The sequence below is a fragment of the Azolla caroliniana genome, unplaced genomic scaffold (assembly GCF_043228905.1).
Source record: "Azolla caroliniana isolate FFs.n. ecotype wild unplaced genomic scaffold, voAzoCaro1.0.p SCAF_1, whole genome shotgun sequence".
Classification (NCBI taxonomy): domain Eukaryota; kingdom Viridiplantae; phylum Streptophyta; class Polypodiopsida; order Salviniales; family Salviniaceae; genus Azolla; species Azolla caroliniana.
Genome location: NW_028230436.1, coordinates 37,041,174 through 37,112,357, shown reverse-complemented (window position 1 = coordinate 37,112,357; position 71,184 = coordinate 37,041,174). Strand labels below are relative to the sequence as shown.

Here is a 71,184-nt window from a genome sequence, read left to right as displayed (position 1 = left end):
GCAACTTACTTCATTCTCAACCCATCAAGTAGTTATGTATTTACTGTGTCCTGGTTGTTAGTATTTCTGGAAAAATACTTTGAATTTCTGGAAAAATAAGGATTAAATGCATTTAATTGTTCAGGTTTATTTCTTCTATGTTGAAAGTGTGAACAAGGTTACAATGTTTCCAAACACAGGGTTAGATTGTGAATTGCCCCATTAACTTACAGCTTTCAACATAACGGCTCCCATATAAAAAAGAAGATTAGTACTATGTATTCCATGAACGGGCAAGATATTGCATGAATACATTTCTGTCTTTTATTTGCTATGGTCATTTATATGGAGAACCCATTTTATGCTTGTGGATTGTTACAAAAAACTTCTGAAGCATTGCAACAGCTAAAACTTATTGATGTGTGCTGTATATAGAGGGCACATGTACAACAGTTTATTGCAACAGAAGATGCACTAAATGCTGCTGCAGATGCAAAAAAAGAAAGTCAGGAGCTTGTGCGGCGTATTCATGGAGCTTCCAATGCAGGGGATGCCACCAATAACAGAGAATATGTCCAAAATTCTGCGAGCTCACGGCAGTTTGAGGTAAAGAACTTTTTTAACTAGCTACATATATTACTTTGTTGAAATAAAATGTTGCTGTGGATAATTGATTTAAAATTGAATATAAGGAGTGTTATAAGGCTGAGAAAATTATCTCTAAGTAAGTTAAAGTTAAAAGCAAAGCACTGACATACTGTAGCTATAAAAGTTTGCTCAAATTAGTCATAAGGTATCTGTTTTTAGTGTGAAGAATTTAGTGATGGGTTGGAAAGTTTCAATTCAAAAGTGACATCATGTGGGTTACATCTTGCAACAAGTATCAACTTGTATACCAAATTTAGCTTGCATTTGCTGCTTCTATGTAGATGTTTTCTGTAACTGAATGTGGAGGACTTTCAAATTTTAGTAGAAGATCTGGGAATTGTTGCACAGAAACTAATATTCGCACTTTTGTCCTTTTGTTATTTGCTTCCAGCTGGATGTATGGGCCAAGGAACGAGAACTTGCTGGTCTGAAGGCCAGCGTTTCAACCCTGACAAATGAAGTTCAACGACTTCAAAAGATGTGCGAGGAACGAAGAGCCGCTGAAGATGCATTGCGGAAAAAGTGGAAGAGGATAGAAGAGTTTGATGCCAGGAGGACTGAACTGGAATCTATATATACAGAACTAATACATCTCAATTTGGTATATATCATTTAAAATGGGGTATTGTGTTTAACCATTTTAGTTATCAATAGAATCATGGGATGAGAGATGGCACCTATTAACTGATTTAGAGGGAGAACAGGTAGTTGTTTTTTTTAAAATACTTGCTTGTTGGAAATGTATTGACATCGTGCATATATTGATGTAAGTCCGTATGGTTATTTTGTGTTAGGATAGGAGTACTAAGCTCACTCATTAAGCATAATTAAGTGGGGTATTAAAGAGAAAAGGGCAGAAATCAAAATTGTGTTAATTGTGTTAATTCTAGTGCCTAAATGCTACTTTTCGTAGTCATTTAAACTCTGCAATGTTTGGTTTCTGGTTTAATCTTTTATAATTGCTGCTGCATTCTCTTTCTGAAGTTACATATACCATGTCTCCGTGTTTTATTTGAGTTTCGTCGAAACCACATCATTAAATGTGGGGTTGATCATACTGCAGGCTGCGGCAACAGCTTGGGAGCAACACACAAAGCGTTCAAGAGAGCATTCAGCTACTACAGTCATTCCATTATGTAACAGAGTGCAACAAAAGGCAGCAGATGCACATGATCTCATCGAAAGAGAAGTTTCGATTTTTTTGAGAGTTCCAGATAACCGTCTATATATGCTTCCGTCAACATCACAGGTTTGCTCTCAGAATATAAGGTGTGGATTGTGGATGTATCTATTTGGTGTTTGTAGTAAGGTCCAAGTTGTTCTGTTCAATAAGGTTGGATTCATGCATCACTAAAATGCTGCATCTGGAAGGGTAGGCTGGAAGATAAAAAGGATTTGTAGGAAAAATGAAAGAATTACTGCAACTCTAGGAAAACTCTGTAGTTTGTGGCACAAAAATATGGGCTAAACAGATATTGCAGAATATCAATCTCTGCGCAAGCTAAGTAAATGGTTAAGTTGTGAAAGCTCATAATGATGTTGAAAAGAAATGTATTGGATCTTCATATGAAAAAAGGTCATAAATTTATCTTACAGGCCTTACAAGAAGCATTCGGTATGAGTGGGCCTCCTGGACCTGAATCATTAGTTGCGATAGAAAGAACTGCTGATTTACTAACAGCAAAAGCCGGTGCTAAAGATCCTTCTGCTATACCATCAATCTGCCGGATCAATGCAGCAACTCAAAATATAAGTGGTATAGTTGTAACAAAACCATACAAGCTCTTGTTTTCTTGATGCATGCCCTGCTGCTAATATAACTTCTGTAGGAATTCAGTAGAAACCTAGAAAAGGAGGTATTTGAGGAGATACTGCATTCTCTGCATATTATTTTTAATATGCTTATTTATTATGTATGACTTGATAGGATATGATGGTGACGATGTGGGGCTAGCTACTGTGGTAGAATCCTTGCGTTTCATCTTCTCTCCTTTCATGTCTCCCATATGCATGCTTGAAGAACTTGCTGGAGCAATGAGACGAGCTCAAACATGGAGAAATCTTGTTGGCAATGGGCATTCACTGTTAGCGGGTGCAAATAGTTCAAGGCCTGAACATGAAAAGTAATAGTAAAAACTCTCTTATCTGCATTATTTTTTGTTTATGTAAACCATATCAGAAATCTTGATGTTCTCTTTTTGGCAGGACTGCTACTTCTTGTTCATCAATAGCTGCTGAGCAGGAGACAACCGCCATGGAGCAATGGCTGCCTGAGTTAAAGGTGGCGGTTCAGGATGCTCAGAAGTGCCTGGATGATTGCAAAACAGTTAGAGGCATGGTAATTAGAAGGAAATTTTTAATAGTATTTGCATGGTGGAAGTTTGAAATTGGTACTAGGAAGCATATTTTTATTTTATATTCATGTGCTCCCAAATTCGAATGCTATTTGTGGGGTTGGTAACATGAGTTGAACTCCCTATTTGAAAGTGTTTTTGCATAGTGACAATCGAGGATAAACCGGCAATTCCGTTGAATTTGCATGGTGTTTGGAAGGGATAATGATGCTATTAGGAAGCATATCTTCTTTTATTTTATTTTTCTTAACATAGGCTATCATGCATTTGTGGTAACCAAAGTGCCAGAGGTGGAGCTGATCTGATCATATTGTTTCTAGGTTGATGAGTGGTGGGAACAGCCAGCGTCGACGGCTGTAGACTGGATCACTGTTGATGGGCAGAATGTTGCTGCATGGCTTGCCCATGTAAAACAGCTTCAGACTGCATTTTATGACAAACAGCTATTATGATCTCACATCTTGAATTCAATGGTCTATTTTGGTATGTGCCTGGAATTCCCAATTTCCACGCTCTGTATTCACACTACTGTTATCTCTGTATCATAACACAAAACACGTTATTTTTCTTTTGTACATCACCTAAATGAATGTCCCTTGAAAGGGGATATAGGATTTGGGATATCCTGAACACATTATTTCTTTTAATGATGCGATGATACTGTAGAAATTCTCTGCTGAATCACCTTTACGGGGTTTTACAATTTCTAGTTTAGCATATCATGAAGACAAACCCACATTCTGATTAAACAATGGCATATCAATGCTGTTGCATATCCCTTTTGGGTTTATGGTGTGGATTTCTCAATATTGTGAAATTGAAAAGGTAGAAAACATGCTTTATATGAACTTGGTTTCAAGGTCTTGTCCCAGTGTTTTGTAAATGTGTCGTACCTGATTGTGATTATAAAACTGATGTCAAAATATTGCACTACAGGGGATCGATTGCATACACAGATGACTTGTATAGATTAACATGCCGTGTATGAAACTTATGCATCATGAGAAATAAAGCATAGTAATGCACATTTTAAAATCAGCATGAAATTATAGCCATTGCATAGTGCATGAAATTTATGCATCAAGAGAAATCAAATGAGTAATATGGAAATCAATACATTGTATGTTGCTGCATCATGAGACAATTTATTAATATTGGTATGAGAGAAGGCAAATATGTAACGATGGGAATCTCCTTCCATTTGAAACAATTGCCAGTGCGTTTAGTACTTTGGTGGCTATGTGAATAGGTATATGACAATGGCCTTTGAGTGAGGTATACACAGCTCTTCTCAATTGGTTGAATTGGATCTTGCTACTAGTTTTTCAATGGAATGATTGTTACCCTGAGACTGCTAGTTCATTCACTTATCATGATTAACAATAATGTAAATGGGTCTCCTTACTACCATTTCTATCTCTCATCATTTATGTTGTGCATATACATAGTGCTCCTTACTGTCAATCTTATAATAGTTTCCCCATTTCAAACTCTATTTCTAATAGCCAACAACTGCTCTTGTAATTGTAGTATGCTTATATCCATGTAGCAAGGTCAATCAATCTTAATGTATATTATATGGTTATAAAATTGTTCGTAGTTCTTGACATGGTTTTACAACCATGTGTATAACTATTATGTGTGGAATGAGTAGTAGTATTTGGCTGTGAATAAAGCTCATTGCTTGCATCTGATATTACTGGGTTGGAATGATCTTCATCATCTGATGCTCAAATGGCCTATGTGCTTTGTACCTGGATACTTGCAATATTTGTTTTCTAAAACATTCTTCTACTCACTAAATGGTGTCTGCACATATCAATGGAGGCATGAACTTATGGAAGAAGTTAGTTACGTGCTATTATCTTTGCATCCTGAGTACAAATTATAATTAACCTATGGGTTCATTACCTCACTTCCTCATTTTTGAACCTCAAGAGCACAAAAAGGGTTTAGGAAATTTTTGCTAGGCTTTTGGTGGACTGCATGTTGGGAGCTTCAGTTAGAACACATTTTATTATTCTTTTAGGAAGCTTCCATTGTGTGTGTGTGTATGTGCGCGCGCGGGCGCGGGAGGGCGGGCGCGTGTGCATGCATGTGCATGTGCATGTATGTGTGCAAGCAGGCAGGTGTTTCTGCGTGGGCGTGGGCAGGCAGGCGTGTGTGTGTGTAAGTGAGCGAGTTCAATGTGTGCATTGATCATTCTTTGGGAACTTGAAGTTAAATACAGGCAGACAAGCTCAGTTTGTAATGATTAAGTTAAAGGGGGATTGACAATGACAATCCTATTTTGGGGCTCTTGAGAGAATATGATGATTTTGTTACACACTCACCTTGCTTGAAATGAGGACATTATGCATCCAATTTTCTCCAAAACAAAATGATGTCTTACGCTCACCACATTCCATGCTCTTGCTGGCTTCTTGACGATGATTGCGTCTCAAAGCTGAATAGGCTCAAAGAATTGGAAGGCAAAATCATGCTTGAATAGTGAGATGCAACCCTGTAGCTATATACATCCACTTTGTCGGTCAATCTCTCACCATATGCATATTCTACATTACACAAGCATATAAACCAAGCAATCAATCATCCAATATATTAACTGCATTGCATAATGGCACTGCAAACCAAAAAATACAAGGTCGCATGACCACTCTAAAAATACTAAGCCAGGGACACAATGGTTCATATAGCTATCAAGTGATGGCACATGGAAGTAAATGGACAGTTCTCCTGAGCTGAAATCTTGATATGCACATTAAGCATAGGCGTTGATAAATTATCAACTTTTATTAGAGTACATACCTGGCACCACATCCAATCAATCCTTGGATAGCAGTTACTGAAACAGACTTATTCACCTCAGAAGATGTGACTCGTGAAATCCCAAAGTCCCTGATATGGGGCTCAACATCCTCATCGAGAAGAATGTTGCTGGGCTTGAGGTCACAATGGAGGACCTGGCTGAATCCTGTTTCGTTATGTAGATAAACAAGTCCATGTGCCACTCCAAGAGCAATTTTCAGCTGATGTTCCCAACTTAACACAGGTATGGCTGCATGTAGATGCAGATCTAGATTGCCATTTGGTATATATTCCAGTATCAAGCATTTGAAAGCTTTTGTTGTTAAAGTTTCGATAATCTTCACCAGATTCCGGTGGCAAATCCGACCTAAAGCAGTCAACTCTGAAATAGAACTCTTTTCTATCTCAGGATGATTCTCGATATTCAGCTTCTTGACAGCAACAACAATACCACTACTCAACACACCTTTATACACGATACTAAAGCCACCTCAACCAATAATACTGGTCTCTTTGTAATTCACTGTTGCACGAAAAATCTCTTGAGCAGAGAGTTTGATCCTCGTATCAAACATCGCAACTCTCGGTCTTTCTCTCTTTGTTGTGATGTACTACATGAGTATGCCACTAATGATAAATACAGGTAGCAAAGACACACAATTATGATCTTTTCTTTTGATGTGATGACATTGTGATGAGGCTTGGAGTTTGATACAGTATCTAAGCAATTTAAAGTAAGCGGAAACCCACAAAGCTTTACATTTCCAAGATATGACTGGTCTGAAAAGGTGGAAAACTGAAGGCCTGAAAGGAACCAGCTCCGTGTTGAGTTGAAACATAATAATAATAAGCCAAAGTAAAACAAGAGAAGCAGCAGTTCAATAGGAACATACCCTTCGGGGTCGCCCCGGATAGCTGATTGTTTGATAGATTTAAGAATGCTAGTGAAGTTAGATTTCTTAGCTCATCTGGTATTGTGCCATTCAGTTGGTTATTAGAAACATCCAATGACTCTAGTGTCAAAACATTTCCAAGACTGCTGAGAATCGGCTCTCGAGAGATTCAAGTTGTATATCCCTGTTAATGAGCCAATCTCATTAGGTATAGAACCTGATATCCTATTTCTTGACAGATCTAGAGAGATGACCAACCCCAAAAGATATTTGAAGTAAATTCGTGTACCCTTCGTATCAAAGCTCACATCATCATTCCACAACGTGTTTTCTTGATTGGTCTGAGTTTCATTATTCTTGAAACTATTCAAGTTATCAATCTCGGTAGGAATAGTACCCGAAATTGGTTGTTTGAAACCTCCAAGACCTGTAATTGACCTAGATCCCAGATCCCTGATGGAAAAATACCGTCAAGGTTGTTATATCCCACAATCAAAACCCGTAAGTTCACCATCTGAGTTCAACTCTCAGGAAGAGTTCCTGTGAAGTGATTATGTGAAAAATCTAGAACCACTATGCTACTATAGTTTGCAAAGTAGTCTAGAAGACTTCCATTGAATTTGTTCCGGGCAAGCGACAATGTATGTAGCTGGGAGAGTGAGGTAAACTCATATGGGACCCCTCCACTCAAAGAGTCATTGGCAATCTTTATCCACTTGAGGCTTGTACAATTCGCCAAATCTTTTGGTAAGGTACCTGAGAATTTGTTTTTCGACAAGTCCATTCCTAATGTGGAAGGGATTGGTCCACTGAGAAGATTCGGACTGACCTCAAAATACTAAAGGTTTCCAAGATTCCCCAATTCTGAAGGCAACTCACCAGAGAATGTATTATTGCCAAGACAGAGTGAACTTAGGACCTTCGGATTCCCAAGTTCCAGTGGAATATTCCCGCTCAAACTATTACTGAAGATGATGAAACTTGTTAATTTCTGAAGTTTACTGAGCTCAACCGGCAATGGCCCATTCAGCTTGTTAAAGTAAAGACAGAGGATTTCCAAGCTTCTCAATTCACCCAGCTCAGGAGGAATCTTGCCCGAAAGACTATTACTAAATACATATAGAAAACGAAGGTTGGTGAGGTTGCCTAACTCTTGGGGGATGCTCCCACTGAGTTGGTTTGCAAATAACTTGAGCTGCTGAAGATTCTTCAACTTTCCGAGCTCAGGTTGGATTGGTCCTGAGAGGCTATTGACCGAGAGATCAAGTTCTTTCAAGTTTCTGAGATTCCCAAGCTCCACAGGAATGGGGCCTTGGAGCCCATTGATCATACACCACATATACTCAATGCTACTAAGGTTTCCAAACTCAGGAGGTATGTTGCCCACAAATGCATTCCCGAATAAAGACATGTACTGTAGGTTCTGGAGCCAGCCAAGCTGAGAAGGAATATTGCCATTGAGTTTGTTCCCATAGAAGTAAAGCTCTCTGAGCAGGACGAGGTTTCAGAGCTCAGAAGGTATGCTTCCAGGCGTCAAAATAAAGGTAGTTAAGTTGGGTTAGGTTTCCATATTCTCGTGGTATGGCACCACTCAAGGCAGGTAAGTCATGAAGTTGGAGCATTGTGAGCCTACGTAGGTTTCCAAGAGAAGCCGGAAGAGAAGCCGGGAGAGTACCGTTGAGATCATTATGGCTTAGATCAAGCCATAGCAATGCAGTACAGTTACCAATTCCTGGAGGGACAGGGCCAATGAGCATATTGTACTTGAAGTCGAGATGAGCTAAGACCGAGATGCGACCTAATCCCGCGGGGATCGGTCCTGAGAGGGCGTTGAAGGACAGGTTAAGAGGTACGTTAACATGGTGAGGTTTGAGAGATGAGGAGTGATTGTGCCTGAGAGGTTGCTTTGTCTGAGGTCTAGAGAGGTTACCCTCGGAGGGATGTCTTTGTTGCCTATGATTCCAGACCAGGTTCCATTGCAAGGGGAGGAACCTTGCATGGGTCCATGAGCTCAGAGCTTGAAGTGGGTCTTCCCAAATCCCGTCTTTAAACCTTAACAGTGATTCTCTGTCAGGTGTGCTCTCGTCTCCTGCTTGGGTGGAGAAGCCAGAAGATGAAAAGATGAGTAGGAGGGTGAAGGTAGTACTTACTTGGATGGAGTCCTTCAACAGGAGGAGACACATGGTAGTATGCTATGTGCTATGCTCTGCTGCTTGCTTAATGTGCTATGGTGATGGTCCATGGAGCTCTCTATCTTCTTCTTCTTCTTCTTCTTCTTCTTCTTCCTTCTATGACAATGGATGTATAATGTTATGTATAGGATTCAATGACGAATTGACAATGTATGTACATATGTACATATACATAATAATGTGTGTGCATATGCATGCGCCAAGGCCTTCTCTCGAACCACTGAATCATGGAGTCTTTGGAGCTTCGGTTTTTTCCGATTGAGCTTCCACCTTTCCTCATCACGTGAGACAAAACTGGACATGGTTTCTGATTGATCATCGACCCTTGGCGAGATGCAGTGCCGATTTTAGATGTTCCATTGTCAATATTGCTAGGCGCATTTCGCTTGAAGGTGGTTGCCCTTACTTATTATTCTCAAGGCACATTGTGTTAGTGTTATATTGTACATATATCATAAGCGCTTTCAATATCTTAGCATTCACATGGCACAACTTTACCCCTGCCCCCGTCTAGTCTATATATGAGTAGCATTAAAAGTATATAAAAGCATACTTTTGTACTTTGAAGTTCATTTGACTTAGAAGCATATGTAGGTTGTTTCACATGTAGTAAGGATGTGTAGAAGATGTACGAAAAAAAATCCAGCAATAATGCAATATCCGCAAACTTTGTCTTCTCTTTTTTGTACTCATACTACTATAAGTGATATATTGCAAAAGGGGGAAACCCCTTTTTCGATCATTCAAGTGTGTGTGGTCGTTTCTAGAAAAAATAATGATGACAACAACGACCCATGTTTCTCTCTCATCGCGGTCTTCTGGGTCTTCTGGTTATAATATGTGTGAGGGCAATCATTGAATTGATAACAATACATAAATTATTTGATGACCGGCCAATAGAGGTTTAATGTGCTTATATTACTTTGATTATTATACGTATGTGAATATGTTCCTAATTGATTGGTTAGTGAATAAGGGAGAAATGTCAATGTTGAGCATATTTTTTTAGGTGTCCATAGTATGTTGTTCTATACACACATATATGTGTGTGCATATGCACACATATCGAGACTTTTACTTCCTACATTTCCATATAACATTTTGAACCTTGGGTTCTAGAAACTACATTTAGTAAAGACATTTTTTAATTGCCTTTAGTAAACATTCATTGTTTGCTTGTGCATTCATGTTTCACCCCATACACTCGATAGGAAATAGTCAATAGAATGACATGACACATTTGGATGGTCCCATGGAACATAGTTAGGATCTTGACAACCCCATATATAGAATAATGGACGTGGATGAATCAAAAGATGATGAATGATACAGTAAATTCCTTGTAAAGGAACATAAACCTTATACATGACTACATCATCATGTTTTATATAAATTTGGCTTGTATATATAAGCCCACACTTGTTGAAAAGATAGATAATTTGAAAAGTGATAAGGATGTCGGGAACTTTCTATGTGCACCACTGCAAGCAAGGGCAATTATTAGCAAATAAATGAAGGTTGATTGGTGTTTTGCCGTATATTGTATAGGCAAGTAAGAACGAGTGGAGTTGGTCACTCATTGAAGCTTGTGGTGCCAATCAAACACACTAACCAATCAACGTAGTTACACAAGCACCACATGGTTGGTTGTCGTCGAACCATATGCACAAACTAATCATCACATTTGATCAACAACATGTTCTTGCCAATATATGGCAGCCTATAACACTTTGGCAAACCTAAATCATCAAGCTGCATACAAACTATAAAAGCAAACAACACATGATGAACATGTAGACTAAGATGTTTGGACTAATCAACAAAACATATCAAAATGATTTCCCTCTTGGAAAACTTTGAGATTGATATGGAGTCTAGACCTATTGATTAAAATCACTAAAAAGTGATGGCAAGGTGTTTAAATGAATGAATGTATAGGATAGGAATGTAATCTATTAGTATGTATGTCAACTAAACCCACAAGATCTACGAAGGTGTGGGTGCATGAGTGGAGCCTAGGCTCTTCTCTCCTTTTTCTTATTCACAATTTTGACTCATCCTTGCTCTCCAAACTTCGTCTGCATTATCTATCCCTAGAGGGATGAAATCGAAAATATCCCATGGTTTCAAATTCTTCTTCATTGCAATATGTTGGTGTAAATTTCCTTCTTTTAGTGTTATTTTGGCTCTAGTATTTGAGAATTTTCATCATAAAGGATAACAATATGGGCCAATCATTATTAAGTTATGTTGTAAATGAGATAAATCCTTCTCGTTTCTTTGTTATCATCATGCAAATATGAGTGGTTGTGCCGCTTGAATTTAGACTTCAAACTATTAGACACTAAACATGGCAAAGTATTATTGAGTTCGAATAAATTATGACAGCTTCCTCTTGTATTGAGCGAGATTTCAAATCAGTTACTATAGGCAAGCTTCTTTGTGGGGCCGCGACATCTATTATCAACTTATTTCACATTAGAGAAAATAAAAAGATATCATACTCGTGATACCAATCATATAAGAGGTTTTTGAATCAGGCCTAGTCGAGAGCATGATTGCAATCTACGCATCATGAATAATTATCATACAAAGGATGGAAAAAGGTTGACAACTAGACACTAAGCACTTATTTTCTTTCGTTTCTTGGTTATCATCACCTAAGTATTGTCACAACAACAAAACCCCAGCACTATGTTATATCTTGTTTCATTATGTCAAGATTGGGTTCGATGTGACGACGATCCACATGATGAAGCTTCTCACACAAAAAACACTTGATGTTAGAACATGTCAGACGTCGAATCACCAAAAAGCTACTCTCCCAATAACTCCAAGAAAACGAATATTATCACTTTGCTTTAGTTCAATAGCAAGTGGCATAAAAACAAATTGCGAGGCACCAAGAGTTTACCTACAAGCATTGATGCTTAGTAAATATATGTACACATCGTCCTTGGGTTTATCATATAAAAGCCACTTTTCCCGTAGTACAAAACGACATTTCCTGGAATTTGTGCTAATGGAACCAAGCAAGGTGAAAATAATAATGGATACAAAAACAAGCCGATTGAAGCTAGTTTTGTAATAGTTTGCTTTAGCTCGCACTCGGCACCATCTTCAAAAAGTTTTCTACAACAAAGACGCAAGGTTACATCTTCTACAAATATTATTATTTAGAAAAAGTTGTAGTACCTATTATGGATGTATTTTAACAACAATTTTATGGACACTTTTATAAAGTTAGAAATCCATCACTCAAGTGTAATGAATACAATGTTTTTACAACATGACAACTTCTCCATGAACCTAGAGAGTTACCCATGTACTTTTGTGCAACAATATGATATATACATGGCAAAAACATCGATTCTACGTATTTATCTATTATACTCTTTCCATTTTATCATACTATTTTGTCTCTTTATGGTTTTCTCCCATGTGCATATTTTGATGAGCCCAAACAAATGAGTATTTGACTTGTACCTCATCTTCGTGTCCACTTGGGTGTGACATATAGCAAAAAGTACAAGGACATAATAACACTTATCGAGGACCAAGAAGCAGGGTGTGAATGCAAAGAAAGAGTTATAAACATCAAAATGAAGCTGCATACTATGATTAATAGAATGAGGAGAAGACGAACATAATCCATCACTAGTTGGTTCATCTATAGACTATGAGTATCATATCATGGTCCCATGAATGTGATATTAAGTCAAGGGAAATTGGCATTAGTACCCTATTATAATTTATAATAGGCCCTTCTATGATTGACATTTCAAATCTATGAGTACCCAAAATGAGAAAGGTTAAAACTTACTTAAAAGTATACATGTGGTACAACTTTTTCAAACAAGTGGTTTCAAGTAGGTGACTAGTATGTAGGTGGGTATGGTTTTAACATTGGAGATTTCATTCAGTAAGCTAGCTACATGGCATATTATAAATAATTGGGCACTAATGCCAATTTCCCTTGACTTAATATCACATCCATGAGATCATGATGCAGATATTTACCCTGTATTTAAGAAGGAAACAATGATCTCAGATTGTAACTTTCTTGATCCAAAGGAAATGACCATGTATATTTTATTTATTTGTTTAAAGAAAGATACACCTTAGTATATTACTTGAGAAATGTACATATAGGAAACAGAAGGAGAGATTTCATCTCACCTCTATTGTGATACAAAGGCTAATACCAACATTTGATCAAACAAATGATATCATATAAGAAACAAGTGGAGCAAAAACTACAAGTTATGCAACAAAAAAGAAGGTATGGCATAATTCCACCTCATACCATAAGTTGTATCTGAAAATAAGTGAAGCCCTTGCCATTGTTTCATAAAGTCTACTTAAATGACCATGTATATTAATATAACACACGACGATATCAAGATACATATAATGAAATATCAATAACTACTCGCTTAGGTTCATCGTGATAGGTACATCAACACACAATGAATAATATCTAATAAGTGCTACACTAAGACATACTTTATGGTGTCGTGTGTTCAAACATTGCACAAACAAAAAAACATAGAAAAGCAGTCCATGGTATGGTGTAAAAACATTTCCACAATAACATTTTACCCTGGATTGTTGATGACAAACGTATTATCCAGTCTCTCTATCGTAGGATAGAGTTAGCTGAAGATTAATCTTGTTTCAATAATCAAGTGACGTTAATAAGCCCTAGAATAGACACGATCAAAAGTGGATATTTAATCATCAAACTTTTGTTGAGATAATTTTAACAAATCTCTCGCACAAATGAGATATGGACACATGGAGATTTGCTCCTATAAAGAGATGAGCTTTAAATTATGAGAGTTGCATATATTTTATGTTTGGACTAAGTGATGGGCACACAAACACATAGTAACTTGAATAAAACACCCAAGGTTATGGCTTCCTTGACCATTTGACATTTGGGAATGCAAATCATGTTTTGTTAGGTATGGTGAAAATGCCCCAAGTGATATGTTCCAACCACGATTAGTCGTGACAATCACACTTTTGCCATTCATGTGATTGTTTGCAAGAATGACCATGATTTGTCTACTATAATATTGGCAATTGATAAATCTTAGAACTAAATCTTAGGCTTGAAATAGTGGGACATATGTGAAGGACTAGGGAATAAATCTTAAAAATCCATTCATGATGAGGTCAAGATTTAAAATTTTGTCACGTATGTTCAAGAACCATTGGATGTGCATCAAAACTTAAAAAGATATGCATACAATGTTTCATACCTAGTGTCAACTTGTTTTGATGCAATGTCTTTCAAATGAAACGTGGGATTCATGAAATTTCGTGTCAGAACAAATACAAGGGACAAATTTACATGTCAATCAAAACATACAGTATCCATCAAAAAGTGGACAATCATCAACCAACGGCAATATACAATTGAAAGGGAACGGAGATACTTCGTAAGCCCACGTAAGCTAAATGGTATGTTGTACGCATAGAAGGATCAAATAATTGTGTGCGTATACACGTATGTCCCTTGAGGGCTAGAAAGTGTGTAGAGTTTACAGATAAGCATATGTGAATTATAACATTGTTACATAGGGGGGAAGGAGAACCCTTTCACCACATAGCCTTGCCAAAATCATTGTTTACTCACTGCTTACTCACGGGCAGCATATGTTATAACTATAAGGTATATTCTATCCATGAAATTAATCCATTGTTTGCTTATGGGTAACATAAGATATATAGGCTATACTTTATCCATGAAAAGAATCAAATCTTATCATGATCAATAACATTGACATTGGATGCACCTCAAGACTCACAAAACCATTTGTTAAAGAGCTATTTTTTTATTTTTAAAAAAGATACACCTTAGTAAATTACTTGAGAAATGTACATATAGAAAATAGAGGGAGACATTTCATCTCACCTCTATTGTAATACAAAACCTAATACCAACATCTGATGATACAGATGATATCACAATAGGAACAAATGGAACACCATCTACAAGCTATGCAATAAAAAAGGAGGAATGGAATAATTCCACTTCATACCAGGAGACGTATCTGAAAATAAGTGAAGCCCTCGCCACCGTTTCTTAAAGTCCACTTGACGTTGCCTTTGAGCATCAGTTGTACCCTGCAAATCATCATATTGTCCACGTATGGTGTGGACAAATAACCACCAGAATTCAATAAGCATATTATTGAGATGTATGTGAGCATTATTAAAAACAGCATCGCATCTCGTTTTCCATATCGTCCACAGCGCTAGTGACGTAACAGTACGCCAAATAACCAGATTTTCAGTTCTAAACCGAGGAATAACAGATGGAAATGAAGTGAGATAGATGTACCCATTGGAAAAGTAAAAAACATGAGAAGCATGCATACGTTCGTAATTCATAACATCTCCATGAAGGACACCCCATAATACTGCACCCCATGAGAAAGTAGAATGAGCATAGTGGTTTCTTAGTAATAAAAACAACTTACTCCAGAATTGCTTGATTTTGGGACACATCCAAAACAAATGCAAAATAGATTCCGTAGATTCACCACAATGCATTCCACAAGCATATTGCTGATTTTGCCTCAACCAATCACCAACAGGAAGAGCATAATGTATCAACAACCAACGAAAACAAATAACTTTTTTCGGCAACTGCATACTCCACAACCATTTCCAAAATTTTGTAAGTTGTATTTCATTCACATTATTTGCAATCCAATGCTTCATGGCAGCCGTGCATTTATACTTTGATTGCAATAATAAATTTCTACCTAACTTAACTGAATACTGAAAGAACTCTAAGTGTTTACCATTTCCATTAGCATTCGGTTTTTTCCATTGATAATCAGCTGGATCCCAATCCAAATTATAAAGCGGCTTTTTTTGAAAAACCCACAACGAACAACACCGTAAGCATTCTTGAAATGGTGGATCCAAGAGCCATTTTTTTCCCGATCTTGCAACTACTCGAATCGCTGAAACATTGGCGGATATCCACACATCTGATTCAGAAAATACATGCCACAACCTACCATCATCATCCACATTAAAGTATATTACATCACCCATAGTGTTTGTTAAAGAGCTATTATTATAGGACTATTGCAAATGAGACACTAATGCTGAGAGCACTAGGCTTTTTTTTGACCTTCCGCAAGCTAGGAAGTCCCAGTGCATTTTGGTAGCTTTATTTCAGAAAATTTTAAAAACCTTGTCTCAGACGAACGTCATACCTTAATAAATGTAATAGTGTTAATCCATCTAAAGCTACTTAGATAGAACTTGACTTGGATCGACTAGCTTTGCCCTTAAGGATTTGCCAAAGGAATAAACGATTGAAATTATATTCTTTAAGTAGGAAGTGGATCGTTTTATTCTATTATGATTCATGAATGACTCTTTTTATATCCTTCTTTAAGGTAATGCCACACTATAATCTAACAATATGTTGTCATCTTCAATTTTATAATGATTCCGATTTACCACAGTCTAACCAATTCGAGACAAGTTGAGAAAAAACAAAACCACCATATTATTTAATCACGAGAGACAATACACATGGAAATGCACAATTGAAACCATTCCCTTTCTTTATACATCGACTTCATACACATCTACATCAAGTTTCAATTGAACGTATCAATTTATTTCTTATAGATGCACAAACTTTACACACCTTAATGTTGTCAGTTCACACATAGCTTTACAATTCGCTTTCCAAATGCGTAGAGGTCAAAATCAACATCAATTGCCGTAAGCTAATGCTAGGGAATGGTAATAATGAACAATTTCAGGATTCAAGAATGCTACTAAATATTATTGAAACAAGATTTGAAACCCATGTATGAGTTTGGGACTATTGCCTTTTGTTATTTTTAAAACTTGGTCTTGTGCAACCACACATGCGGAGACAAAGGGAAGCCCAAGGTTGGTGTACTAAGGGTTACTAAGAGTAAGCAAGAGAGCCGAAGACATGGAGGATATACATTCTTTCCTAAAGAGATCCATTAAGTGTCGATGAACCACATCATAGGTTGAAAACCATGGTGGAAGATGTTACTTAGAGAGTAGGTGTGATTATGTTTAACCAAGTAATAAGTTCGTGGCCTAAACTCATTAGTTGATGCATCGACTTGAGCTTGGGCATCATCCGCAAGCTCCTACAGTCGGAAAGATACACCCATCAATTCACTTTGAACATTGTTTCATTCCATTTATAAACCATAAAAGGCATCAATGGGGTGATGCACGCCCCCCCAATTCATAACAAAAATAGTTTAAATGCTTTTTTATCCATACTTCAAATCTTAACTTGAAAAAGAAGAATCAAGAAGCATACATATATACATACATATTACATACATATGTACATATCATACCATGCATACATACATATCATACCATGCATACATTACATACATACATACATACATATCATAGCATGCATACCATGGCAATGCCTATATTATGAAGAATGGATAATTAATTAAAATTCCCAAGTATTAAGAAGTATGAGAAAAAAGGACGGATGAGAGCGAGAGAGAGAGAGAGCGAGAGAGAAACAGAGGATCGATTCACTTCCATCTCAATCTCCATCTTTCTCTAACTCTGTGTTTCTGTACGATCTGTCGGAGAATCCATTTCACAATCCTCTGCAAAAGCCAAGCACGAAAACCGAGCTTCTTTTCGTCCAATCAAAGCAAAATGAAGAAAAGCAAGTCTCGCAACCCATTCTTCTTCTTCTTCTTCTTCTTCAAAATTTAATTTCTTAACCCTTAAGTATATAATAGAAAGCTTAAATTTCTATTCATTTGTCATTTATCTCTGATGGGAAATTACGGAAGCAGCTTGAAGAATCTCAAGCTGTTTATTTCCACTGTAGAAATCCATTAGTAACTTTTCTCTGTTACGGACAAAGCATCATCATCATTCATGATACGTACATCATACATCATATCTCACACACCACACATCCTACATGATCATCTATTGCTCATCATCATAAACCTAGAATCTTCCAGAAGATTCTGCTCTCATACCAAGCTCTGATTTTCATTAAGTTTGATCACATTGTGAAATTGAATCAAATAATTGTTCGTCCGAAAAAAATCTAGATTCAAAAATGAAATTATAAGCACGGGTTCCTTTATAGAACTTTGGAGATGTGGACTAAACAAGTAAGGGATAGCAGTTGGATCTAAAAGAAAATTAGAGGTATCTTTTTCGTGGAGTTCCACAAAAACTCAACAAACAAAAAAAAATCTCAATGAAAATGTCTGCTAGGTATTTCTTCATCATTCATCCATACAAAGCTGGAGAGAGGGTGGGTGTATTTCACAGCAGACCTTACCATATGGGTCTTCTTCACATCATCCTCTGTTCTCTTAACAAGGTTAAATGATTCTAGTGAGTCCTGAAGGCTGAAGCCTGAAAGGATAAAAGAAGGGTATCAAATCAAAATATCCCCTTCATATTCTTTTGCACTTTTTTCAAAATCAAAATTCCAATCCAAGTTTACGTATATGGTTTCCATCATTGATCCACACTTGGGCCGATGGAACAAGGATGGGGAACAGTGTATTTACACCAGACCTAATCATGTGGGTCTTCTACCTCATATCATAATGATCACTATCACATTTGGCTTCTTGCTATTGTGCTGCACACATCTTAACTACTTTGCTAGGGCAGAGGTTATTGATGCTTCATCAGTCATCCGAATAGGTGCTCTTGTGTCGTATGAAACCATGATCGGGCGAGTGGCAAAAAAAGCAATCCAAATGGCTATTGATGAAATTAACAAAGACAATGATCTTTTAAAGGGATCAAAGCTTATGTTGCACATGGTGGACACTAATTGTAGTGCTTTCCAAGGGGCTGCTGGAGGTAAGCCACGGTTCTATATATTCTGAGAAGAATTTCCATGGTTTTTATTTTATTTGAAGTTTACTTATTATCTTACTTTCTGTTGGACGTTTCTGTATTAATAAGAAGAATTGATTTATTATTATTGTTGTTTTTTTATACGTGAGAAGAGCTCACAAGATTTAGTTAGCTATTCGTTTATTATCTTACTTTTCCTGTCGGGGGTTTCTGTACTATGTTCGAGTAATATATATATTGTCTATATGGGAGGAGGATTGAATTTTTGGATACCTGAGAAAATGTTACTTGATTTGCTTATGCCATTTTTGTTTTTCCATTTCTGTATGCGAATTGTTTCGTATGTGAGATGAATTTTTGTTTTTTGCTTTCCATATCTGAAAAGGGTTGCCTGATTTATTCACAGCGTTTTTTCTGGTTCAGGGTTTTGCATATGTGTGAAGGCTTGCATGATTGTAATACGGAAATTTCAGTCTTTTTATTGATTCACTTAATGCATTTTATGTTTCTTTGTGGTCAACCTTTTCTCTGTGCAAGGGAAGGATTGCATGATTTTCTTTGGATGTTTATCTCTCTTTCTGTCGTTTTTTTAAAAATTGTACACGATGTGGAGTTTTATTTTGTACGGTTTTTACAGCCATGGAGCTTCTTAAGCAGCAGGTCATAGGAGTGATAGGGCCTCAGTCTACTGCTGTCTCTCATTTTGTAGCTCACATGGGGGCTGCTACTCAAGTCCCCTTACTCTCGTTCGCTTGTACAGATCCAGCCCTTTCAGAGTTTCAATATCCCTATTTTTTTCGGATAGCACATAGCGATGCAGTGCAAATGCAAGCCATTGCATCTTTGATAGGTAGCTATGGTTGGAGGGAGGTGGTTTCCCTCTATACAGATGATGATTTTGGGAGCAATGGAGCTGCTGCTTTGAGTGACGCCCTTGAACCTGTGGGCTCTCGCCTTGTCCAAAAGATTGCCCTTGTTCCTGGGATTGATAAGACCACCATTGGTAGCATTCTCACTGGTCTTGCTGCAATGCAAACAAGAGTCTTTGTAGTTCACATGCCCCAAAACCTCTCATTACTTTTGTTTTCTGAGGCTGAATTTCTTGGGATGATGAGTAGTGGTTATGTATGGATTATGTCCGACTCAACGGCTGGCACATTGGGTTCCTCGGAGGTGGATACTGGTGTTTTCAACACATTGCAAGGTGTCATCGGGATCCGTGGATATTATGCACCAGATTCACCTCAGCTTCAAGCTTTCGTCTCCGAATGGAAAAATCAATCTTTATTAGACGAGAGCACACTCCAATTTCCTATCTACGGTCTCTATGCATATGATGCGACGTGGATGCTTGCTCGTGCAATTGATAGCTACCTGAAGGATGGATATAACTTCAGCTTTAAAGATCCTGATTTATTGCCAGTTGATGCAGGTGGTGGTTCTGAACTAGCTCAAATGAAAGTTTTTGAAGGAGGAGCCCTACTGCGGAGCTCTATTCTGCGAACACAATTTTCAGGAGCATCAGGATATATACAAGTAAACTCGGAAGGTGATCTTATGCGCACTGCATTTGAGATTGTGAACGTTGTTAGGGGGAAATTGCATGTAGTTGGGTATTGGACAAATGAAACTCAACTATCTACCTTCCCTCCTGGCAATGTCAGTGAAATGATTGTCGATTCTCTGGATACCGGAAAACCTCAAACATCTCTGCATATTTTGTGGCCTGGAAACACTACTGAAATACCACGAGGGTGGGTTCTTCCAAAAAATGGCCGGCCATTGAAGATAGGTGTTCCAAAGAAGGCAGGCTTTAACCAGTTTATAAGTTGGTCTTCGTCAAACTTAAGCAATAACACAGTCTTTCGTGGTTTCTGTATCGATATCTTCACGAATGCTCTGAAATACCTCCCATATAGCGTTCCCTACAACTTTGTTTTGTATGGAAATGATTCAACGCCTGTATACGATGATATGATTGAGCAATTAGCTGAAGAGGTATGACTAGTCAAAAAACGAATATTGCAAAAAAGGAAGTCTGAAAAACTTGGGTAATTTTATAAGAATCCTGAAATTGCACTGTAGGCTTGATTAGTTTGCAATTTTGAGAAAGTTATTTTCTCAATTCTTCTTCAACTGGAGATGTTCATCTTCCATTTCTTGATTGTCAAATGAAGTTGCACATCCATTCGTTTACCACATCTGTAGACATATATCATAAAGGAAAAGACACCTCCTAGACCAAGCCAAGTGATAATAAAATGCCAATTATGTCCTTAACAAATGCTATGGGTGTGCAGGCATTTGATGCAGTGGTTGGGGATGTTACCATAACAACAAAAAGAATGGAGAAAGTAGACTTCACACAGCCTTACACAGAATCTGGACTAGTGGTAATTATACCAATCAAGGATTCAGATTCCAAAGCCGCATGGGCATTCTTGCAACCTTTCACAAGCGCTATGTGGTTCACGACTCTGGGATTCTTCATCTTCACAGGAATGGTGGTTTGGTTGCTTGAGCACAAGAAAAACAGGGACTTTCGAGGTCATCCTCGCAAACAAATTATAACTCTTTTATGGTAAATTTCTTCATTCTTTTGTGTCAATATATACACAAAAAGAAGAAGAAGAAAACAAATGTGTTGTTTGAATTGAAGTAGAATATCTGAATTCAGATTTCTAAGCTAGAGTTTTATGATACTGTGAACCATCCTGATGAATTTTTCTGTTCTTAAGTTCCTTAGTCAAAGAAACATTTTCAGGGTTTACGGAGTTTTTGTGCAGTTTTCTATCATAAAAAATGCCGTCAATGTTTTAAAAACCATTTTAGCTAAATTTTGGTCAAGGATATTGTACCTACATCTGAAGAATTTTTTGGTTTCTGTGCAGGTTTACCTTCTCAACACTCTTTTTCTCTCAAAGTAAGTGGGATAAATATACTCTGGTAGATAAGGTTTACATCTGATGGTGTAGTTATTTTGATGATATGAATGTTTTCAGGAGAAAGAACAAAGAGCACTTTTGGGAGGCTCGTCATTCTGATTTGGTTGTTTGTTGTCCTCATCATCACATCAAGTTATACGGCTAACCTAACCTCAATTTTAACAGTGCAGCAACTTACCCCTAGCATTCAAGGCATTAGCAGTTTACAAGCTACCAGTGTACCTATTGGCTATCAAACTGGATCCTTTGTGAAAGAGTACCTGATTAGTCTGAACATAGCACCTGAAAGGCTTAAACCTCTACCTTCAATAGAAGCTTATGCCCACGCTCTTAAAACTGATCCCAAGATGGGAGGAGTTGCTGCCATTGTTGATGAGCTTCCATATGTGCAAGTCTTTTTGGGAACTGAATGTGGCTTCACTATAGCTGGCCAGGAGTTCACGAAAGGAGGATGGGGATTTGTAAGCATTCATTTATATTTGACCTGTGATTTTAATACATGTGACGAATCCGTAAGCATTTGCATCATTTCATTTGATAGGCTTTCCCAAAAGATTCGGAGCTGGCAATTGATATGTCAACAGCCATTTTGACACTCTCAGAGAATGGACAACTTCAAAAGATTCATGATCTCTGGTTACTGACTAGTAATTGTCCATCAAATAGCAACCAAGCCGACTCCAGTCAATTAAGCCTAAGAAGCTTTTGGGGTCTCTTTCTAATCACGGGCCTTGCATCAATATCAAGCCTTATCATTTATATGATCCGCCTCCTATTGCAATTCGTTCGACGGCATGATGAAATTCCAGTGTCGAGCAGGTCCTTCCACTCCAGGAGTAAAAGGTTCATCAAGTCCTTTGCTTCTTATGTCGACGAGTCAGGGAAAACAACTGATAAGAAACGAGGTTCTCGTGGTAGTGGAAAGAAAAAGAAGAATACACCTTATCCACCAGAGCAAAGTCCATCATCAGATCAATCCTCTCAATCAGATGAGAGCTCCCTATCACATCAGAGTCCAGATCATATGGATAATGTTGATACACAATCTAAACATAGTTGTCCATGACTTTTTTAGACTTATTCTGTACTGTTGCAGAGGAATCTTCTGGAATCTTCTGCATGCTAGCTCTACAAAAATCTAAAAAAGCATACTTGAAAAGCCATCATCAATGTGTTAGCACTGAAAGTAGATGCATCATACTCCTTCTCTGTTCTATGCGGTTCATGATTTCGAACAGCTTTGATGCCAACAGCAACAGGTACACCGTTCTTCTATTTAAATCCTGCAGTAGAAAATGAGCAGGGAAAAGAACGACACGGAAAAAAGGTAAAAATATCCTCGGTTCTATGTATATATAGTATTCTTCGGATTTGGAAGAGAAATCCTATTGTAAGTTATACCATGGAATTCAACCATTTTTTGCTTTAAAATTTTCGAAGGGGCATACAAAGTGCATGCTTGTGACACATTAATATCTTAATGATATAAGAGTCAAATTTACATCATTGCCACAGTCAGATATATTCGAGTGTAAGACTATGCTTATTCGAAGAAAAAGCCTTTGATCTATAGATCAAGTTAAAAGGCACTCTTCAAATTTCAATTTGAACTGCTCCAGCTGATAGTAGAGAGATTGAAAGAAAGACAAGTAACTGAATATGAGTGCAAAGGTTGATACATCAAAAGTTCAAACCGTTAAAATGAACTCATGTCGGGGGACGGACAATCCCTCAGATCCGTTCTCTACTCTCCTTTTTCCTGAGATTAGGATGGGCATTGGTTTTTAAAATAAGCATATCAGATACAATATTTGAATATTTACCCAGGAAAGACAACCTCATCTTTCATAAAACTTCCCTCTTTTATTAGCAAAGTAATCAAATCGTCATTTATGTGATCCATATTGGGGGTTCAACCAAAAACGTTTATCACCCCCGAATGATTGGATACATTTGATTCGGTCGACCCGACTAAACCAGGAATGAAACAAATAGATGGTTCATAACAGAGTCCAAGAGTTTTAGTCCGATGGGACAACTCATAGTACTCTTTAATTGATTTGAACTACTAATGCGGAAGTTAACATTCTTGCGTTCGTAGCCACTGCACTTTTCATCCTAATCCCAGCAGCATTTTTAAGGGTTAGCTGTTCAGATGATGGCCGCCTTCTGAAAATAATTCCACAGTCACTAGACTTTGCAACCGGTTTATATATCAGTTGGTGTTCGACAAGTTCAAGTAATGCCACATTGTTCAATGGTTTGAGCATAGATATATCTTTGTTGATGCCTCGAAATATCCCTACCAATGGAGCATCCCCTGCATCTTTGTATTGTATGGAGATGATATGGCATGACATGTTTATAGATTATATCATTGAGGAAATAGCAGATAACATGTTCTTTATTGCAATAAATCTTTTCATGTGAAAAGAACTAATTTGGATGGGATAAAAAAACTGCGGTTGGGTTCATGTGATGGGAGCTGAATGATGAGGGAAATTGAAATATATGTTGAACGAGTTATCAATGTATGCAACAAGAATATAGAGTTTAGTTGATTTTGTAAATGAGTGTAGGCACTATAGTGATGATCATCACAATTCAAGGATGTTCGCATTCTAACCATGCATGGAGTGCTTATGAAATTAACATCAACATTGTGGTTCATTTCTGGAGCCTAAATCTGTGCCCACAAATATAGAAAAGCATGAAACTTAAAGAAGTAAACAACAGCAACATTTGTGAGTGAAAATGCCAGAGCTAAAACTAGACCCTTCTCTCATTCGGTAGAGGTCATTATGCAAGCTTCCAGCCATTGTACATGGTATAGTTCATCATTCTGAAAGCAATAATTGGGCCTGTCTCCTATGTTTAGGTATACCCTCATCAATTATTTGAGTTAGAAGCATAGTAATGTGGCTCTATGGTATAGTTTATCGTTCTGAAAGCAATAATTGGGGTTGTCTCCTGAGTTTAGGGATACCCTCATCAATTATTTGACTTAGAAGCATAGTAATGTGGCTCTCATAGATACATTATGGTACCCCATCATCAGTCATTCGGATGAGACAGCATAACAATGTACTCATAGCTACAACACAATTCTATCATAGACAATTATTACCATATCTACTCAAAGTAGGAAACCAATCATATCTACACACCAATATATAAAAAATTATTTTGCTTCAATCGCATTTTTGCTGCCTACAGCAATAGATTGCTAAAACATCATTCCTACAACGATTAATTTCTCAGTACGTTGCATTTTAAATAGGCATCTAATGGAATGTACAGAACACTTAAAAAGCCGAACATAGCATGTAAAGCTGAATTTTCAATGAACATATGTAATAAATGAGCAGTGGCAGGCAAGACTAAACTATCGTTTTCAATTTGACACTCGCAAACTCAAATCATGCATCATTACTCATGAGCATTACCAATTCCTCTGTCAAGAAGCAAGCGAATCCCATGCCATCAAAGCATAAATGTATATGCAGGGCCAATCCCATGCCATCAAAGAAACAAAGATGAAAAACACCCAACTGTAATATTTTAAACATGAAACGGAAGAATTACCTTCAATATTTAACATTTCACTGCTAAAGAGGGTACTGTCATTGAGTATCCAGAAGGTAATTATAGTTTCCTTACAGATTAACGCAAAAATCACATGTTTGTCATTTCCAATGCACGTGACGTACAGTTTCCAAAGCAGTATTTGGAATTGGACGTGGATTTACTGAATGTATATGAAGCTAAGGCAAGGATAACATGACATTCACATAAACCCTTTCTATATATTAGAAACAATTGTTGGAGAATCATCAGCCAACAATATTATATCCTACTTGTCTATGGCTCAACTCCTATGAACCTTAGAATAAAACGCTCAAAAATATTTATCATCTTTTGATATGTTTCAAGGTTGGGCTATTTCTACGAGCCTGGTCTCTGAAAAACTTGCGCCAAACTAGTTAGTTACAAGTAGCAACAGGTGCAAAAATTTAAGGTGAAAATTTCTCAAAAGTTGACAGACCAGTTCTATTTCCTTCCTATAGTTTTGTTTCAGGTATCCTAATCTTTACATTCACGGAAGACCATTTCTATTTAGTAACTTCATGACGTGAGGTTCTAAACAGACCAGAACTAGATCGCATACAAAGCCTACAAATTCACAACACAGAGGGCATCAGGTTTTCTTTTACTGCTCTGCAAATTATTTGACATTCAAGTTAGAGAAATAAGGACAAAAATAGGTATATCAAACAAAGGCTCAAATGCTAAATTGAGAAAGTTTGACATACCCTCGGACCCAACCACGTAGAGGTCATTAAAGAACTATTATGAGAAGCCTCGTGGGTTGAAGAGTTGGCGGCACATGTGGTTTTTGGACTTTCCTCCTAATAAGGCACCCATATTAAGAACCTCCTAAGTCAAAGGAAAAACATGCTTTTAAAATGAATGCATCCTTAATTATAAAATCTTAGGGGTAGTTCACATGCATGACGACCAAAAAATAACCCACAGATGATGCTTTTTCCCAAAAGCAAAAGCCATTGCAAACTACACACCGGAATCTTCTGCAATGTGTCTTCTATTCATATAGCCAGAATCTTTAACAGGAATCGGGTCATATATATACCCCAAATCTTCAACAACATTCTTTGGTACCTCAAGAATTTCGTCCATGCTTCACCTGTTTAATGCTATGCAAACAAAGGGTTTGATTTCATCATCCTCACTCACATTTCAGATATGGCTGCAATCTTTCATCCGCGCCTGAGGACCATATGCAAGATACACAAGGCCAGGAAACTGTCTCTTGACACCAGACCTTATGTGACTCTGAGTATGTTCATCACCACCATATCAATATGTTGTCTTATCTGTCCAGATTTCAAATACTTGACTGCAGGAGCAGAAAATGTTTCTTCATTAATCCACATTGGGGCTCTGGTTTCCTATGACACGTTTAATGGAAGAGCGGCTAGAAAGGCTATCCAGATGGCTGTGGATAACATTAACAGAGACAAGAATATACTTAACAACTCCGAACTTGTATTACACATGCTGGATACCAATTGTAGTGCTTTCCTGGGGGTAGCTGCTGGTAAGTTATCCATCTCTTTACAATATTTCGATTACAATATGGTTTCGGTCTCATTGGACGAACTGACGTTTTAGAGATGATATTAGCTATTATACGTTCTTTTCTACATGCTAGAAGGGTTACATGATTTAGCTATAGAGTTTCTAATTGGATTTCTGAGTGGGGCTTTTTGTTCATGAATCTTCCTGTTAGAGTTTTTTTTTTTTCTATATGTGTGATAGAAGTTGAAATTCTATTAATATTCGACAAAAAGCAGCAATTGTTTTCCTATATACGTGAAAAAATGGTTGTGTTCATGGCATTTTCTTTCTCTACACTGATTTTGTTTCTATTCTTCTAGCATTGGAGCTCTTCAAGCAGGAGGTCATAGCAGTAATAGGGCCTCAGTCTACTGCTGTCTCTCGTTTTGTTGCTCACATGGCGACTGCTACCCAAGTTCCTCTACTCTCATTTTCCGTGACTGATCCAGCCTTCTCCGAGCACCAGTATCCCTACTTCTTCCGGATTGCACATAGTGATGCCATGCAAATGCAAGCCATTGCATCATTGGTACGCATGTATAAATGGAGAAGTGTGGTTACCGTCTACATAGATGACGATTCTGGAAGCAGCGGAGCTGCTGCTATCAGTGCCGCCCTTGAACCTCTTGATATTCAAGTGGTACAGAAAGTGGCTGTGAGGCCAGATAGTAATAGGACCACCATTGATACTGTCCTAACTGATCTTTCTGAAATGCAGACAAGAGTCTTTGTAGTACACATGCCACAAAATCTTTCATTGCTTTTCTTTTCCGAGGCTAAATACCAGGGAATGATGACTAGTACTTACGTATGGATTGCTTCTGACTTGATGATCGGCACACTGGACTTTGCCACGCTAGAATCCAGAGATTTAAATGCACTGCAAGGTGTCGTTGGAGTTCGTGGTTATTATGCAAACTCTTCTGTGTTAAAAGCTTTCACATCTGAATGGAAAAATGAAGCGTCACCTGGAGAGATTGCAGGGGAAATACCTATTTATGGTCTGTATGCATATGATGCAACACAAATGCTAGCATATGCAATTGATAACTACACGAAGGATGGTTTCAACATCACTTTCAAAAACTCTACCTTCCCCTCGGATGCGCCTGGGAGTTCCCTTGACCTAGTTGAATTGAAAGTTTTTGAGGGAGGACCATTACTCAGGAACTCTATTCTGCAGACTCAATTTGCAGGAACATCAGGTTATATACAACTGGATTCGAATCATGACCTTATCCACAGTGAATTTCAGATTATTAACATTGTTGACGGGGAATCGAAGCCAATTGGCTACTGGACAAACACAACTAAATTATCACTCTTTGCACCAGACAATGGCACTAATGCTGGCGGGGGAAGTGCAGTTTCTTCAGAGCCTCCTTGGAAAATAATGTGGCCTGGAGACTCGTATGAGGTACCACGAGGATGGGTCTTTCCAAAAAATGGCAAGCCTTTGAAGATAGCAGTTCCGTTGAAGAGAGGCTTTGAGCAGTTTCTAAGCTATTCTAAATCAAATACAACGAATGTCACAACATTCCGTGGTTACTGTATCGATGTCTTCCTAGAGGCTCTAAAATATATGCCATATAGTATTAACTACAACTTTGAATTATTTGGGAATAACACAGAACCTGTGTATAATGACATGATTGATCTCTTAGCTAAGAAGGTATGGACAAACATTCATAGTTTATGCCCTTTCAGTAATATGTTGGTAGAAATTATTTATTTGGATAGGATGGATTTTTTTTTACTGCGTGGTTAATTTTATTTTCAGTTCAAAGTCCATGCAGGTCATATAATTTTGACACTAACGTTTCTCAATTCACAAATTTTAGTATATCATTTCTTGGTCGTAATCTAAAAGTGACAACATATATGTAACAGAGGAAAACAAAAACCTGCAAGAACACCTGGGTCTTTTCAAGGAAATCTGACTCATGATGAGAAACTGTCAATTGTGTTCATAACCACAAATGTTATTATGCCTGTGCAGGTATTTGATGGAGTGGTGGGGGATGTCACTATTACAACAAAAAGAATGGAGATAGTGGATTTCACTCAGCCCATCAAAGAATCTGGACTAGTGGTGGTCGTACCGATACAGGATTCACAATCAAGCAATCCGTGGGCATTCTTGGGACCTTTCACACCGACTATGTGGATCACGACTCTAGCTTTCTTCATCTTTACAGGCCTCGTAATCTGGTTGCTGGAGCACAAGAAGAACAGGGACTTTCGTGGTCACCCTAGCAAACAAGTCGTAACCCTTTTATGGTAAGAAAGATGTCTTCAATTGGTTAGGTTAGGTTAGGTTTAAATGCATTCATAACAGGAAAAAGAAACGAGAGTATTGATAATATACATTCTCATCCCCTGTTTTGGATGTATGTTGGAGAAGAGTATACCTGGTCTGTGATCCCCTTTGCTATGTTTCTTTCTGTGCAGGTTCACTTTCTCAACGCTCTTTTTTTCTCAAAGTAAGTGGCTCGATTTTATCATGCGGAATAATGTTTCTACATGGTATATAATTAACTCATGACAAGGCACACTTTTCAGGGGAGAGAACAAAGAGCACATTTGGGAGACTTGTCGTTCTAGTTTGGTTGTTTGTAGTCCTCATCATCACATCAAGTTACACTGCTAATCTAACCTCAATCTTGACAGTGCAGCAGCTTAATCCTGTTAATCGAGGGATTAGTAGCCTGCAAGCCAATACTGATCCTGTTGGCTATCAAAATGGATCCTTTGTGAAAAACCAGCTCATTAGCATGAACATAGGAGAAGAAAGGCTTAGACCTTTGGTCTCCATGGATGATTATGCTCACGCTCTTGAATTGGGCCCCAGTAATGGAGGGGTTGCTGCTATCGTTGAGGAGCTTCCTTATGTGGAAATCTTTTTGGAGACCAAGTGTGGCTTCACTAAGGCTGGTGAACCTTTCACTAAAGGAGGATGGGGCTTTGTAAGTATTTTTTATATTTTATGCACCACATCTGATTTGATTTTATATGTGGATCCTTGACATTCATGCTCTGACGTTTTGTGACTTGCATGCATCACTTTGCTGATAGGCCTTCCAAAAGGATTCTCAGCTTGCAGTCGATATGTCAACAGCTATCATAAAACTCTCCGAGAATGGAGACCTTAAAAGGATTCAGGATCTGTGGCTAACAAGTGGAAATTGTGCAGCCAGCAGTGACAACATGGAGATAAGTCAACTAAACTTAAGTAGTTTTTGGGGTCTCTTTCTCGTCACTGGCACGGCATCAGCCTTAAGCCTTGTGATCTATCTAAGTCGCCTACTATGGAAATTCTCTCGAGAGCAAAGTGATGCTACTGACTCTAGGAACTCTGCATCCAGGAGTAAAAGGTTTATTAAATCTTTTGCTTCATATGTGAACGAGTCATCGATAGGGAGAGAGAAGAAAAAGGGGTCAAGCAGTAGCGAAAAGAAGAAGAAGAAGAATGTCGCTTATCCACAAGATGCGAGCACATCCTCAGATCAAAGATCTCAATTACAGCAGAGTTTGCCATTTTCTCTGGGATCCCCATCATCATCTCAAATTCCCATTTCAGACCAAAGTCAACAGCATCACATGGATAGTACAGGCCCATTACAACGTCCTTCATGAAACATCTACAGTTATTATATATGAATACAGTGGACACTTAGATATGTGAATACTTTCTTCGACAGCTATTCTGTAGACATCAAAAGTAGATCTTCCATCATAAATTTTTTTGTGACATTGATATGCTCGTACTAACACGAAGAACATCAAATATGCTCTCTACTGGCCCCTCATTACCAATGCTGATACAGTGTACAAATGTTTCAAATGGGCACCAAATGGACATTAATGATTAACCATGAGAAATATTCTGTCGACAGTTTTTTTTCATCCTTCTGTATGGTTTCGCCATAAACTCTTCTATATCAACACTCAATGTGGATAAATCCTGACTCATTTCCGTAGGATCATCCATCTATTTGTGTCATTTTCAAAATAATCCAGATTCCCATGCAGCATATCTATCAGGAAAACCAAAAGATTCTTTAATTTCTATGGAAGTTAACATATTACTTGATATGGTCTTGGAACATATCTATTTTGTCTTATGATATAGTTTTTTCCATAATTAACGTTTACTTCATTGGAACAAACCAGCCGAAATTATGTATAACCTGTGTAATTGAGTTGCCACCATAAGTGCAGGATTTTCAATCGTTAGTTGCAAAAGGCCAAGAGGGTATAGAAATATTATTTCTTTCATCTCAAGCTTAACCTACAACTGCCCTGCTCTTTCCCAGAGTTTGAACATGCCCGCTCCCCTCAGAAGGATTTTCAATCGTTAGTTGCAAAAGGCCAAGAGGGTATAGAAATATTATTTCTTTCATCTCAAGCTTAACCTACAACTGCTCTGCTCTTTCCCAGAGTTTGAACATGCCCGCTCCCCTCAGAACCAAAAGATGAATATCAAGCTGCCACCACATTTAATAGAAAAAATCAATAAATCATCCATCTAATCCCTCTGAACGTTGGGTATGGTATTTCCCCTGCCCTTGATAACGAATACATCGACTGCAGCCACCGACAATGACTGATCTACAGAATAAGTAATGTCACAAAAGTGTCAAACATTCCACGTAATAATATTAATGTAATTATAATGCTTGGAATACCCTTTTTGGATGAATAATTAATTTGTTACAAATCTGTTTAGTCAAGACCATAAAGACCAGCAATATGATTCATTACTTCAATAGTTAGATGAATGAATTTCTCAAATTTCAGTACTTATATACCTACATTGGAGTGGAGGCCATAGCGTTTTGTAAGAGCTGATCCTTTCCAATATAGGCGATGGATTTTAAATTATGGCATAGATGATAGATACATTAGAGAATGCCGTATTACCAAACTTACCCTGACATATGAAATCAGTAGAAGAAATGGTTTGTCATCACTTTCTCTGGCACACGATATTTGCTCAACATGTTGCCTGGTAAATATGTGAAACTTCTAGGAGAAAATGTGATCACAGTACATCTTATGATTATGCTAGTGATGGGAAGTTTTGTAAGGTGGGGTCATACAAAACATGGATCTTTTCACCTATTGTCTAGGCTTTTTGGCTCGGTGCATGTAATCTCAGACCATCTCAATTCCTTCTTGTTTTAGGGAGAAGAGTGATTGTTTGGGTTTCCACTTTGTTCCTTTACTCACGAAGTTGGGTGAAAATCTTTTTCTTTACATGAGGGAAGTCATCCCCGACTTCATCACGAAGTGTGCAAGAACCAAACTCCGACATGGTTTTCTAGGGTGAGACCAAAGGCGGTGGGTGACTCTCGTCCCAAACGAGAGTAGCTTGTATGCTCAAGCAATCTATTTGAGCCTTTCTATGTGCTCATAAGCATCGCCAACTGTTTGTTAAGTAGGGTACAAGCTTGCTTTTATGGGGTCACTTGCTGTTATCACGTACATCACTACCAATTGTTGATGACCCCTACAAATGGAGCACCATTGTAGCTTCATCTATGAGCTTGGCTCTGATATGAATGGAGTATTGTTGTGATGACATACTGACATACCCAGAATCATCAATGAGAGTCTTTTGGTTATAATTTAGATGCCCAAAATGGTTTCTTCTTCTTCATGCTCTATAAACAGTGAGATTCATGACTTTCAATCACATTAATGACATGGCTACTGTATTTGATCCACACACGAGGAGCAACAGCAAAGCCAAGAAAAGCTCTCTATACGCAACATCTTATGTGTTGCTTCTTACCATCTGGCATCACCACCGTATATAGAATCTTTCTACTTCATGACAACATGTGCTTGGCAATGGAAAATACAATGTTCCCTCATAGAGTTCTGGAATATAATGTCAAATTTTCAATGAACACAAGTGATGAGCATTTGGAAAGCGAGACTAAATGGTCATTTTGAATTTGACACTCACAAACTTAAATCATGCATCGTAACTCATGAGTATTAAGTAAGACTAAACTATCATTTTCAATTTGATACTCACAAACTTAAAGCATGCATTAGAACTCATGAGTATTATCAAATCGTCTTTTAGAGGTCTTATGGTTATGTCAAGAAGCAAGTTAATCGAAAGGCATGAATATTTCAAAGAGGCTCGTGCCATAACCCTTAAAGTCATGGGTGACCGTTTATGTTTAGTAAGTTGGTGCCGTGACATTCGTGAACACACCAAATCAAGATCACAAACAAAACCTAAACCTACAAATTAGAATGTGCAGTTTCTTTTCCAAATCCAGGAAAGCATAAAATCCAAAGTTCAAGCAATGGCACGAGCACATTATCGACTCCAAACCCCACAACACAGGGGAGAGAGCATCATATTTCCTCTTCCAATGTTTTGGATACTGTTAGGGCGTTCTAAGCTTAGAGAAATAGATAAATATAGATATTTTTAGAGTCCACGGAGAGGCCAATATTGACCTCAAGCATTTTGTTTTGGGTTGCCTCTTTGAGGACAAAAGAGGCAAGTCAAACAAAAAGGTTTGAGGTGCTAAAATGGGGAAGGTTGAGAGCATGTAGGGGTCAGTAAAGAAGCTTCATGTGGCTGAAGAAGAGTTGGCACATGCAGCCTTTGTTTGGACTTTTCCCAGAATAATCAATCCACTCAGAATGTCAACAATGACAAAAGATGGCTTTTAGAAGGAATACATCCTTTGATTATAAAACATTTTTTCACATGCATGTCATGCCTTGCTGACTGACACAACACCCAGAAAGAAGAACAAAACAGAGGATTCTTTCTCCCCATTCACCTCCCTCCTTTACACACCGCAGCAATCTTCTTCAGCAAGAATGATCTGGCCATAGATGTATACATCCCAAATCTTCAACAAGATCCTTTGGTACCTCAAGAATTTCATCCATGCTTCACCTGGTTCATGCTATGCAAACAAAGGGTTTGATTTCATCATCCTCACTCACATTTCGGTTATGGCTACAATCTTTCCTCCGCAACTGAAGATCCAATGTGAGACACGCAAGGCCAGGAAACTGTCTCTTTACACCAGACCTTATGTAACTCTGAGTCTGTTCATCACCACAATATCAATATATTGTCTCCTTTCTCCAGATATCAAATACTTGGCTGCAGGAGCAGAAAATGCTTCTTCAGTAATCCACATTGGGGCTTTGGTTTCCTATGACACGTTTAATGGAAGAGTTGCTAGAAAGGCTATCCAGATGGCTGTGGATAGCATTAACAAAGACAAGAATATACTTAACAACTCGGAGCTTGTATTACACATGCTGGATACCAATTGTAGTGCTTTCCCGGGGGTAGCTGCTGGTAAGCTATCCATCTCTTTACAATTTTTCGATTGGTATATTGTTTCAGTCACAGCACATGCCAAACTGATGCATTTGGGGACGCCACTAGCTAGTATACATTCTGTTTTGGGGATGCTGTTGGAAAAGGGTTACATGATTTACATATGGAATTTCTGTTTGAGTTTGTAAGTATGGCAAACATTCTGTTCTTGAACCTGCCTGTTGGAGTATTCTTTCAATATTAGACAACAGCTTCAATTGTTTTCTTATATACGTGAGCAGGCTTGTACTCATGGCCTTTTCTTTCTCTGCTCTGCTTTTGTTTCTATTCGTCCAGCATTAGAGCTCTTCAAGCAGGAGGTCATTGCAGTCATAGGGCCTCAGTCAACTGCTGTCTCTCGCTTTGTTGCTCACATGGCAACTGCTACCCAAGTTCCGATGCTCTCATTTGCAGTGACTGATCCAGAATTCTCCGGGCAACGGTATCCCTATTTCTTCCGGATTGCACATAGCGATGCCATGCAAATGCAAGCTATTGCATCTTTAATAGCCATGTATAAATGGAGAAGTGTGGTTATCATCTACATAGATGACAATTCTGGAAGCAGTGGAGCTGCTGCGATCAGTGGCGCCCTGGACCCTCTTGGAATTCAAGTTGTACAGAAAGTGGCCGTGAGTCCAGATAGTAATAGGACCAGTATTGATACTGTCCTAAATAATCTTTCTGCAATGCAGACAAGAATTTTTGTAGTTCACATGCCACAAAATCTTTCATTGCTTTTCTTTACCGAGGCTAAATACCAGGGTATGATGACTAGTGGTTATGTATGGATTGCTTCTGACTTGATGGTCGGCACACTTAACAAGGCCACAGTAGAAGCTAGAGATTTGATCACACTTCAAGGTGTAGTTGGGATTCGTGGTTATTATGCAAACTCTTCTGTATTAAGAACTTTTGATTCTGAATGGAAAAATCAAATTTCGTCGGAAGAGATTGCAAATGAAATACCTATTTATGGTCTGTATGCATATGATGCAACACAAATGCTAGCATATGCAATCGATAACTACACGAAGAATGGCTTCAACATCACTTTCAAAAACTCTACCTTTCCCACGGATGCTGCAGGCAGTTCTCCTGACCTGGTTGAATTGAAAGTTTTTGAGGGGGGACCTTTACTCAGAAACTCTATTCTGCAGACTCAATTTGCAGGAACATCAGGCTATATACAGCTGGATTCAGAACATGATCTCATCCGCAGCGAATTTCAGATTGTTAACATTATTGATGGTGAGTTGAAGCCAATTGGCTACTGGACAAACACAAGTAAATTATCACTCTCCGCATCTGACAATGTCACGGATGCTACGGTGGGAAATGCAAACTCTCCAGGTTCCCCTTGGAAAATAATGTGGCCTGGAGACTCGTATGAGGTACCTCGAGGATGGGTTTTTCCGAAAAATGGCAGGCCTTTGAGGATAGCGGTACCCTTGAAGAGAGGCTTTGAGCAGTTTCTAAGCTATTCTAAATCAAATACAACGAATGTCACAACATTCAGTGGTTACTGCATCGATGTCTTCCTAGAGGCTCTGAACTATTTGCCGTACACTATCTCCTACAACTTTGAATTATTTGGAAACAACACAGAACCTGTGTACGATGACATGATTCTTCTCTTGGCTCAGAAGGTATGGACACACAGTCATATTTTATATGTTTTCAGAAATAATAATATTTGGATAAGATAGAATTTGTTTCACTACATGTTTAATCTTCTGTTTAGTTCGAATATCCCCTGTAGATCTTATAGTTTTGACCCTAAACATTTCTCAATTCACAAAAGTTTTAGTATACTATTTCTTGTTTGTTATTTACAATTTGACTACATATATATAATAGAGGAAAATAAAAACCTGCAAGAAAAAAAACCTGGGTCCTCCCAAGGAAAGCTGGCTCATGATGAGAAACTGTCAATTGTGCTGATAACCACAAATGTTATTATGCATGTGCAGGCGTTCGATGGAGTGGTGGGGGATGTCACTATTACAACAAAAAGAATGGAGATAGTGGATTTCACTCAGTCTATCAAAGAATCTGGACTAGTGGTGGTGGTACCAGCACTGGATTCACAATCAAGCAATCCGTGGGCATTCTTGGGACCCTTCACACCAACAATGTGGCTCACGACTTTAGCTTTCTTCATCTTTACAGGCCTCGTAATCTGGTTGCTGGAGCACAAGAAGAACAGGGACTTTCGCGGTCACCCAAGCAAACAAGTAGTGACACTTTTATGGTAAGGTGTGTTCATTCGCTTAGGCTAGATGTACATATTTGTAACAGGAAAAGGGAAATCATTATGGTAATCCATGTTCCTTCCATCCTCTGACAGTGTTAGATGAAGGGTATACATATGTGGTCTTCTTCTGATGCCTTTGTTGGTGTTTCTTTCTGTGCAGGTTCACTTTCTCGACACTCTTTTTCTCTCAAAGTGAGTGGCTCGATTTATCATGCGGAATAATGTTTCTACATGGTATATAATTAACTCATGATAAGACACACCTTTTCAGGAGAGAGAACAAGGAGCACATTTGGGAGATTCGTCGTTCTTGTTTGGTTGTTTGTAGTCCTCATCATCACATCAAGTTACACTGCTAACCTAACCTCAATCTTGACAGTCCAGCAGCTTAGTCCTGATAATCGAGGGATTAGTAACTTACAAACCAATAATGATCCTATTGGCTACCAAAATGGATCCTTTGTGAGAAACCAGCTCATTAGTATGAACATAGCAGAAGATAGGCTTAAACCTTTGGTCTCCATGGATGATTATGCTCGCTCTCTTACATTGGGTGCCAGTAAGGGAGGAGTTGCTGCTATTGTTGAGGAGCTTCCGTATGTGGAAATCTTTTTGGAGACCAAGTGTGGCTTCACGAAAGCTGGTGAACCTTTCACTGAAGGAGGATGGGGCTTTGTAAGTAATTTAATACATCACATATTATGCTTGTTATGTAGGGATCTGCCAAATTCTCAGATAATGTTATGTGGCTTTACTGAATCACAAGTCTTGCATCATTTGCTGATAGGCCTTCCAAAAGGATTCTCAGCTCGCAGTCGATATGTCCACAGCCATTATACAACTCTCCGAGAATGGAGGCCTTAAAAGGATTCAGGATCTCTGGCTAACTAGTGGCAATTGTGCAGCCAATAGTAACAATATGGAGACAACTCAATTAAATTTAAGCAGTTTTTGGGGTCTCTTTCTCGTCACTGGCACGGCATCAGCCTTAAGCCTTGTGATCTATTTAAGTCGCCTACTATTACAATTCTCTCGACTGCCAAGTGATGCTCCTGAGTCGACAAATCCTGGATCTAGGGGTAAAAGGTTTATCAAGTCTTTTGCTTCATATGTGGATGAGTCTGCAGTAGGGAGGGACAAGAAAAGAGTGTCAAACAGTAGTGGAAAGAAGAAGAAGAATTGGGCTTATCCACCGGATCAGAGCTCATCATCAGAGCACAGATGTGTGTGTACTTGTGGCCTTATTCAGGACTAACCGTGAGAAACATTCTGTCAACAGTTTTTTGCATCCTTCTGTATTGTCTTACCATAAACCCTCCTACATCAATGTTGATAATATACCAATTCTATTAATTTCCAATATTATAGGATCATCCATTAATTGGGTTCATTTTGAAAATAATCCAGATTCCCGTACTGTTCATCTATATGGGAATCCAAAAAGATTATTTCTATGGACGTTAACATCTCTCTTGATATGGTGGTCTTGGAACATATCGACTTTATCTTATGATATAGATTTTTTCAAAATTAAGCTTTACTTACTGGAACAAACAAGCCGAAATTGTGTATAATCTGTGTAATTGTGTAACCACCATCATTGCAGGGTTTTTTGCAATCCTCGATCTCAAATGGTCATGAGGGTTCACAAACATTAATTCTTTCTTGCATCTCAAGCTTCTCTTACAACTACCCTCTCCACAGAGCCAAAAGATGAATATCTATTAATCAAGCTTTCACCACAAATAGGCAAAAATCGATAAATCATGCATCTAATATCCCTGGACGTTGGGTATGATACTCCTCTGCCCTTGAGAGTGAATACATAGGAGTGCAGCCACCAACAATGACTGATCTACACAATAATTAATGTCAAACAATTGTTTAGCATTCATATGTAATACTTGGAATCTAATAGGAAAACTTTGGAATAGCTTTTCACATCAATAATTAATTTTTTATACATATCTGTCAAAAATTCTGAAATTCAAAACCATACAAATTAGCAATGGGATACATTGCTTGGCCATACAAATCTCTCAAACTTCAGTACATATATACCTACATTCCAGTGGAATAAATATTTCTTTTTCTTAGGGCTTATCTTTTACAATACAGATGAAAAATTGTGGAGATGATAGAGGCATTAGACACCCCAGTATCACTAAACTGACCCTGACATATGGAATCAGTAGAAGAAGTGGTTAATGGGGAATAATATGCACGTGTGGTGAAGTTTAATGCAAAAGCTTAAAGGCTTTCTTTCTCTCAACAGGGAATTGGATATGTGTATCGAGTGCCTGCTGTTTACACGTACATGGGATGTGCATAAACTCTTAACAAATACATATTAGATTGAACACATGGCATTCACTGAAATCACATCATTCATGATTCAACAACAATTCAGCATCTACTTCTCTTTTTCGGAGGCCAATAGGTGAAATATCATCGGATTGATGAAGGAGGAGATCAAAATGTTTCATGCCAGTTTCAGAAGTAGGCAGATTGGGTAATTTTATTCTCCTGGGCCTCGGTCGCATCGATGAAGCTCGGAATCAAGTGTTGGCCGAGATACGAGATCAATGCCCACTACTCCACTTCTATCTAACGCTAAGTAGAGAGGGTTGTTAAATGTGCGTTACATAAATATGTGATCAGAGGCTTAAAACACAGCCTTTTTGAGAAATTTCTTCATGTGGCGATCCCTCCTCTTTATCATACAACGTTTCATTTTCTCCATAATACCCTTGTATAGACTTATAAAAGTGAGCAACCGTTGCACTTTGCTAATATATCTTATGTGAGCATACAAGAAGGCACACAATATGTGAATCAATATTGTACATGATTGTAGAGAAAAAGCATGTTGAGTACGACATCTAAATTTTTGGAGATATCATGCATACAATTTTATCCTTTTCAATAGATGTACATTTACAGATTTTGATCACATTCTGTGCACACATATGAGCCAATATACGGATCAGCCAATACTTTTATGCAGTATTCGTAGCATGTCATGCTGTATTATTAATAGTGTTTCCTCTGTAAGAAGCAATCTTCTAATATATCAAATAAACAAGGTATTTGAGTGCACAAATCTAATAAAGATGTCAAATCACATGCAACTGAACACAAAATATAAAAAGTTGTATTTTCCTTTATGTGGAATTAATTAAACAACAATCTCTACGAGCCATTTTGGCTCGGACATGAGGCCGTTTCTTTATATGAGAGAAACATCAATCTACTGGCCACTTCGACTTCATGAATTAGTAGTCCCTTAACAGATCGTCTATTCTATATCTGAAAATTGGGAGGATGGTGATGATGATGGCCATAAAATGGATGACAGTACAGTTTATACCTCTTCTCTTATCTTAATTTTTGTTCTAATTTTTTCCCATGCTTTTTGCTTTGGCACAGCCCTTTTTGAATTTGGTAAATTCCTTATTATTTTCGAGAGTGATTGATGATGTTCTTTGAATGAAATGACAATCTGACATGTAAGTCTAGGTGAATTTAGTCTCTCCCTTATTGGGTTAAAGCGATGCAAAATTAGTTGCCATAAACAATAAGAGTCAAATAGATTGATAGTTTTAAGGATGACCCAGTTTCTTTCCCATACATACTTCTGTTTCATGTTTTTATAAGCCTGCATAAGCCAAATTTAACTATATGGCGAGATAGACCATATATAGAGATCATAGAGATGCTTCCAAACTATCTTTCTTTTCCAGAGCTAAGAAACATGCCAAGTCTAGCATCCACATGGGTACATTATTAACTGGAATATCGTGTGGCACAACAAAACTAGAAAAACGCAAGAAAGAAATCAAAATGAAGTTAGAGAAATGGCCCAAAATAGGCATTCCAACCCCCTAGAGGGTGCTTTGCTTTGCTAAATTAAGGGAAGTTTGACAAACCCTCCAGTCTCATTCCATGTAGATGTCATTAAAGAGCCATTATGAGGAGCCTCATGGGTTCAGGAGCTCCCACATGGTGGATTTTGACTTCTCATACAGCAAGGGCACCCACCTAAATAAGGTGCACCAAAGGTTACACAGACAGATTCAGAAATGATACCCGGTATGATCAATCACTGGGTGTACTACATCCTTATAAAAAGCTTGCTTGTTTGCTTGCTTGCTTATGGGTGGTTCAAATGCATGAATGATCATCAAGGAAAGCAGGGGCGTCTTTTTTCCATCACTAAAACCCATAGCAAACAAATCAGCACCCCATTACCTATCAACCTCTCCCCTGTACCCATCACCATATCCGTCCCACAGAGAAACCTAACCTTTTTCATGCCCATCACCATTGTCACTATTACTACTACTATTATTATCCATCTTCCATGGATATGCTATGAGCGCACCACAGCAAATTCGAAACTTTAATTAAACTCTTCCACAATAATCTGATCATATTCCCACAATCTTCAACGCCACTCTCATCATATACACAGATTCTTACAAGAAATCTGATAAGATACACACACCAGACACTTCAACAAGAGTGTCTTCTGGTCACATACCCAGAATCTTAGAAGAATCTGATAGAATACACGCGACACTTCATCAACAGAGGTGCCTTCTGGTCATATACCCAGAAACTTACAAGAATCTGGTAATCTACGCACACTAGTGTCTTCTGGATATATAGCCAGACTCTTCGACAATAATTTTCTCATATACGAGGCTCTCAAACAAAATTCTATTCATATATATATCCCAAACTCTTCCATTATAAGATTATTTTGGTATCTCCTGACTATTCACGCGCACTGCAAACAAGAGGTTTTATTTCCTCGTCTTTGATTACATTCGATACATTTCATCTATGCATGGGGATCTTAGGCAACATATGCAAGGCCAGGAAAGGGTATATTTGCAGCAGGAATTATGTGAGTCTGAGTCTGTTCATCACCATCATATCAATATGTAGCTTCCTTTGCCCAGATGTCCACTACATGGCAGGAGCGCAGAATGCTTCTTCAGTCATTCATATTGGGGCTCTTATTTCCTATGACACCTTTATTGGAAGAGTGGCTAGAAAGGCTATCCAGATGGCGCTGGATGATATTAACAAAGACAAGAATCTGCTAAATAACTCGGAGCTTGTATTACACATGCTGGATACTAATTGTAGCGCTTTCACTGGGGTTGCTGCTGGTAAGCTTCTGCACTTATTTATGTTTCTATATATAATCTACCTATACAGTAATACATGTATATAGGTGTGTGTATGTATGTATGTATATGGATTGTTTTGGTCTCGTAGGCTGCCTCACCTCTTTAGAGATGTTGAGACATTTCTATATGTGATAAGGATTGCATGATTTACTCTGGAATTTCTTCCGTTTCTGTTTGTGAAAAGAATTCTTTGATTTGCGACTGGAAATATTTCCTTTTCTGTTTGAGGATTTTGCTCTTCAATCATGTTATAGTTTTGTTTCTCTATATGTACATATATGAGAAGAGGGTGGGTTGCATTTCTCCAATATGTGAGAATTCCTATATATAACTGAAGGTTTTTGCTCATGGAATGTTCTTTCCGGAACAATGGTTTCGTATCTATTCCTCCAGCCATGCAGCTCTTCAAGCAGGAGGTCATAGCAGTGATAGGGCCTCAGTCAACTGCTGTCTCTCGCTTTGTCGCTCACATGGCAACTGCTACCCAAGTTCCCCTGCTCTCATTTGCAGTCACTGATCCATCCTTCTCCGAGCACCAGTATCCCTACTTCTTCCGGATTGCACATAGCGATGCCATGCAGATGCAAGCTATCGCATCGTTGATAGCAAGGTATGGATGGAGGGACGCAGTTGTCGTCTACGTAGATGATGACTATGGAAGCAGCGGAGTTGCTGCTTTCAGTGATGCCGTCCAGCCAGTCGGAGTTCACATGGTAGAGAAAGTGGCCGTCATGCCAGACAGTGACAATACCACCATTAGTGGCGTCCTAACTTATCTCGCTTCAATGCAATCAAGAGTTTACGTAGTTCACATGCCACAGAATCTTTCATTGCTTTTCTTTTCCGAGGCCAAAAATCAGGGTATGATGACGAGTGGTTATGTGTGGATTGCGTCTGACTTCATGATTAGCACACTGAGTTCCTCTCCTCTAGAAACTAGCGTATTCGACAGTCTTCAGGGTGTTATCGGGTTCCGTGCTTATGTCGCAGAATCACCAGAGCTTAGAGCTTTCGTTTCTGAATGGAATAATCGGTCTTCATTGGAAGTGAGTGCAAGCGAAATGCTTATTTATGGTTTCTATGCATATGATGCAACCCGAATGCTTGCATATGCAATCAACAGCTACATCCAGGAAGGTTTCAACATCACCTTTAAAGCCTCCACCTTCCCCACCCTTGCTGCAGGTAGTTCTTCTGACCTGGCTCAATTCAAAGTTTTTGAGGGAGGACCTTTACTCAGCAGCTTTATTCTGCGCACACATTTTCCGGGAACATCAGGCTCTATACAACTGAATTCAAACAGCGATCTTATCCGCTCAGCATTTCAGATTCTTAACATTGTTGGCAACGAATTTAAGGTAGTCGGCTACTGGACAAACGAAACTCAATTGTCTGTCAATCCGCCTATCAATGTCAGTGACGCCAATTTTGCGAAGTCTCAAGATTCTGCTTTGCCAATTTTGTGGCCTGGCAACTTGAAAGAGGCACCACGAGGATGGGTTCTTCCAAAAAATGGCCGGCCTTTGAAGATAGCAGTTCCAAAGAAGATAGGTTTTGAGCAGTTTCTAAGTTATTCTATATCAAATTCAACCAATGAAACAAATATCACTGGTTACTGTATTGATGTGTTCAAAGAGGCTCTGAGGCACGTGCCGTACACTGTTCCCTACACATTCGAATTATATGGGAATGAATCAGGACCGATATATGATGATATGATTACTGATTTAGCTCACAAGGTAAGGACAAACAGTCACATTTTATGCCATTTCAGCATTATATATAGATATATATCGGTAAAGATAACTGTTTTGAATAGCAAAACTGTATAATTGCATGAATCAGAGTCATCCCATGTTAGTTTGGTCATTGAGCATGTAAGCATTCACTTCTTGTTTCCTCTTGATAATTTGATGGAAACTACTGTTTAATATTTTGACAAATGTTCTCTTTTTACTTTGGGCCACAGAATCTGAAAAGACTTCTTCACAATTCACATCCCCTATGGGAACGTTGACTTTTCCTTTCTTGATTGCTATTGAAATTTTAATTACACATGTAATAGAAGAAAAGTCTGGGAAGGTAACAAATGATTGGAAATGTCAATTGTGTTCTTAACAAATGCTATGGATCTCCAGAATTTTGATGGAGTGGTGGGCGATGTAACAATCACAACAAAGAGAATGGAGATAGTGGATTTCACTCAATCTTTTAAAGATTCGGGTCTTGTGGTGGTTATATCGGTACAGGGGTCACATTCTAGCTATCCATGGGCATTCCTGCGACCTTTCTCACCAGCTATGTGGTGCACAACTCTAGCTTTCTTCGTCTTCACAGGACTTGTAGTCTGGTTGCTTGAGCACAAGAAAAACAGGGACTTCCGCGGTCACCCAAGGAAACAATTTGTAATTCTTTTATGGTAAGATGTCTGTCTTCATACCTGTTTTATGTCAGCAATACCTGTCTGTCCATCATCTTTCCGAAAGCTCTTATCCCACTTCCAGTGCATCAAAGAAGGTTTAGGTAGTTTTGTGGTGTTTTGATTTATCAAGCAATCAAACAAGCTACACTCCACATATTGTTTTCACCTCAGATATCCACATTTGCCTCTTTACAAAAGTTAATGCACTGCTTCTTCTATCACTTCCAACTTTTGGATTTTTCAAGCCCGTTTTGAATGAATTTGGGTGAATGCAGGTTCACTTTCTCAACACTGTTTTTCTCACAAAGTAAGTGCGTTTAATTCATCATGCCAATCTACATAGTATATAACTAACTCATGGTTTATAACTAAATCATGGTATGATACTTTTCAGGAGAGAGAACAAAGAGCACATTCGGGAGAGTTGTGGTTCTAATTTGGCTGTTTGTAGTTCTCATCATCACATCAAGTTATACTGCTAACCTAACCTCAATCTTGACAATACACCAGCTTACTCCTGTTGTTAAAGGTATTAGCAGCCTACAAACCGGTACTGACCCTATTGGCTATCAAACTGGATCCTTTGTGAAAAACTACCTGATTAACATGAACATAGCAGCAGAAAGGCTAATAGGTATGGCATCCATAAATGATTACGCTGAGGCTCTTACAAAGGGTCCAGCCGGGGGAGGCGTTGCTGCCATTGTTGAGGAGCTTCCGTACGTGGAAGTCTTTCTGAGCATGAAGTGTGGCTTCTCTATTGTTGGCGACCAATTCACAAAAGGAGGATGGGGATATGTAAGCATTTAAACATAACATGTGATTTTGTGTATGTGTTAATCAGACAGCCCTCACACTTTGTTCTTTTCCTGATAGGCTTTCCCAAAGGGTTCTCAGCTTGCAATTGATATATCTGAAGCCATTCAGAAGATATCAGAGAGTGGACAACTCCGAAAGATTCAAGATGCCTGGATAACATCTGGCAATTGTGCAACCGCCACTAACGATATAGAATCAATTCAATTAAGCTTAGGTAGTTTTTGGGGTCTCTTTCTAGTCACTGGCACGGCATCGGCCATGAGCCTTGTCATTTATTTAATTCGCCTACTGTTGCAATTCTCTCGACAGCAAAGAGATGTTTCTGAGTCCACAAATCCTACATCTAGGAGCAAAGGATTTATCAAATCTTTTGCTTCATATGTGAATCAATCGGCAATTGCAAAAGATAAAAAGAGGGGGTCTGGCAGTAGTGGAAAACAGAAGAAGAATGTGGCTTCTGAACCAGATCAGAGTTCATCGACAGATCAAATGTCTCAAATATATCAGAGCTCCCCGTTATCTCAGAGCTCCCTATTTTCTCAGAGCTCCCCGTCGTATCAGAACTCCCCATCATATCAGAACTTCCCACCATATCAGAACTTTCCATCATATCAGAACTCCCTAGCCGACCAAAGTCCGAATCATGTTGATAATACAGAATTAAAACAGAGTTCTCCATGAATGTTCTACAGATATTCCACAGCAATAGAGTGGAAACTTCCCCTAAACACAAAAAATCAAAACCTTCAAGAATTATCCTTGATAGGTAAACGGGCAGATCATCATCTGTTCTGTATCAGTGCTGCTTTAGAAATGTGGTAACATGTCTGGTATGACAGACATCACCATGTGCAGAAACGTTTCAAATGGGCATGAAAATGTATAGCTGACAAAATAATGATTAACCAGAAGATGTATTCTACAGCTTTGTCATCGTTATTTTTAGTATTATTATATACCCTGCTTACTGAGTATTCAATGTGGATAAGAACTCATTTTATTACTTGCCATAAGGTCCATATCTGTATAATCTTTTATCTAATTCAGGTGCCATACTTAGGACTAAGTATGAGGAAAATGAAAGAAAATTCGTGGTATGGAAGTTGACACATCAGTTGATTTGGTCTGGGATATCGACTTTCTCTTATGATATCATTTAGTTTTAAAGGTTTACTGCATTGACCACCATGATACAATTTTCTATTCCTTGGTCTCTTAGAAGTAAGAATGTCTCTCAATGTCATTTATTTCATGATAACATGTGAAATGGCTGCTCTTTTAATCAATCAACCATCCAGCTGTCCACAGAACTGCTGATACAGAATTCCCTTCCCCCAGCCTTGTGAACAACATAATTATGATAAAAGATCCAAGTTCATGCTATTAATGTTATCATTGGCTTATAAATCTTTGATCAAACACTTACTTTTGGAACTTTTCAGGGAGATATGCCATACGATATGCTGTTTTTCATTTTGCAAAACAGACATTTCTACACAATGATACTAGTCACACCAATGCCTCACATTTACGTTTAGGAATACAAACTAATAATAATACTCATAAAACCTTTCATTCATCACCAAATAAGTTGTTATATAAAGAGAGGCAAACAAGATTGTCAAGAAATTAAGATATTTCAATTTATACAAACTAACAGGATTAATTGGTAAATTTATTGGATGAATGATTTCCAAAGTTCGGTACTTATGTACCTAAACAGAATGTGTGGCCAGTCAAGTCTGCACATTTTTCACCTCCCATTGGTCACACAGAATAATAGTCTTATTGATTTTTCCCCATCACCCAATCAAGCTTTTGATAGCTGTAATGGAGACCACAAAAACTTGGTGAAGAGTCACAACTTTGCCGGTGAAGTTGGACATGTTTTTAGATTATATAGGCCTATGTTGGTCCTAACATCTTTTCTGGCACAACATAATTGTCAAATTCTACTTCCGTAAGCACTCCTAATTTCAATGCTGCTTCCTGATCAAACAAGCATTGTTAGTTCAATTTATAAAAGAGAAACATATATCCGACCACTCATGTATGACACATACTTTGAGAGTAGTTCCCTCCTTATGTGCCGTCTTTGCTACTGATGCAGCTTTGTCATAACCAATTTTCTGGAATTTCACAAGACGAAACACATTTTAGTCTGTGGCATCCTGTAAGAACTAAAATAGCAAGTTTTTTTTATCTTTTACCGGATTGAGCGCAGTCACTAGCATTAATGACTGTTGCAAAACCAAACTCGTGGGAGTTAGTAAAAACAGAAGTTCATTGACCTAATAAAGTTTATTCTGGTGATCATTGAAATGCCAAAAAACTTGATTACAAACCTCGTTGACAATTTGGGAAATCCGGCGCCGATTTGCTTGAATACCAACAACACAGTTCTTCCTGAATGAATCAGCTGCATCTCCAAGCAACCGCAATGACTGAAAAACAAAATGATTTGAACTCATTCTCCAAATATTGATGGGTGTGAAAAGACACCACTAAGTCCGTGCACTCATATTACAATTTCCAAATGAAATAGGAAGAATTCCCTTTCACAAAAAGCAAGCCATACTACAGGGTTGGATAGCCCCTTTATCTTGCGTGACAAAGATGCAAATTAATATAGCAAACAATGTATGCCACGGATCATATTTTCAATGTGCAACACGGACTCCACCAAGATCGAACCAAACCCTTCGATGCCCTCACTTCCCAACTCTCTGCTATACTTATACCTCTGATATCAATAGTTTATCTCCAAATGCCATCAAGATGCCACACTCCTGGTAACATGCCCCGAAATAATTGGCACAACAAGGATATAAATAGATGCGTTGGCAACTTTTTAAAAACCAAAACCTTTGGTAGATCACAACAAATATGCAACTTCGCATGCCAGAAAATCGCACTTATGAGGAAATACAATAGTGAGATTTATACCACCTCTTCATGAGCAAAGACTCAGGCAATTGCCTGTAAACATATTAGAGAACCCGATCAAGGATTCACAACCATGGAATTCTTATTGCTGAAAGCTTGTATCATGTTCCTCATGTTTTCTTTGGCATACAGTGTGAAAACATGTACTCACACCTATCAAATACTATTCAACAAAATAATAAATAAATATATACATATACAAGTGTATATATGAATATGCATGAAGAGGTTTTGAACCTTCAACCTTTATTATAACAATGTATGTGACTACCCCAATGTAATTAATAGATCTTGTTGAAATAGCAAAGGACAAAACTATCAGAGAAATCATATGTATAAAACCACGGGTTAAGACCATGGTTTTTGCATATAAGTTCAGACCATGGTTCTTGCGTATGAATAACCCATGGTTTTCTATACATAGAAAGTATGGAAAGTACATTGAATTTAGGCAAGATCCACTAAATAAAGGTGCCCTTTGATCATATATTTTTGAAATAAAACTTAGTCCATACTTTTTATCATCAATCTCGTCTTGTGTAAATTTGTGTGGGATTTCGAGTTTGCCAACGAAGCTATGCCCACCTAGCAGATAGAAGCTCTGCATTTGTCTGCGCACACAGATCAATTTTCACAATAGCGTAGCACCACAATCAAAGTCTCACTGTACTACACCTTTGCATTATGCTGCTTCAAGAAATAAGCCAGATGGAAAGATCATGTGGATGCTTTGTAAATTTTTACAAGGCCTTTGATAATGTATCAAGGGAACATCTCCCACAAAGGCAGCTCCATGCTTCCAAAAACTCCTCTAACATGATGTGGGGGGCCTGAGCAAGTGATGGAACCAGTGGAGGGCTATTATATGTCATCACAAGCACCATCAGTGTGAAGCAAGGATGGCCACTCTTCCATACCTCTTCAGAATCTACATCAAAGAAAAGCATTCTACATCACACATGGAGGCGGCGAGAGAATTAACATATTAGGTATGCCCATCACATGCTTCTTAATACTGATGACATAATCTTCATATCTAAATCTGACTCAGGTCTACAATATCATCTTAATGTCCTCGATGGTTTTTGCAGCCAAAAAGGGTTCACCATAACCTAGGAAATAGTATGGCTAATGATATTCCACACATCCATGCCAATCAGCCAACAAGTTTTCTTCACTCTATCAGGAGGGCAGGTTGGAGTAATGGATTTTATGTGTGACTACGAATCAATATTACAAGCATGACTAGATAGATATTCTCTATGATGGAAGTCGTAAATGATCGAGTAACTCAAGGCTATGCCACTTTCAGCATGCTAGAGCCTTGTACCAAATTATGCGTACACCATGGTCAGCCCTGCTTGCAATATGGCATACCCATAAGGGGTCCCAGCCTTCCCATGCACATGTGACCATAAATAGTGCGTCCACTAGTCAGTATGTTGTCATGGATGATATGTACCAAAGTCTCCACCCCACACGTGATCATCTGATCTCAATTGACCACATTGGAAGCATTATTCCAAACAGTGAATCTCATCAACCAAACCAGATCAAGCCACTTCAAAGGCTTAAATGGAAGCCATTTGAAGCACCGGAGGAAATGGTGATAGCAAAATATGGAGAACGAGTGTGGTACTCACTAAGTGGCGAAGTGATTCAACAACAATAGCCTCTGAATTTGCATCCCTTTTGATATCGGATACCTCGATAAAATTAACATGGCACTGTGCAAGCCCTATGGGAACTCCATACCCAAAAGACTTTGATCATCCCAACGGATGTCCTTCCCCCAAAGATGGCCTACTACAAAGATCATTTCATGAACTTCTTACAAGATGGCTTCAAACAGACACCAAGGTGCACGGATGTCTATATGCCCCATACAGCATACAACGCAATACACCAACTCAGAGTTTCTACCCAGCAGCTAGATCAAAGCAAGAGAAACACTATGAAAACAAAAGCAAAAACATTTTGCAAATTATGTGAAGGAGAGATTGTGAGGGGGGACATTTTGTGTGCAGGTGCCCAACTTATAAGCACATCAGAGAGAGTGCCACCCTCTATGCAGATTTCACCACGATTCAACAAATGATGGAGGCTTTTGACAAACAAAATCTTGGCCAAGTCTTGCTCAAACATAAAAAATACAAGGATGCGATGGCAATCACACGTCACTGACTTTTTCATAAGCCCACAATTCCAGTAACAATATGTCGAAAAGACAGCATACAACACGCAGATGAATGCTGAGAACAATGGAGACGACGACTACAAGGATATAAGACATATAACCGCCCCATCACTGACCATGTCTAATCCACACAAGGACAACCAAATGCACATGGTGAACTTTGTCATAGCCTCGTCCCCTAGGACCAAACAACTTCAGATATAATGTTCTCACATCACTACTCAACCCATACAAATTAGTTATGCACTTCACGCTTATGAAAGATCTAATAAAACCTTCTACTACATGCATTAATACTATTATCGTGCATCTTCAATACACTTACTGCTTTTTTCTGTTTTCGTATTGATAACATGAATCCATTATACCTGAAGGACAGCATTAGCAAGAAGAGGTTTGAAGACGTTGAGCTCAAAATGACCTTGAGCACCTCCAACTGTTATTGCCACATGGTTCCCTATAACCTTGATTTTAAAAACCAAAACACATAAAAACATATTTCGATGTTCGAATGAAACTGAATAAGTTTTATCTAGCCTCACCAGAAAGCATGTATAAATGCTAGTAGACTAACCATATTTTCTAGAGATTGATCATTTACAATGTGTTCCATACATAGGACATCCGACTACACAGCATCACCCAAACTCGTTTTGACATATGGAATTACTACACAAAGATGATAGTCAAAATTTTACCTGAGCACAAACCATGGTCAAAGCTTCACACTGTGTTGGATTCACCTTGCCCTGTAAAGTAAGTCTACATAAGTCACTTTATCTAGTATATATACTAGCTCATTTTCGCTTACACCAAAGTCCATTTACCAGACCAATAACAGCATTTTCATTGAATCATTCTAGATCATACTACATTTCTTCTCTTTTAATATGTAAAAATGTATTTCAAGAAACAGCTTCCTAGACGTCAAGCATTCCTCTTCGGACTTTCTCAAAGGATAGCATGTTCAATCGAAGCTTTAACGTTCATTATTTGTGATTCACTATTTATCCATGATATTCATAGTGAATACAAACTCAGGTACCTGATTTTCAAGGAAAATATTCCAGGAATAAACCCATGTTCATTTAGTTATGTTGTGGTACTCATGTGGCTGTTTTGGCCTTCACCTTCTTCTCACTTACTTTAGAATACAAGGGATCAAACATAAACATTGACAATGCGATGTATTCTAATTGACATTTTGTACAGTTACAAGTTGTTTTCTTTGATAAGCGTTCTACCTGAAAGAGTTATTTCAATAACGACTCATGGGATTTGCAGCCTTCCCATGATAAACCATACAAATATTCATATACTTAAGATACATAAACAAAAACATATAAGACATTGTATGGTGTGAAAAAACCTACAGGCATTATGCTGCTGCCTGGTTCATTTTCTGGCAGGAGTAGTTCTCCTAATCCACAACGAGGGCCACTGGAAAAAACGAAGAGCCTTCAGAGCAGATGTTAATGGAAAGTCTATGATGAATCAAAAGGTAATCAAATTTCATTAACCTTCCAAGCAAACGTATATCACTTGCTATCTTATTCAATGACACAGCAATTGTATTCAAGGCACCACTCAACTCTACAATTGCATCATGGGTTGCCTGATAGAAGAGAGTGAGCTATAAAAACGTTACAAAGATAATCAGTTGCTCCTAGATTCACACTTTCTCATGTAACACATTACCAGAGCCTCAAACTTGTTTTCTGCTGTAACAAATGGCAAACCAGTCTCTTCAGCTACTGCTTCCGCAACTTTAACATCAAAACTGCTCCCAGAAATGCAAACCCTCGAAAGAGTTATTACAATATTTTAAAAAATCTGTTGCAACAACTCACTTTTAACAAGTTGATAAAACTACAGCAGAAATGTTTTCCTCCTGAACATATCTTGCTTCTTAATGGTTGGATGTATGTCAGCATTGTGTCTCGACATATCTATATGATTACATTTACATTACTGTGTTAGATCATTTTCATAAAAGTATTCCGAACCTGGACTTCTTGGTTGCATCAAAGGAAATTCTGGTTAAACAGAAATAATGGATGCCCTTATGGTTTCCATTTTACATGCACACTGTTTAAATGGCCTTTCTGTAACATAATTGTGGTACAAAGATAAAATCGTTAGATAAGTATGTTGGTGCTTGGTCATTAAGGCACAACACAGTTGAATTGTTTTCTTGCGTACTTACTGAATGTGACACTCATTTTCATTCAAAGAATGACAATCTAAAGAACTGACTAAATGGTACTATAATAACATTGTTGAGTTAACTTCGTTTGAATCTTGGAAAAAGTTCATTGCCCAAGAATATCTTACAAGAAATCAATAACTGTAATGGCACTTTGACAAAGAAGATTCTCTAAAACAATAATGAGCAAGTGTGCAAGTGTGCATAGAAATTAAAACTTGATTGTGTATTTCAAAGCCCAAACCAGAAAATCTCTGAACATGATCATGTATGGTTAAGCATGTCAATAATGTGTTGCCATAACCCCGAATTTCTAATGATCCTCCCAAAAATTCTGATAGCCACGCGAACATAAATTAAAGAATTGCCTCAGATGTGTTCACACATATCAAGATAAACGTGAAGATGCAATGGTCATTCTTCTATCTTTCTGTAGATAATGATTTTTGACAGATGTTGATAACATTATTGAAGATACAATCATACTTGCACATAATTACATTAGAGAACATTCGTAGACAAAATTTTCTTTCTCATCTTTGAACTCTTTCATGCTCTATAAGTTGATATTGTTTGAAATAATCCTTTAGCAAGGCATAACCTGGAAATCAATCTAAAATAACAAACCAAGTATGTGGTTTACAGAAATTAAACACACCAGCAAAGACTAGAACATGACCTAGGGTAGAACAAAGCGCATTCAAGCATCATGATTTCTTTAAGGAACTTCTCTAGAAATGTAAATATAACTTACAATTATGAGTAATTCTCTTGACTACGCACATCTAGACAGCACCTTGACATGTCATTAGTATTTCTTGTTGCATTTCCATCACAGTTTTTTTAATTTGAGAAATTAGACACAATTACTTTTCTTCATAAGTACCAAATATAACACTAACAGTTCTTGAAGAATAACACATAACTCACCCCTTCTTTGTATTCAGCCCTGTGCCAACTGCTGTTCCACCTTGAGCAAGCTGTCAATAAGCGGAACAACTTTGCTATATATAAAAAGTCATGCGAACCAAACTAGGCAAATATGGTCACACACCTGGTATAATCTTGGTAGAGTTGTCTTTACACGTTCAATCCCATATTTTACCTAAAAGATACAACTATGTATAAATTCCAAAACCAAAAGGTTTCCACAAAATCAGCCTTTCATTCTCGCCCTTGCTGAAATTCCCAAACATATAATTTTTGAATCTCAACTTTGTTCTTGAAACATTTATGCAAATCTTCAATCCATAGTGCCTACTTTAATCATGAACAAAATATACTGCTCCAATCATCAAGTGACCTTAAAATTAAGCATATTCAGTTTCATTCAAAAAGAGAAGCAGGTAATTTATACTTTCTGTAAATTCAATTGGTCATGTTCAAGTCAATTGATTACAGCTGTGTGGGCCCTTAAGAAGTTGCTCTATCTCCTAAAAGCAAAGGTTGAGGATCAATACGAAAAGCTGTACATCAGTTCCTACATGTATCAACCTTAGGGTTGAATAAAAAACCCCACCTGTGTAGCATAGCCACTAAATTCTTGCCCAAGTGTCAATGGAACAGCATCTTGTAGATGTGTGCGTCCAATTTTCACAATATCTTTGAACTCCTCAACCTACTACATAATTTCAAATTAGATACAAATTTATAAAGCTAATAATAGGAAGCCCAAAGAGCTGATAGAACACCTTCTCCACCAAAGTCGCATGTAGACTCTCCAATTTAGGAATCAACCTTAGATTGACCTCAATTGCAGCTGCAATATGCATCACCTGTGGTTTAACCAACCCCATACAGCACATCAGCTAATATAGCATAAAAGCTATTTATAGAAATCTGTAAATGTTCATAACAGGCAATTCCACCAGCTAAACAAGAAACAAACTTTCCAAAGCCTGCTGATTCCAGCATCAATACTTAACTTAAGTTATCCTTTCATATTTGAATCCAATGGCAGGTGGGCAGATGTTTACCCATGCAGATAATAATTTCCAACGTATTACATGACTTCTTTATGCAAGTTGCATGTCGGGTTTATTTTTTATTGGGCACTACTACTCTTCATTGAGCCAACAAACTCATCTGATGTAACATAGTAAAAACATGTTTCTCTTTATCCGATGATAAGCCCGGCTATGTCAAATTTATTCGGTTCCCATGTAGATTGTGTTATTGACTTTCTTACAAAATGAGAAATGGCAGCTGTGAATGTTTATTTCAAATTCTTTGAAAAATCCCATAAACGTCCTTATTGTCATGATTGTGATCAAGATAATTGTCTAGACATTTGAATGAAGGTTGATATCTACAAGCTGGTTTCTCCAGCGCATGCAACTAGAATATAAGACTCTTCAGGATTCTTCCATGCAGATTCAATTTCATCATCATTATGCCATAACACGTTTGAACAGATCAAGAGGGAGAGTTTCTGTTACATGAGTTGGCAGTACCTCAGCGGAACAGAGCATAAAAATGACAAACATTTTCCATGTACTATGTGTGGTATCTTGTGACAAAGGCCAGATATGAACATTTGGGCTTTGAGATATTGTATAGAGACTATGATACAATTTCAGGCTGTTTAACTTCAAATTGTTACATATCTATCTACTTGATAATGTTGGTCATCACGGGATATTCAGCATCTCAAGAAAGCATCCCTTACAAATCAGGCAAAAGCTTGCAGTGGTACATTGCTCGTGTGACCACGTAGAGTGCTTTCTTACATCTTATTCTTATCAAATGGGAAAAAAGGCATAAAACTCAGCATAATCACTTTTCGTTGCGCCTCAGCATTGTCATGTTCAGATGTAGATCAAATGACAGGGAATTACCGTTGGGAAAGTATCATTTGATGATTGACTCATATTTACATGGTCATTTGGATGCACAGCCTTGTCCCCAATTTTCCTGCCTAATATTTCTGCAGCCCGATTCGCAATGACCTGAATGTAAAAATTTAGGGAGTTAGCTAATAGAAGCATGGCATTATCTTATTATGTACAACCTAGAGCATGAAGGATGATTTCTCTCCTAATAGGAGTACTGACTTCATTGGCGTTCATATTGGACTGAGTGCCACTTCCTGTCTGCCAAACAACAAGTGGAAAGTGAGCAGTTAGCTTGCCCTCGGCAACTTCTTGGGAAGCCTCCATTATGGCCTTTGCTATCTTGTTGTCAAGACCATATGTTTCATTAACCTGTAAAATCCACAAAGGTAAGAGCCAAGTCACCGCAACATCTTCATAACCTATCCTAAATTTATTTTCATGGTTTGATATACACTTTTAATTTCTAAAAATTGCCTTTTGATGAATATTAAAAAGTTTTAAGGGTTTCCTGCTGTTGAGGTGCCACATTCCTAATGCTATAGGGTGTAAGATTAGAATTTCCAAAACATTTTTGGCATTGTCTTTTCTTTCATAATACCATGAAATTGTAGCAGTAACATGGGGCTAGCCATTGTTATAGAATACTTAGCATACAATACGTGTAGAATTCATGTAGAATATGTATTTTACAAATAGAATGCGTTAAAAACTTAGAATACATATAGAATACCTTATATACGTAGAATACATGTAAAATACATTAAATACTTCTTAAATTTTAAAGTTTATTTTTCAAAACAAATCATTTTTAAATTTTTGAATTTTTTTAAACTTTTTTGAAATGTTAAATACTTGTTAAAGAAGTAGAATACGCAAATTCTTAGACTAGATGGAATACGTGAAAAATAAAAAATGGCAGTTCTAAAACATAGAATACCTCAGAGTATTCTACAACGTATTCTAAACGTGGAATACACGTTTTTAACAACTATGGTGCTAGCTAGATTCTAAAAAGAACGGTTGCTTTTTTGTACTTGAAACAATGCCGGATGCCTCCTTGGCTGAAAATTGTTGAGAATCCTTGTAAAGAACACAACAAGCGATTAGCAAATACCTTTGCAGCCGACTTCTTCAGGATCCCAAAAGCTTGAATAACTTGCTCAGGCATACGTTCCCGAGCTCCACCAATCTCAAAATTCTGCAAAGACCTTTGTGTTTGTGCTCCCCAGTACCTATGAAAAGAGGGGAATGGTTATTACTGTCTTTCTTCCTTCCTGTTTATTGTAATTATAGTGATTGCCAAAACGACAGATCCCTTATTTGCTAGGAATTTGAAACAAATGCAGAAAGGAAGACCGGACGGCCAAATAAATAAGAAGAAGAAAAGGAAGGACACTGATGATGTGATGAGAAGATTACTTGTCCGCGGGAACTTTGATGGGTCCAAATGTGTCTTTCTCTTCTCTGAATTCAGCAAAGACTGTAGTAGACATGGATCTTGAAGAAGATGAAGAAGAAAGGCAACGAAAATATCTGCAGCGAGCGGGAGTGGTGCGATTCTTCAGAGCTAGTAACAGGAAGCGAGAGGACGCCATGGCTGATGCTTCAGCTGCTGCTTCTCCTTTTCTTTCTTCACTCAGCAGTCTCAAACAGGGAACGAGGCCAATGAGAAAGAAGAAGAAGAAGAAGAAGAAGACGGCATGAAGTATTCAAAACAAAACCTATTATTATGGGGAAAAAGCGAAAAGCAGAAAGCAGAACGCAAAACGCAAAACGCAAAACGCAATTGGGCCTTGCCCATAGAGAAAATGGAGAACATATCGCCACCCATCGTGTTTGTCCGCACTCATCATTGCCACGCCCAATCATGTACATACATACATGCATACATACATCCTATGACTTTGTCTCTACCATACGTCACACCCGCAGGCGGAGACAAGCTTTTGCAGGAAGCGTTTTGACATGTCCACAAACACACAAGAATGCAATGCCAATGGCATTCCTCTAAAGCTGATTAACTCAATGGCATTATGCTCACATCTCCTCCCTCTTGTTCTCTTAACCCCCTAATTCACATTTTCGATTTGAAGAAAAATGGGCTTTTCTTGTATTGTCATTCTTGATCATCTCGAATGTATAGATTGGATTCACATTGTACTTCAACATATAATGCATCGTTCGGCGGTTTCTCGCTTCTTTCTTTCTCTTTTCAATTTATTTAACATTTGCCCTTTCAAAGCCCAACATCGTGTGACCAACATAATTGGCTCAAGAGAGATGTTCACAATTAAAACCCTTTTCCACGATTGTGCTTTGTATTCTCTTTACATTCCCCTGCATAGAATATTGCTTATTGTGGCATTGGAATATTTTGTATTATTTGCGACACCATGCATGATCTCAAGTACCAATAATTTCGTATATCTCCTAGTAAGGGAAAGTATCAAATTTTGGGCACACAAGCTTACAATGCGGTTGAGAGTTACAAACCATAATTTTGAATTGTCAATAGCTTTGTGGAATTTATTTGGCAAGAGATCAATTTATCTTTCTCTTAGATAAATAGCGTAGACAATTAATTTCCCAACAAGTGCTCATCTTAGAATACTATTATGCTCAATGTTTTTTTGAAAATATTAGAATTTTGGTCACTCATCATTCCCATAACATAAGATAGTGAAAAGCTCACATAAACCTACCATCGCTATATGGATCTTATTTTTCATCTCAATAGAAAATAAACCATAATGCAATTACGAATCAACATATGCATTGCACATTTTACTTAGAACCTCATGATATTATGTTTTCTTCCAAATTATTTCAAAACATGAGCCCTTAAATACTAGGTGCTTCTGCATTATACAAAGAAGGTGACAAATCACTTATGAAATTCCCAATCACACAACTCAAATCTTAAAGATAACTTTAAAACAAAACGTTTGATTGTTTTAAAAATACCCTAGACCCCCTTGTTTGATTATTTTATATATGGATAGATTAGTAATTTGAAACGATATTTTTGTATTTTTTTTAATTATCTTCAAATTTGCATCACATTAAGCTCATGCAAATTATTTCTTCATGTCAAACAGAATGCCAAGTGTTAAGGAGCCAATGATGATTGGTAGAGGACAAAAATCTTTCATGATGCATAACTAGAGAAAAGAGGGTGATTTGAGATATCATGCACATACTTATGATTATATTATGACGTTATTGTTTTGGTTATGATATACCAGGATTGTCCAACTAGTGGCCTATGTTAACCAACCTATTGATGAGATAGAAATATTTCATCTCTCCAAATTTGTGTTTCTTCTTAATTGTGATTTGGCCATAATGGGATGTTTCTAAGCTCATGTTCTAATCATAGTGGATTGACTATATATAATATGTAATATGTGAGGATTGTAAGTTGTAACCTCCTTTACCGAACATCTATAAACTCATATATATTGCACGTGAGTTAATGTTAGCTAGTCCTTTCCTACCATATTTGCATTGCTTCATGCACAAGTAGATGCATATGTTTCAAGATTGTGCCTGCATCTTGTATTGAGGTTGCAAGTTTAAAAGTAGGAGAGTTTTGATTATTTCAAATGATTAACTATTGTTGTTTTCAAATTAGGAGTTCCATTGAATGTACAACATTCTTACAACTTTAATAATTTGGATATATTATTATTAATTAATGTCTGATAATAAAGTAATGGTTGTGTGTTATAACCCATAATCATGGAAATGTAGTGTTTCCTAATAACAAAACTTGTTTGTGTTCAAAGCACTTAATGTTAAGTTTTTCTTAATTATGAATGCAAATCTATCGCTCAAACAAAATTAATAATGAAGTGTTGGTTGTTCCAACTACTCATGATTAGTAAGGAATTATATACGTCACAGCCTATATTAGCAAAATGAAGAGAGTGCTCATGCACACATAGAATGGCCACATTCGTTAAATTACTTTGATAAAAGCATGTAAAAGACAATTACTTTGATAAAAGCATGTAAAAGACAAGAATGAGCGTATGTACCATTTGGATCCAAGCCAAGGGAACATGAATGCTTTCAAATAAGAAATTGACCTTGAGAGCAGTTATAGAACCTTAGGTAGGCCCAAAAATTGATCCATACGTAAACACAATCATGTGGACCCCTTTAGCATTGCCTACATCATCAATAAACTAGTTTGACTTGGGGAGGTTCTTTGATCCCTTTGATATTCTTGTTGAACACGTTACTCCATAACCATACCCATCATCGATAACAACATGAGACAAATCATACTACTTTTCCTAAAGACATTTCCAGGCCTACATGAGAGACCATACACTCCAGACATAAGATCAGTTTGAGTTAAGCGGTCACACTCCACAAAGAATTCAACTACTTTGATGAACTTTCATAGCATATAATCGTGACAGCCAATATTTGGCAGTTGTATTTGATATTTAGAAATATTGATCCATCAAAAGGTTTTGCAAATTGGCATTGCTTACTTCCACTTTCTTATATATGTTTGCATTTAAGCAAACACATTTTACAGATGAGGTGGAAATATTTTCAGAGTTTGCTCAGTCATCCTTATCTGACCAATCTCTTGGGTCAGCAATATAATGGCAATCATGCAATACTCGACATTGTGTCCTCAAAAACATCATTACAATTTGATCCATTGACCTTCAACTCCATACATGTCTAAAAATGCAAATCACCATACTTATCATACATGTCCGATATCATGCACATATGCATGCCTTACCTTAAGAGTAATAAAAATTCCAGGCAGGGCCTATATATCTTCAGTACAAACCACAAGAATAAATTCAATCTCAAAAGTAAGGTACACGCTTTATATCAAAACGTAAAAATGAGTTGTTAATATTTAACGAGCGAGCGATCTAAGTCACGACTAGTCTTTCATATGCATACAGCAATAATGCAAGGAAAATCCTAAATTCCGCTTCACAACATATATGGAGACATGTCCAGATTGTACAAGGAATAGAAACTCGGAGCAAAAAACAAACCTTCTTACGCAATCACCAGTGGCAATGTCATTGAAAGAATGCCACTTCTCCGAAGTGAAGCCCTTCTTCTTTGGTTCTTCTCGAACAATGAAATCCATGCAACCTTCGTATAGCTCATGAAAATAAGCATTAACATTGTCCGAACATCTCGATGAAGTGAAAGGGTTCACCGACGAAGACGGTAGATAGCATCGAGTTGTATAAAACACCACCGGCTAGCTCCTTATTAGCATAGAAATTATACATCTTTGGTTCTTATACATAATTTTTGGACTAGGAAGCATTTCACGCGCATAGTAGTCATGAGTATCCATGAGTATCGAGCAATGTTTAATATACTCCCTATGAGTCCCTTGCCTCATTGGCATAGAATCTTCTCAAATTGTTGTCGAATAGTCCTGATGACCAAAAAGATATGAACAGCCCTATATATCATTCAGCTGGAGTAGTAGAAGGCATATCGAGAACCTCCATCCTCGAAGATATCAAATTATTAGAGAAGACTCTGATTTGCTGGCCCAGGGGGGCCAAATCCCTCTCGATCTCTTCCATGTTTTGCTCGAGTTGCTTCACAAGGGCCTTGAACTCATCCAGAGCATCGGGGGAGTTGGGAAGGGCATCATCATCGGTAACAAATGCAAACAATTTATGGACTACCCTCGAGATTTGGTCTAGTTCCAACATGGCAGCATAGTTAGGACTGTTTCGGGAGACACGACGCCGAACCTCATCTTGGACCCTGTCGTGGAGATGTGCTAGAGGAGCCCCCCATACAAAAGCCCTTGGGTGGACGAAGCTCGAGATGTTGATAGAACCTCCGCCATGAGTTGGAAGGGTGGCTAAAAGTGTGCTTAGGAAGAAGACAGCTACAACATTGTAAGCATAAACGGCTGCACAAAAGCTCTCTTCCACATCGCCTGCTGCCACCCGTGGGGGCACAAGGGCAGCCCCAACTGCTTGAAGCTGCCGTGAAAGCAGAGACTCGTGTGAACCCCCTCTTGTGGAATGAGCATGCCAAGACCTCCATCTTTGAGGATGATCATGAGATACTGACATGGCACCATCGCTGAGGGCTTCAGTATTGCTTCGATGGAAAGATCGATGAGAGTTTGATGATGAATCTTGTTGGTCATGGTACGGTTTATTGTTATTTGATCGATCCATGGAGAAGAGAAGCTCTTTGAGAGCTCTTCTTGCCCTTCTTATTTGGCCTTTGTTCAATAGCCCCCCTCTCTTTGAACTTAAGCACAAAATGACCAATTCTAGCATACCTTGGAGTTCTAGGGCCTCTTCGATACGATCTTTAATGGCACGGCAGACATCCAAGAGCTTTACGCTGCGATCGAGGAAATCTTCGACCATCTTTTTCCGTGCAGGGGTCATTTGGGCATGATGTGACGAATGGCTGCCGGCAGAGTGACCTGGCAAGAGGTGATGGAGATCGGATTGCGTGGCCAAGAGGACTTCCATGGATTGCTTCAAGAAGGGAAGGTTGAGAGAGACAGGGTCACCGGCAGGGGGCAAGAGGGCAGAGAGGCGTTGGACAAGGTTGGACTCGAAGACATCATTACGGTTGGGGTTACGATTGGAATTAGGGTTAGGGTTGGGGTGTGTGGAGTTATTTTGGAAGGAATGGAAGAGGGAGCCAATAGAGGAGAAGAGAGAAGAAGAAGAAGAAGAAGAAGAAGACGAAGACTGGGGGGGGACAGGCATGGCTGTCTGTCAGTGAGGGGAAGAGAGAGAGAGAGAGAAAAGAATGGTAGTATTCAGTGTTGAAATCACCGACCCTCACTCAGTGAAGGAAGCAAGCTTTTGCTTTTCCTGAGGAGAGGAGAGGAGAGGAGGGGAGGGGAAGACAACAGAGAAATGAGGAGAAGGAGAAGGAGAAGGAGAAGAGGAGAAGAGGAGAAGGAGATGCGTGTGGGAAAGGAAAGGAAATAGAGGAAGACTTAGCCCTCCTGTCCGTGTCCGTGTGTCCGTGTGTCCGTGTGTCCCCGCCCTTAGCTTTTTGCTTTCACACCTGTCCTCTTTCTTGCATTTTGGGGGCATGCATGATGGGTTCCCATGGGGCCTCTTCTTCCCACACCTTGGTCCTCCTCCTCAACACATCGCTAGCCTACCTACCTCACTATATGTATTTATTTCTCTTCTTATGTCCTATTACTACTATATATATGTTTTGTATGTATTGCCTACCACATGCCACAATACAATACAATACAAGTCCTCTTTGCCGAATGAATGCCACGACGATGCAAATGACGTTGTCTCCCTGCATCATCCCTGCCCGCCTTTCTCCCCCCCCCCCCCCCCCCCCCCCCCCGTCGTTATGCCTCAATACAACACAACGAACACTCCTCCCATTCACACACCCTAACACACACTCCCATCCCCATGCTTTGCATTGCCACATTGTCATTGCTCTCACGTTTGCCAATTACCTCTTGCCCACGCTAATTGTTATTTCGCGTGAAAATGTTGTCTTTCAAGTCCTCTTGCTTCTTTCGCTTGAAGAGAAATAACGTTCGGCTCATCGAGAGATTGAAGACCTATCTAGAGTTTATGCTTCGGTTACCAAGAGTCCAAAGATTTTGTTCACTTTTTGGGGCCCTAGCGTATGGGATGTATGTGGTTGCTAACTAGAACTTCCAAGAGTAGAACTTTTAGTTTAAAGTATGGCGCTACATAGAAAGTTCTCTAGAAGAGAAAGATGATATGCCACATTTTTTAGGCTGCAAAAGAGGATGCAATTAAGACACGCTTAGCCTACTCTATGTTATTGTTTTCCTCCCCCATCCTCATAACAAAAAGCATCCCTCTATCAAAGATGCTCGCTATATTTCCCTTGAAAGTTTACTTGGAGTATCTAATACACGTCAAGTTTAGTATTATTTTCGTCTCACGCATGGCCATGCATGAGGGTTGGTATTAGTCCTTTGAGAAAATGGAGATTGTTGAGCGTCTGTTAAAATAGTTTTGTGGCTGTTGGAAGACACGAAGAAGGAGCATCAAGGACCGAGACAAATATACCAATTTTGAGCAACTTCAACAACAATTACCAATCAAAGTTGTGTAAACTCCTTCAAGTAAATGTTGTTTGGAATGGCGTCAACTTCTTAAATGTGTTTGCTCCTCCCCCTCGTGTTAGTTAATTGCCAATTGACTGGAAAATATCTGTTTTGATGATATTGATTTACTTGAAAATGGCCATGTCACATGTCTAAGAAAACAATGGAAAACAAATAGTTATTGAAAATATAATCGACGATCATGTAAGCTTTTAATTTAACGTGATTGCTAATTTGACAGACTTTTAAGGTGATGGTTCTGGCATGTAAACCACAATTCATGTGTTCAATGCTTTTTGAATGACTACTTGACACATATTTAAAATACGATGAGCAAAAATAAGAAATGGGGCCACTATGTTTGTCGAGGCATAATGAGCAAAATCCCAAGCTTTCAACCATAGACGAGCAATATATATGAAACAAATGTTGTTAATAATTCTTTACTATCAAGATTCTATGTCAAAAGTGAAAGTGTATAAGTGCCTTTTTTGAGTATCTTCATTCATGTTGTGATATTGGGTATGTATGTTGTTTCAAAACTTTTGCACTACCTTCAAATATGAAGCCCATGATTGAGCGTGTAGTCTTGATATCAACAAATCCAGAAGTCTTGATAGGTAGATACATTCCGTGTTCGAGAATAGGTTCTAAGATTTAATTGACCGGTGAATGGTTTATTTGTTTGAAGACCATTGATTCGTGCAATCAAGATGCTACATGCAGCTTGAATCACACACAGACACCCACCCACCCCCTTTCCACACACGCTTTTGGGAATAATCTACAAGGCCATTGGACAATATGCAAGGACAAACCCTTTTCATCATTTCCCTACTTTTTAAATTAGTTATATTTGCATATTTGTGAATCAATTTTATCATCGTTCTCCAAACACATTTACTTGCACATGACGTGAGAAGTATAATAAACCTATGCTAAATTGTTTCTATAAAAGGGAATACAATTGGTCACACTTTGATTAATTGTTCTTGTATACAAGAGGTTGATACACTGAAACAAACAATAATTTGTCGTTTTTTTAATTATATTTTTCATATAGAACAAACAAATACAAATAATATTGTCATTGCTCGTGTGGTCACTTACTCACGTCCATTACCGAGATAATTGTTTTTGTTTTCTTCAGGCTCGTTTCGTTGGGCCTTGAACCCTCATAATTACTCATGTAGTTTGAGCTCTTTTGGGCAATGTGCACGTAATTCAAGTTATTTCACGATTTTATTATTGAGGGGGTTCTTGCTTAATAAACTATATATTACTAGTTCAACCACCTTTACTCAGTTTTTTTCGGCAACCTATCATGGTCAAGTGTTGAAGTTTCCCCGTTTAATAGCTCACAACTTTATATATCTTAAGTTTGCTTTTGAAGAGTTCGCTCATTCAAAGGAGTGTATTGATTTTCCATCGTCCTCACATCTCTTGTATCCACGAGTTTATAAAGGTTGGTCATTGTAAAAAGCTTGCATAAACATGACCATTTATAAGTCTTATACGTGTGCATATTGAACTACCCAAAAGAAATTCCACAAGGAGTCATATAACATGATCTCACCGTGTGGGCCCTCATACTAACATGACAAAATCATAGATGGGAAGACATGGATCGAGATAAAAATCCTCACTCCAGGGGTAACAACTAATACATATATGTGCACACGTAGCAAAAGTTAGTTTGTTAGATGGTTATACAATCCAATCCTTTTTTATTTTGTGCATGTGTGATAACATTGGGTAAAAAGCATCACCAACATCTCTGTAAACATACATAGTATATATTACACTCATGACTCATGAGAAACTATGTCATGAAAGACCAATATTGAAACGAGTAATACATTCATGACTCATCCACTTTAATGTTTCACAAGATGTAGTACTTGCTTATTTCATTGACCAAGAGAAACGTGTAGATTTAATAAAAAGCACTGCAGACACATTCACCCCCGTTTCTCTATGGTCTTAATATATCACATGAGATTTTTTTCGTAAAATTATGTGTTTTGTTGGTAGCATGTTTTGTTCGAGTGAAACTTACTTAATAGTACACAGATGACTTAATTCATAGGATGACAAAAGCTATAGAGCTTTTTATTATTTTAGGAAGTCATAAATCATTCACAACGTCGTGAGTTTTCTAATTGTCCAACTCTCCAGTTGCAACACACCCAAGCAAATGTCATGCACCCCTCTACTTGGATGTACATTTCTACTCACACATTCACTGAGATAACCAATCAACACAATACTCGAGAAAAAGAAATAGAGGAAGAATAATGAGAATTATAAAAGTAATAGATAGAAGCTCATTTGCAAATCACTTAGTTCAGAGTAATGAGCCTCGAGTTCTCAACATCAATCTTGGTCTAAATCACAACTCAAGAAAAAGAAATAGAGGAAGAAGGATGAGAATTCTAAAAGTAATAGATAGAAGCTCATTTGCAAATCACTTAGTTCAGAGTAATGAGCCTCTCGCTAGCCCCGTGTTCTCAATGTCAATCTTTGTCTAAATCACAAGCTTACAATCTCAACCTTGTTGAGAGTACAAGCTCAACAGAAGGCTGGAAGCCGAATGGCCAACAAGGCTGAAAGGCCTTAGAGCCATTTAGGACCTACTCTTCCTAGAATAGTCATAGGAATATTATAGGTCAATTAGGTGTCAGAACGTGTAAATGAGCTCACATTACTTGTGTTAGTATTGTTTATATAAAAGATGCTCTATGAGCACATTGTATGTAAGTGGACTAATTTTTGAAATACAATTTTCTCTGTTGTTTGTGTACTTACACACACACAGTCACTCACTCGTTCTCTCTCTCTCTCTCTCTCTCTCTCTCTCTCTCTCTCTCTCTCTCTCTCTCTCTCTCTCTATACTCCATCTCCATCTCGATGGTAACCTAACTATCATACTGTGTTGTCTGGCTCAACCGACTGTGTTTGTCTACGAGCTTCCGCATCTTACTTTTTACAAACCTCAATCTCATACCATTCTGGCCTGGCTCGGTTTTCAGGTTTTCTCCATTTAGGAGAATCCTTTGCAACCGACACAACTTTTTGACACATACCAAGCAAATGACTTTCGGACACAAGAAAAGATGGGAACATGGACAAAGGAATGCGCTCTTCCAATAGAAAAATTGGACAAAAGCAACTATGCATCTTGGGAATACAAGATGCACCAGACGCGGGTACTGGAGTTACATCTATGGAGAGAATGACGAAGCGCTAGAGTCGGCACACAAGGATTTCCTGGTCTAGGAATAGGCGGCAAATAGAGTTTTGTACTGCCTTGCACCCTGTGTGCACGACCAGATGCTAGGCTACATCCGAGATGTAAAGACACCAAGGAGGCACGGGAAAATTTGAAGAAGATTTTCGCTGAGAGTACCACGGCTCGTAAGTTGCAGCTTCGGCAGGAGCTCAACATTGTCCACCAAAGGGATATGACAGTGACTGACTACACCATGAAGATTAAAGAGATGAGACGGTTCTGATCCGTCTTGGTGGTCTAGCGCATAGGTACGAGCCGATTTGAATGACAATCTGCACGAGAGAGAAGTTGCCGACCTTCTTCAACTTGCAATTGATGCTTTCTAGTTGAAGAGAACCACACAAGTGTGTCAAGGAGCACACACGCTAATAGCTAGATGTTGTACACGGAGATGGGGTCGTGGGGGAAGAGGGGGACAAAGTAGAGTGGACAAAGTTGACCCCTGATTTGAGCTTGAGGGGGACTGTTGAGATGACAACCTTAACAGAAGGCTGAAAGCCTAAAGGCCATAGTTTAGAAAGGTTGTAGAGCCATTTAGGACCTAGTCTTCCTAGCATAATCATAAGAATATTATAGGTCAATTAGGTGTCAAAGCTCATATATGATCTAACAATACTTGTGTCAATAATGTTTGTATAAAAGGTGCTCCGTGAGCACATTGCATGTAAGTGGACTAATTTTTAAAAGATAGTTTTCTTTGTTGTCTATGTACTTACACACACACACACTCACTCACTCACACACACTCACACACTCTCTCTCTTGCGCTCTCTCTCTCTCTCTTTGGTGAAAACACACAATTATATTAATAATGTGTGTGAAAAACACCACTTACAATGGGTATGACAATGGAGTATGGTCACCCAGTAACTACACTACATGCGTAGTGGAACATGTTGAATTACCAATAGGCAAGACGAACACTCCACTAAAGAAAGAATTTTCACTTGCTCCAATAATGAAAATTGCCACATTAGTACTCCCTTCAACTTTCATAGATATGCTTTCACTCTATGTCTACCATCGAATACAAGCATTGCCCATGTCCCAATTATGACGCAATCCCCAATATCTCAAAAATAGGAAAATGATCTCCATCTCTGATTTTGAGTCAACTTGTGCAACTTGTGCAAACACCCACTGTTTAGGTGTCAAATAACACCGTGATAAAACTTGTCAAATTTTTGAAATGTAACTCCAAACCTGACAAGCAATTGGACATTGTATAAATCGATGAGTATTATCTTCCATTTGAACAAATGATGTAGAAGAAACAATTACCCATTGTTAGTCCACAACACTTTGGAGTTAATTCCAAAGGTAATTCTCCAATCAAAACTCTCCAAATGAAGATCTTTGCTACAAGTGACAATTTAGAATGTTAACTACGTTGGAAAAGCTCTACCACCACCCATGACTAGATTTGTGTATTTTTCATTCTTCTTCAACCTTAGATGATAACCATCCAAGAGACTCAACAAAGCAATGATACAAAAGATTCGTAGTCACTTGTCACAACGACATTTGACCCCGTAAACTCCAATCAATCCACAATTGTTCTCCTGTTTGTAGAGGTAAAGAACCTTGCATCAATGAAATATTTTGTAGTTGTTGCCAAATAAACCCATAATTAGGCTATCTCTCTATACTCCATCTCCATCTCGGTGGTAACCTAACCGTCATACTATGTTGTTAGGCTCAACCGGTTTACGAGCTTCCCCATATTACTTTTTACAAACCTCAATCTCATACCATTCTAGCCTGGTTTGGTTTTCAGGTTTTCTTCATTTATCCTCTACTACCAAACACAACATCATACAAATACTACAAAGTCATTCTTTGTTCATAAGAAAAGACTGTTGTAAATATGTGGGATATTAAGATGTCTAATAATAAAGAGCAATATGAAAGGATCAATTATTAATGGAGGAAGGAACTTGAAGGGATATAAAGTTAGAGGTAGTTTTTCAAAAGTAGAAAAAAAAGGAAAGAAAAAGAACAAAAGAAGAAGGGAAAAAGGCAGAAAAAGCAAAGCGTGGATATGACATGACGATTTAGGCAAAAAAAAACGATGCATAAAAAAGCTGATAACAAGAGCTCTCCCAAAAAGTCTTTTATGACAAATTTGGGATAACAAAGGAGAAATAGTGATATAAAAAAATGTCTCACATAAACTCAAGGATTTTTAGAAAGGAAAAGAAAAAGAATAACGCAACTAAAAACCTATAAATAAAAGGGTATTCTTAGCAACTAGGAGGTGGAAAAATAAGAAGATTAGAAGAAGTGAGAAGAAGCTTGGTAGAAGAAGGAAGACTATTTTCAATTAGTGACATTGAGATTAAAGTTGTTATTTGGAGTTGTTATTTTTAGAGTCTAAGAAGATGGTATTGTTTTCCTAATAGTATATTGAAGTATTCTTTTCTCTTCCTCTTCTCTTCTCTATCTTTTTTCTATCTCTCTTCTTCAAATACCTCGATCTCACATTTTTTATTTGGCAAAATCAATTTCACTCGATTTTCATTCTCTTATCCATCCACATTCTCACATGTCCAAGTATTACTACAATACTCAAATATACAATTATAAGGTTATTATGTACCAAAAGTATGATATTTCTCGATCCCCAATATCTAACAAATAACTCACGTTTTACCTAGAATTGTCTTATATCTAAATATAACATGCATCAAGTTGTGCGATTTTGTGCAACACTCATTCCTTCAAAATAAAAAAAACCTCAATATCTAATTAGAACCTAAAAACATGTAACACCCAAATTTGTCCTTGCTCACAAAATGGTCTATGGTGTATGCATAATTTCCAAATTCAACTTAAAGCACCACAAATCAATTCATTATTAAAATTAATTACAACCAATGGATATATGCTATTCAAAGGTAAGCTTAAAAAGGATGCATGTCACACCCCCTTAGAACTTCGTTTAAAGATAACAATGCTTTGGCTAGAACAATACAAGGATGTGAAACCTACCAAGAAGTGATGGGGTTGGTGCAACTTGTAAAACATCAAGAGGATTCAATTTGGTCTTATAGGGTGTAATTGACCTCTGAGGATGATGATAGCAAAATTGATCTATCTCTTAAAGACTATATTATTACCAATTTAGCGTTCATCATGTAATATACCATTAAGATACAACTAAACGCAAGACTGACATTCGCACACAATCAATTTTCAACATGTTTATACGCACATGACATGCTTTTAATGATACAAATTTCTATTCATGAATCCAAGTTTGAACAAAGTCTCTGCGTTCTTAGTAATTCAATTTCACGCCTATATTCCATTGTTAAATAAGTTATCAATTTCATAATATTCTCTTGTAATTTCCAACTGTTGTCGTGGGGAATTCCGACCACACGGAGAAAACCAACCGAATGCACATGAATGGGGGTGTGCGATTGTGCACATGAACATGGACTAATGTACAAAGGAATGTAAATATAGGTATAGTACTTATAAGTACTAGGTAGAGTAGTTAATGGGTACTTTAATGTCCCACAGAAAGAGAGGAATAATAGGATATGATGTGAGAGAGAATCAAGGAAGAATCGCTTACAAAAAACAACTGTCATTATGCATGATGTAACGACCCCCGCTTTGTGCTATAAAAAGGGGAGGTTTCAACAGTTGAAGGATCCATCGTTTTGGAGGGAGAAGTGCTGTCGGTTTGAGATCCGGAGCTCGGTCGTTCTCCCTATTTGCTTTGTGCTGATTCGGCGAGGGAAGGTGAGGCCTCACGTTGCGTAAGAAGCCTGTGTGCTCCTTGACTAGGGGCTCATCGATTCTGCGTGTGTGTGTGTTGTCGAGCTCGAAGCTCTATCGCCGGCCGAGTCCGGTTGTATTCTCTCCCTTTCTCAGCTCTGTTAATCATCATTGATTTGTTGTAGCCTAGTGCGTCCATGCCTTTTGCTTTTGTCGCGTGTTTTCTTTTCTACACGTGCCTCATCTGTTGCATCCGTGAGGTATCTCTCCCTCTCATCATCGTCTTGCGTGTGTGTTCTTTATCCGATGAGCATGCGTGCTCATCGAGCCGGATCTGGTGACAAGCTTGGATTGGTTACATGCATGTGTGTCGTGCACTCTTCAAACCGGAATCCGACAACTAGCCGGATAATCCCCATACGCTTGCCCACTTTTCTCTCTTCATCGGCTCCTTGGTTCAAGACCCCGTCGATCTCGCCCCAATCCGACACATACTCGAGGAAAACAACGACATCTTTGGTGAACCCGACGTGAAAGGGGCATCAAAGGAGTTCAAAATGTGGGGAGGTGAGCTTGCAGAAGCAATGGTGGTGGCCGTCAACCACCTGGTGAATGCTGGGGAGAGCATGAGTGACCTCAATAGGGCTATAGAAACGATAGTTGGCACGATAGGCCGATTTAATGGAAAGGACGTAACGAGTTACCTGGAGGCCTACAGGGCCGAGATGCTAAAGAGGGACATCCTAGAGGACAGACGGTTGTACGGATTTCCACGGGTCGTAACGCCGAGCATCCACACGGAATTGCTCGAGGTTCACGCCGACTCTCGGAATTGGTTGGAGTTTGAGGGACGACTCCTCGAAAGATATGGCTTCGACGACTCGCTCCAGCTATCGAAGACGAGTTCATGGAGTGGGTTGAGCTCCCCGACAAAGGTCGGAACACATCAGTGCTTCTCC

The 71,184-nt window shown here is 38.2% G+C and overlaps 7 protein-coding genes, 1 long non-coding RNA gene and 1 pseudogene across 8 annotated transcripts; 5 read left to right on the top strand and 4 right to left on the bottom strand.

Moving 5' to 3' along the window:
- Window positions 1-63: 63 nt before the first annotated feature.
- On the top strand, window positions 64-3,684 carry LOC147870342 (AUGMIN subunit 5-like). The gene is made up of 7 exons (XM_087339045.1): window positions 64-585; window positions 1,019-1,228; window positions 1,691-1,876; window positions 2,224-2,383; window positions 2,555-2,750; window positions 2,833-2,965; window positions 3,302-3,684. The coding sequence occupies exons 2-7, from the start codon at window positions 1,106-1,108 to the stop codon at window positions 3,431-3,433; spliced, it is 930 nt and encodes a 309-aa protein (XP_087195171.1). The 5' UTR covers window positions 64-585; window positions 1,019-1,105; the 3' UTR covers window positions 3,434-3,684.
- Window positions 3,449-8,883, bottom strand: LOC147870341 (uncharacterized; annotated as a pseudogene).
- Window positions 8,884-14,718: 5,835 nt separating this feature from the next.
- LOC147870340 (uncharacterized) lies at window positions 14,719-15,936 on the bottom strand. Its single transcript, XR_015532422.1, has 3 exons — window positions 15,693-15,936; window positions 15,366-15,534; window positions 14,719-15,009 (listed from the first exon to the last, which is right to left on the bottom strand). It is a non-coding gene; the product is annotated as an uncharacterized LOC147870340 (long non-coding RNA).
- A 1,529-nt stretch (window positions 15,937-17,465) lies between these two features.
- LOC147870339 (glutamate receptor 3.3-like) lies at window positions 17,466-23,179 on the top strand. The gene is made up of 6 exons (XM_087339000.1): window positions 17,466-18,768; window positions 19,403-20,763; window positions 21,066-21,346; window positions 21,657-21,688; window positions 21,768-22,171; window positions 22,252-23,179. Exons 1-6 carry the CDS (start codon window positions 18,405-18,407, stop codon window positions 22,774-22,776), a joined length of 2,967 nt encoding a protein of 988 aa, XP_087195126.1. The 5' UTR covers window positions 17,466-18,404; the 3' UTR covers window positions 22,777-23,179.
- Window positions 23,180-26,378: 3,199 nt separating this feature from the next.
- Window positions 26,379-30,942, top strand: LOC147870338 (glutamate receptor 3.3-like). The gene is made up of 6 exons (XM_087338996.1): window positions 26,379-26,829; window positions 27,170-28,521; window positions 28,849-29,129; window positions 29,301-29,332; window positions 29,412-29,815; window positions 29,925-30,942. The coding sequence occupies exons 1-6, from the start codon at window positions 26,475-26,477 to the stop codon at window positions 30,483-30,485; spliced, it is 2,985 nt and encodes a 994-aa protein (XP_087195122.1). The 5' UTR covers window positions 26,379-26,474; the 3' UTR covers window positions 30,486-30,942.
- A 2,469-nt stretch (window positions 30,943-33,411) lies between these two features.
- On the top strand, window positions 33,412-38,015 carry LOC147870337 (glutamate receptor 3.3-like). The gene is made up of 6 exons (XM_087338972.1): window positions 33,412-34,197; window positions 34,516-35,867; window positions 36,192-36,472; window positions 36,636-36,667; window positions 36,747-37,150; window positions 37,263-38,015. Exons 1-6 carry the CDS (start codon window positions 33,720-33,722, stop codon window positions 37,728-37,730), a joined length of 3,015 nt encoding a protein of 1,004 aa, XP_087195098.1. The 5' UTR covers window positions 33,412-33,719; the 3' UTR covers window positions 37,731-38,015.
- A 3,297-nt stretch (window positions 38,016-41,312) lies between these two features.
- LOC147870336 (glutamate receptor 3.6-like) lies at window positions 41,313-45,821 on the top strand. The gene is made up of 6 exons (XM_087338984.1): window positions 41,313-41,655; window positions 42,070-43,415; window positions 43,815-44,095; window positions 44,374-44,405; window positions 44,493-44,896; window positions 44,975-45,821. Exons 1-6 carry the CDS (start codon window positions 41,328-41,330, stop codon window positions 45,596-45,598), a joined length of 3,015 nt encoding a protein of 1,004 aa, XP_087195110.1. The 5' UTR covers window positions 41,313-41,327; the 3' UTR covers window positions 45,599-45,821.
- A 714-nt stretch (window positions 45,822-46,535) lies between these two features.
- Window positions 46,536-56,792, bottom strand: LOC147870335 (fumarate hydratase 1, mitochondrial-like). Its single transcript, XM_087338965.1, has 17 exons — window positions 56,520-56,792; window positions 56,215-56,332; window positions 55,320-55,469; window positions 55,104-55,214; window positions 53,958-54,041; window positions 53,786-53,884; window positions 53,321-53,371; window positions 53,197-53,246; window positions 51,759-51,840; window positions 51,581-51,675; window positions 51,434-51,500; window positions 50,759-50,809; window positions 50,429-50,524; window positions 47,263-47,361; window positions 47,128-47,157; window positions 46,981-47,046; window positions 46,536-46,906 (listed from the first exon to the last, which is right to left on the bottom strand). The coding sequence occupies exons 1-17, from the start codon at window positions 56,693-56,695 to the stop codon at window positions 46,823-46,825; spliced, it is 1,509 nt and encodes a 502-aa protein (XP_087195091.1). The 5' UTR covers window positions 56,696-56,792; the 3' UTR covers window positions 46,536-46,822.
- Window positions 56,793-59,905: 3,113 nt separating this feature from the next.
- LOC147870334 (protein ROH1D-like) lies at window positions 59,906-61,967 on the bottom strand. The gene has a single exon (XM_087338962.1). It carries the CDS (start codon window positions 61,847-61,849, stop codon window positions 60,569-60,571), a length of 1,281 nt encoding a protein of 426 aa, XP_087195088.1. The 5' UTR covers window positions 61,850-61,967; the 3' UTR covers window positions 59,906-60,568.
- Window positions 61,968-71,184: the final 9,217 nt, after the last annotated feature.

Bases quoted from the DNA above. Each gene is read 5' to 3' on its own strand.
- LOC147870342 (XM_087339045.1), top strand. From the start codon at position 1,106: ATGTGCGAGGAACGAAGAGCCGCTGAAGATGCATTGCGGAAAAAGTGG. The intron at 1,229-1,690 runs GTATATATCATT...ATCATACTGCAG, and splicing joins AACTAATACATCTCAATTTG to GCTGCGGCAACAGCTTGGGA. The intron at 2,384-2,554 runs GTATAGTTGTAA...ATGACTTGATAG, and splicing joins AGCAACTCAAAATATAAGTG to GATATGATGGTGACGATGTG.
- LOC147870339 (XM_087339000.1), top strand. From the start codon at position 18,405: ATGGTTTCCATCATTGATCCACACTTGGGCCGATGGAACAAGGATGGG. The intron at 20,764-21,065 runs GTATGACTAGTC...ATGGGTGTGCAG, and splicing joins TTGAGCAATTAGCTGAAGAG to GCATTTGATGCAGTGGTTGG. The intron at 21,347-21,656 runs GTAAATTTCTTC...GTTTCTGTGCAG, and splicing joins CAAATTATAACTCTTTTATG to GTTTACCTTCTCAACACTCT.
- LOC147870338 (XM_087338996.1), top strand. From the start codon at position 26,475: ATGGCTGCAATCTTTCATCCGCGCCTGAGGACCATATGCAAGATACAC. The intron at 26,830-27,169 runs GTAAGTTATCCA...CTATTCTTCTAG, and splicing joins TTTCCTGGGGGTAGCTGCTG to CATTGGAGCTCTTCAAGCAG. The intron at 28,522-28,848 runs GTATGGACAAAC...ATGCCTGTGCAG, and splicing joins TTGATCTCTTAGCTAAGAAG to GTATTTGATGGAGTGGTGGG.
- LOC147870337 (XM_087338972.1), top strand. From the start codon at position 33,720: ATGTATACATCCCAAATCTTCAACAAGATCCTTTGGTACCTCAAGAAT. The intron at 34,198-34,515 runs GTAAGCTATCCA...CTATTCGTCCAG, and splicing joins TTTCCCGGGGGTAGCTGCTG to CATTAGAGCTCTTCAAGCAG. The intron at 35,868-36,191 runs GTATGGACACAC...ATGCATGTGCAG, and splicing joins TTCTTCTCTTGGCTCAGAAG to GCGTTCGATGGAGTGGTGGG.
- LOC147870336 (XM_087338984.1), top strand. From the start codon at position 41,328: ATGGGGATCTTAGGCAACATATGCAAGGCCAGGAAAGGGTATATTTGC. The intron at 43,416-43,814 runs GTAAGGACAAAC...ATGGATCTCCAG, and splicing joins TTACTGATTTAGCTCACAAG to AATTTTGATGGAGTGGTGGG. The intron at 44,406-44,492 runs GTAAGTGCGTTT...GATACTTTTCAG, and splicing joins AACACTGTTTTTCTCACAAA to GAGAGAGAACAAAGAGCACA.
- LOC147870335 (XM_087338965.1), bottom strand. From the start codon at position 56,695: ATGGCGTCCTCTCGCTTCCTGTTACTAGCTCTGAAGAATCGCACCACT. The intron at 56,333-56,519 runs GTAATCTTCTCA...CTCTTTTCATAG, and splicing joins ATCAAAGTTCCCGCGGACAA to GTACTGGGGAGCACAAACAC. The intron at 53,247-53,320 runs GTGTGTGACCAT...GCTTATTGACAG, and splicing joins CTCTACCAAGATTATACCAG to CTTGCTCAAGGTGGAACAGC.
- LOC147870334 (XM_087338962.1), bottom strand. From the start codon at position 61,849: ATGCCTGTCCCCCCCCAGTCTTCGTCTTCTTCTTCTTCTTCTTCTTCT.